Here is a 72,089-nt window from a genome sequence, read left to right on the forward strand (position 1 = left end):
GCAGCAGAGCAAGTAACAGCAGCAGAGCAAAACAAGTAACAGCAGCAGAGCAAAACAAGTAACAGCAACTGTAGGACAAACTCGTAGGCAATGGGTCGGTGATTTGTTTGGATGGCATTCATCATGCAACAGTTATAACATGGAGAGATATGTGGCTAGCTCCCGTTCGTCAATGTGATGTAGGCATGCATTCCGTGTGTCGTCATACATGCTTAGGGAAAAGAACTTGCATGACATCTATTGTCCATCCCTCCTGTGGCAGCGGGGTATAAAAGGATACTACAGGATATTAAGGTTCTCCTTTTAATAAACAACCGGAACAACGCATTAGCACTTGGTGAACACGTGAACTCCTCAAACTATGATCATCACCGGGAGTGGTTCCGGTTATTGTCACTCCGGGGTTGCCGGGTCATAACACATAGTAGGTAACTACAACTTGCAAGATCGGATCTAAAACACACATATATTGGTGACAACATAATAATTTCAGATCTGAAATCATGCCACTCGGGCCCTAGTGACAAGCATTAAGCATGGAAAGTAGTAGCAACATCAATCTCAGAATATAGCGGATACTAGGGATCAATCCCCGTAAAAACTAACTCGATTACAGGATAGATCTCATCCTACTCATCACCGCCCAGCGAGCCTACGAATAGATTAATCATGAACGATGAAGAGCTTCATGAAATTGGAGAGGGAAGAAGGTTAATGATGACGATGGCGACGATTTCCCCTCTCCGGAGCCCAAAACGGACTCCAGATCTGTCCTCTAGATGAAGAACAGGATGTGGCGGCGCCTCCGTATCGCAAACGCGACGAAATCTTCTCTTCTAATTTTTTTGGGCGAAAGTGAATTTATAGAGCTGAGATTGGGGGCGTCAGAGCCACGTGGGCCCCACAAGCTTGGTTGCCGCGACCAGGGGGTGGCCGCGGCAACAGGACTTGTGGCCCACTCGCCCACCCCCTCTGGTGGATCTTTGCGCAGGTATTTTTCATATTTTCCAGAAAAATTCTCCATAAATTTTCAGGATGGTCTAAGAACTTTCATTTCTACACAAAAACAACACCATGGCAATTCTGCTGAAAACAGCGTCAGTCCAGGTTAGTTCCATTAAAATCATGCAAATTAGAGTCCAAAACAAGGGCAAAAGAGTTTGGAAAAGTAGATACGATGGAAACGTATCACTAGCCACATATCTCTTCATGTTATGACTGTTGCATGATGAATATCATCCAAACAAATCACCGACCCATTGCCTACGAGTTTGTCCCACTGTTGTTACTTGTTTTGCTCTGCTGCTGTTACTAATGTTGATGTTGTTACTTGCTCTGCTGTTATTTGCTACTGTTGCTACTTGCTACTGCTCTCACTACTGATGTTCCTTGCCACTGCTGCTACTCGTTACATTGCTGCTACCTGCTACAATTCGGATTCGCTCGGCGTTGACGGGAAAAGACAATTTTCGTCAACGGGCAACTTGTGGCGCCATTGATACGACAGTTAGGAATAGTCTGCCGTCAATAGATCGTTTCTGACACTGTTGCTATCATACTACTTTGTTGTTGATACTTTGCTTGCAGATATTAATCTTTCAGGTGTGGTTGAATCTGACACATTCAGCTTCTAATACTTGAGAGTATCCTCTCACTTCCTATTGGCGAATCAACAAATTTGGGTTGAATACTCTACCCTCGAAAACTGCCTCGATCCCACACGCTGGTGGGTCATTGCAAGACAATTTCTAATTGTTGAGCAATCGAGAATAGCATTCGTCTAGCCATTGCCAGAGATTGCCATCAGCATTTTTATGGCGCTGTTGCCGGGGAAGCGATTGCTATATTCTGTGAGTTACTTGGGATTTATATCTGCTCATCACTATGAAGAATCTGAAGGATCCGAAAACCAATGTCTTGCCCTCAACTACGAGGGGAGGTAAGGAACTGCCATCTAGCTCTGCACTTGATTCACCTTCAGTTATGAGTAAGTTTGCGACACCACCTCCTGCTAGAAATCTTGATATGTCGCCTCTGCTTGATGATGCTTATGATGCTGCTATGCCTGATACTGCTAGAGATGCTATGCCTGATACTGCCAGAGATGCTATGCCTGATACTTCTAGAGATGCTATGCGTGATACTGCTATGCCTGGTACTGCTAGAGATGCTATGCCTGATGATGCTATGCTTGATACTGCTAGAGACACTACTTTGCCTGATGTTCCACTAGGGGTGTTCCTTGATGCTCATATTGCTAGAGTTACTGCCAATGCTCGTGATGCTTCTGAAACTGCCGATACTATTCAGATAGAACCTGCTTTTGCTCCTGCTAGATCTAGCTCTCCTAGATATGAATTTCCTGATATACGTGAGGGTTACGTTATGGAGGGAGAGATAGCTGAGAATTTTCTTGCGTGTAAGGATGCCAATGACGCTGAGAAATTACTTCTCAAGTGGAAGGAAAAATCTCTGAAAGCTAGGATGAAATACGACCCGAAGTTTGCCACTTCACCTATCTTTATCACCGATAAGGATTATGAATTCTCTGTCGATCCTGAGATAATCTCTCTAGTCGAATCTGATCCTTTCCACGGTTATGAGTCTGAGATGGTCGTAGCCCATCTTACCAAACTACACGATATAGCCACCATTTTTACTAGTGAGGAGAAGATCTGCCACTACTACATCCTTAAGCTGTTTCCTTTCTCTTTAAAGGATGACGCTAAAGCCTGGTTCACCTCTCTTGCTCCTGGATGTGTGAGTAGTCGCCAGGATATGGTCTATTACTTCTGTGAGAAATATTTCCCTGCCCATAAGAAGCTAGCTGCCTTGCACGAAATATACAATTTTGCTCAACTCCAAGTAGAGAGTCTCCCACAAGCTTGGGGGAAGCTCGTCCAGCTACAAAATGCTTTGCCCGATCACCCTCTTAAGAAGAACAAGATACTTGATATCTTCTATAACGGACTTACCGATGCCTCTAGAGACCACCTAGATAGTTGTGTCGGTTGTGTTTTTAGGGAACTAACTATCGAACAAGCTGAGATCCTTATGAATAACACCTTGATCAATGATAATGCTTGTACTATTCTCGAACCATCTCCTAAGCCAACTCCTAAGAAAAGAGGTATTCTATTCCTCAGTCCCGAAGATATGCAAGAAGCCAAGAAATCTATGCAAGAGAAAGGCATTAGATCTGAAGATGTCAAAAATCTACCACCTATCGAAGAGATCCATGGCCTCGATAACCCGATACAAGTAGTATAAGTGAATTCTCGGCGTAGGTTTGATGAGAGTGATATTCCTTTTTGACAAACCTGCTAGCCTATGCTTTGATGAATTTAACAACTTTTGCCAAACAAATAGAGTTTCAATGATTATGTTAGCACACATTTGGAACAAAGTACTCATATGCTTAGCCATTTAAGTGCTTGTGTAGACAGAAATGTCAATGATCTGAAGCTTCTAAGTAAACATGCCTCTATGATTACTACTCGGGTAGAACAAGTACTTAAAGCTCAGAATGACTTGCTCAATGAATTAAATGACAACTCTGTCAGAGTCATTACTAGTGGAGGCAAAATGACTCCGGAACCTTTGTATCATGAAGGCCATCCTAAGAGAATTGATCAAGATTCTCAAGGAATTAATGCTGATACACCCAGTCATCCTAAGGAGAAGAAGAAGGATGATAGAAACCTACATGCGAGTTCACCAAATACTGTCACACCTGAAGAACCTAATGATATTTCTACGTCTGATGCAGAAACACAATCTGGTGATGAACATGAACCTAACGACAATATGGACAGTGATGTTCATAATAATGCTCAACCTAGCAATGATGAGGATGTGGAGATTGAACTTACGGTTAATCCTGATAACCCACAACCTAAGAGATACGATAATAATGACTTCACTGCTAGGAAGCATGGTAAAGAAAGGGAGCCATGGGTTCAGAGATCTATGCCCTTTCCTCCTAAGACATCCAAGAAATAGGATGATGAGGATTTTGAGTGCTTCGTTGAGATGATAAGACCCATCTTTCTGCAGATGCGGTTAACTGATATGCTCAAAGTGTCTCCATATGCCAAGTACATGAAAGATATCGTGATTAATAAACGGAAGATACCAGATCTTGAGATCTCCACCATGCTTGCCAATTACACTTTCAAAGGAGGAACTCCTAAGAAACTTGGTGATCCCGGAGTGCCCACTATACCTTGTTCCATCAAAGAAAACTACGTCAGAACTGCCTTATGTGACCTTGGAGCCGGTGTTAGTGTTATGACGCTATCTCTTTATCATAGACTTGAACTGGATAAGTTGACACCCACTGAAATTTCTCTACAAATGGCCGACCAATCAACTGCTTTCCCTATCGGCATTTGCGAGGATGTGCCTGTTGTGGTTGCTAACACCACTATCTTAATAAACTTTGTTATCTTGGATATTCCCGAGGACGATGCCATGGTTGTCATCCTCGGAAGACCCTTTTTAAACACTGTAGGGGCTGTTATAGATTGCAACAAAGGTAATGTCACTTTCCATGTCAACGGTAATGAGCACATAGTGCACTTTCCGAAGAAACGATATCAAGTACATTGCATCAATGCTATCGAAAAGACTTCATCGATTCTTATTGGGAGCTTTGAATGCCCTATTCCTCGTGTCAAGATGAAGTATGATTTTCTTGTTGGGGAGGTATATATCCCCATTGAGGTGACTTAGCGGCTATTCGAAAATTCTCCGTTCTCTCTTGCGATTCGAGAAGGTTTTGCTATGAGGACTTGATCAACCCCATTGACGGATTTCTTTCGATGACCATGAAATGGATGAATCAAAGAGTCACATACCTCTGTTTTGAGATTTCATTTTCTGTTGCTTAGAAGAAAAATGATAGATTTAGTTTAGTTTTTCCTGTTTTCTGTTTCAGCGTTCCGGAGAAAAATACCCCGAAAATAAAAGTTCTCCGATGGTCCTGAAAATTTAGTATGATTTTTTCTGGAATATTTGAAAATACTGGGCCTGAGAGCTGGCCTGGAGGCCAGACCAGTGGGCCACAAGCCCTGCAGCCGCCCCCCCCCCCCCCCCGTGGTGGCGGCTAGCAAGCTAGTGGGGCCCAAAGGGACCCCCTCCACTCATTCCAGCTCCCATACTCTTCTTCCACCTCCAGAAAAAATTGTTTCGTAGCTCAAACCCGTGTTCTTGCTCATTTAGCTGTGATTTTCGATCTCCTTGCTCAAAGCACCATTCTCCGAACCGTTTTGGGGAAATTACTCCTTGGTAAGTGACTCCTCCATTGGTCCAATTAGTTTTTGCTCTAGTGCTTTATCCTTCGCGTATTCTTGCTACCTTGGTGACCCTGTTCTTGAGCTAGAAATGTTGATTTAGCTGGTTCCAAGTAGTTTTAGCGCGTGATACGGTCTCTAGGCACTACTAGGAGTAGTTGCTACGAGTTGGGTTAATCTTTATTCACTTTTCTTTCGAAGTCTCTAAAAATTTCAGAATTTTTCAGAGCTAGAAAAAGGAAAAGATGAGGAGGTTCTTGAGAGGCTCTTCAAGCCGTAACCCCAAGGAGGATGAGAAGAACAACCCCAAGTACGTAGTTCCTCGAGTCACAGAAGTTCGAGCGTGCGAGTGGCCAAGTGATGAAGACTTTTATACTTGGTGGAGAGTGCAGGTCTTACCGCCTTCATTGAAGATAAGTGTCCGCAATACCTCCTCCTCACTAATATCTTCGTACAAAGCTTCAACTTTTATCCGAGGAAGAATCCTCCCATGGTTGAGTTCATGATATACGACATCCTCAGTGCATGACACTACATGATTTTTGCAATATATGCAAATTACCTTATCTTGGGGATATCCGTGACCCTCGTCCACAGCACTTGGAGGATTTGATTGGTACTATTGCTGTTAGAGAGGAGAGAGGAGTGTCTCGCGCTATAATTGCTAGCATACATTTTCCTGTGCTTCGGTACATCTCATTATTTGTGGGAAAATGTTTGATTGGCCGTGGGGAGGCTGGATCACTTAGTTCTCCAGACCTTGCGGTTTTGCACGAAGGCCTTTATAATGATAATACTTATAGCCTAGGTGCTATAGTAGCCCAGCGGTTGAACACCAACCGTTCCAAGGGTGTCGTCTATGGAGGTATCTATGCTACCCTTCTTGCCACACACTTTGAGATACCCATTAGACTGGGAGAGGAAGGAGAGATGCTTCTCCCTGAGAAATATCTGGATTATGACAGCATGGTTCGCCATGATTTTCTGGATAGAGATGCTAGTAGACGGATGATTTATAACCTGGTATTTAGTCAGGGTACTCGAGAGACTATTACTTTGCCTGCTCCTTCTTTGTTCGATCTTCATGCAGGCAGGTACACTATTATGCCCTTGGACATCTACGCATATTGGGGCTTGGCCCAATGATGACCCACAAGTATAGGGGATCAATCGTAGTCCTTTCGATAAGTAAGAGTGACGAACCCAACGAGGAGGAGAAGGCTATGATAAACGGTTTTCAGCAAGGTAATAACTGCAAGCACTGAAAGTAGCGGTAACAAGTGATGGTGTAGTGAGGTGAATCATAGCAAGCGAAAAGTAGCAAGTAACAAGTAGTAGCAACGGTGCAGCAAGTGGCCCAATCCATTTTGTAGCGAGGGAGAAGCCTGAACAAAGTCTTATAAGAGGAAAAGCGCTCCCGAGGACACATGGGAATTTCTGTCTTGCTAGTTTCATCATGTTCATATGATTCGCGTTTGTTACTTTGATAGTTTGATATGTGGGTGGACCGGCGCTTGGGTAGTGCCCCTTACGAAGCAACGCATAGACTGGGGTTTAAGCTTCTGTCACTCCAGCAACCCATCATCTACTTACTACTCCCCAATGCTTTCCTCTAGGCCCAAATATGGTGAAGTGTTATGTAGTCGACGTTCACATAACACCACTGTAGGAAAAGACAACATACAGCATATCAAAATACCGAACGAATATCAAATTCACATGACTATTATTAGCATGACTTATCCCATGTCCTCAGGAACAAAAGTAACTACTCACAAAGCATAATCATAATCATGATCAGAGGTGTAATGAATAGCATCAAGGATCTGAACATAAACTCTTCCACCAAGTAATCCAACTAGCATCAACTACAAATAGTAATGAACACTACTAGCAACCTTACAAGTACCAATCGGAGTCGCGAGACGGAGATTGGTTACAAGAGATGAACTAGGGATTGGAGAGGAGATGGTGCTGATGAAGATGTTGATGAAGATGCCTCCCCTCCGACGATAGGAGTGTTGGTGATGACGAAGGCGACGATTTCCCCCTTCAGGAGGGTAGTTTCCCTGGCACGATCGTCGGCCCTGTTGCCACGGCCAGTGGGGTAGGCCGCGGCAACCAGGCTTGTGGGCCCCTGGTTGCTCCCCTCTGACACTTCTTTCGCCCAGTATTTTTTATAAAATCCAAAAAAAATCCACGTTGATTTTCAAGGCATTTGGAGTTGCGCAGAATTGAGCACTCAGACTTGCTCCTTTTCCAGTCCAGAATTCCAGCTGCCGGTATTCTCCCTCTTCAAATAAACCTTGAAAAATAAGAGAGAAAAGGCATAATTAAGGTTCCACAAAGTATAATAACAGCCCATAAAGCGATAAATATCAACATGAAAGCATGATGCAAAATGGACGTATCAACTCCCCCAAGCTTAGACCTCGATTGTCCTCAAGCGAACACCAAGACCCAAAACTTGTCCACATGTTTAGGGATGAAGGTTTCGATAAAACAAAATACGGACATGAGGGCATCATGATCACACATAGAACAACAATACATCATAGTGATTCTTATGGGAAAGTAACAATTCTTTCACAAAGCAAAGTATGAAAAAAAAACCTTACCAAGAAGTAGCCAACAACAGTTCATAGTCATTGAAGCAATTGCAATTTATCATATTATCAGAAAGAGTCAAATAAGAGCTTGCAAGGAAAATCGACATACTCAATCATCTCTTTTGTTTTCCACAATTGTTACAACTCACATGGTACTCATGGTATCAAAGTTTCAGTTGGACACAGAGAAAGATAGGGGCTTATAGTTTTGCCTCCCAACCATTTACCTTAAGGGTAAAGTCAACAATAATAAAGCATAAGTACTCAGGTCCAAGTTGATATATGATTATAGATCTCTCCCAAGTATATGACGTTCACCAAGAAAAAGGCTAAATAAGGAATTGGTGAAGATCACCATGACTCTTACAAGGGGAAAAAGTAAAGGTACAAGATAGGCCCTTCGCAGAGGGAAGCAGAGGTTGTCATGCGCTTTTGAGGTTTGGATGCGTGTCCTCTTAGTGCGGAGGAACGTCACTTTATATTGCCCCCTGTGATAAAGAACTTTATTATGCAGTTTGTCGCTTTTATGTCTTCCTCATCACAGGTTCGTACAAAGCTTATTTTCCACACAATAATAGATCATACATATTAGAGAGAAATTTTTATTCCTTGCACCGATGACAACTTACTTGAGGGATCTTATTCAATCCATAGGTAGGTACGGTGGACACTCATGGCAAAACTGGGTTGAAGGTTTATGGATGCACAAGTAGTATCTCTACTTGGTGCGGGAGTTTTGTCTAATATGAGGTGGAAGCAATCGTCACATGCTAAGGGATCTCTAATCATATAACATTGTTTGGAACCGAGCTAACACAATTCATTATGTTGTCTTCCTTGTCCAACATCTACTTTTAAGCATGTAATAGTTTGGTGAGTGCTCGCAATTATAGAAAGTGTCTAAGATGATATATTTATATGTGAACCTTTCTTTCCTTATTACTTCTTATTAATTGCAACAATGACTGAGGTCTATGTAGGTCTACTCTCAACAAGTTTCAATCATCATACTTGTTATAAATGAAGCTATCACTTTCTATAAGATCATCTCATGATCTTTCATGCTATCGTTCTTTTCATACTTTTGATCACGGCACAAAACAAAGCCCTTGACTAAGATACTCTTTATTATATAACTCGCAAGCTCGAATACATCGGGGGAGACACAAGGCAAAAGACTCAAACTAAAACACTAAAGACTTATTCCACTAAGAGAATAAATAAAAAGTGAAAAGGAAAGAACTAAAACAAAGCTAAAAGCAAAAGATATAACGGTGATACGATACCAGGGCAACTCCCCCAAGCTTGGCAAAAGCCAAGGGGATTGCCCATACCAATGCTTAGTTGTCTTCCTTTGGTGGTGATGGTGGTGCTGTTGTTGGAGTAGTCTGATCCACCGTCTTCCAAGGCATAGGTGCTCCATCATGGCAGGATGAACGAGTCGCCGGAATCCTCAAATCTGCAGCCAACCGTATTGATTTAAATCTATACTCATACTCACAGTTTTGGTTCTGCAGGTCATAGATCTGGCCCTGGAATTGATCAACCCTGTCATAGAGCCTGGAGAGGTGCTTCCCAATATCAATGGCATCCATCTTGTGGTTTCTGGTGAACTCTGTGATCATCATGTGGTTGGCGTTGAGTCCACGCTCCACTATCCCTTGGCACTTGAAGACTTGTTGCTCCATTGCTTCGAGCCTCGTCTCCACGCTTCCGGTCTTCATAGGCCCCTCAACATCACGGATGTGCAACATCCCCTCACTCATCTTAATAGATTGAGGGTGTTTCAGCACTTCCGTGAGGTAGGGATTGATGACCTTCTAGAAGATCTTGTCCTTAGGAGCTTTTGGGGAAGTCGTGATGATCTAGATCTGCGACAGAAACAAGCTCTAAACGGAGGAAAACTGTGTGATACGGAGATCAAAACCCTCGGGCGTATATATAATGATTTGTTTCTGTACCAGAAGGAGTGCTCTGCAAGAAAACGAAGTACGGGAGGCACACAAGCTGCCCACAAGACCTGTTGCCGCGGCCAGGGGGGAGGCCGCGGCAACCAAGCTTGTGGCCGCCTCGTGCGCTCTCCGGACTGCTTTTTATTTTTCTAATTTTCCATAAATTCCAAAACGGAGAAAATTTCCTATTGGAAAAGTTTCGGAGTCCAATTACTTACCGAAACAGATACCTCTTGGTTTTGAGGGACTGAAACAGGCTGATAAACATCCCTTATGTACTCCTCTGGAGTTATGATATTGATGATATTGGTCTCAACATTTATGGGAGTACCAGAGATATAATGCTTGATTCTTTGCCCGTTTACACTCTAGGAAAATTGCCTTCCGTGTTATTGATTTTGATGGCACCGGAACGATACACTTCCTCGACAATGTAGGGACCTTCCCATTTAGAGAGGAGCTTGCCTGCGAAGAATCTTAAACGAGAATTGTATAGTAGGACATAGTCACCTACATTGAAATCTCATTTTTGTATTCTTTTATCATGCCATCTCTTAACCTTTTCCTTGAACAACTTGGCATTCTCATATGCCTGGGCCCTCCATTCATCTAATGAGCTGATATCAAACAACCGCTTCTCACCGGCAAGTTTGAAGTCAAAGTTGAGCTCTTTGATTGCCCAATAAGCTTTGTGTTCTAGCTCAAGAGGTAAATGACAGGCCTTAACGTAAACCATTTTATACGGCGACATGCCCATGGGATTCTTATAAGCAGTCCTATAAGCCCATAGCGCATCGTCAAGTTTGCTAGACCAATTCTTCCGAGATTTATTGACGGTCTTTTGTAAGATCAATTTGATCTCCCTATTACTCAACTCCACTTGAACACTAGACTGAGGATGATAAGGAGATGCAACTCTATGGTTGACATCGTACTTAGCGAGCATCTTGCGGAAAACACCATGAATGAAGTGTGAACCGCCATCAGCCATCAGATATCTAGGGACTCCAAATGTTGGGAAAATGACTTATTTAAGCATCTTGATAGAGGTGTGGTGATCAACATTTTTAGTGGGGACAGCTTCTACCCACTTAGTGACGTAGTCCACAGCAACTAAGATGTGAGTGTACCCATTTGAGCTCGGGAAGGGTCCCATATAATCAAAGCCCCAGACATCAAATGGTTCAATGACAAGTGAATAGTTCATAGGCATTTCCTGACGCTTACTGATGTTCCCTATTCTTTGACATTCATCACAAGACAAAACAAACTTACGGGCATCCTTGAAGAGAGTGGGCCAATAGAAACCTGATTGCAATACCTTATGAGCAGTTCTATCTCCAGCATGGTATCCTCCGTAGGCCTCGGAATGACACTTCTACAGGATCTGTCCCTGTTCATGTTCAGGCACACAACGTCTGATAACACCATCCACTCCTTCCTTATAAAGGTGAGGATCATCCCAAAAGTAGTCTCTCAAATCAAAGAAGAATTTCTTCTTTTGCTGGTAGGTAAAACTAGGTGGTATGTATTTGGTTACGATATAGTTTGCATAATCAGCATACCACGGTGCACTATGTGAAGTGAGGATGACATTCAATTGCTCATCAGGAAAGCTGTCATCAATAGGTCGTGGGTCATCAAGGACATTCTCCAGCCTAGACAACTTATCTGCTACGGGGTTATCAGCACCCTTTCGGTCAACGACGTGCAAATCAAATTCATGTAGTAGGAGAACTCATCTGATTAGCCGAGGCTTAGCGTCCTACTTCTCCCTAAGGTACTTAATAGCAGCATGATCAGAGTGAATAGTGACTTTGGAGTCAAGTATATAAGATCTGAACTTTTCACATGCAAACACGACTGCTAAAAACTCCTTCTCCGTGGTGGCATAGTTTCTTTGGGCACTGTCTAGAGTTTTACTAGCGTAGTTAATGACATTCAACTTCTTGTCAACTCTTTGTCCTAGAACAGCACCAACAACATAATCACTAGCATCACACATGATTTCAAAGGGCAAGTTCCAGTCTGGTGGTTGAACAATAGGTGCGGTTATCAAGGCCTTCTTCAGTATTTCGAAAGCTTCCTCACAATCCTCATCAAAAACAAAAGGAACATCCTTCTGCAAGAGGTTGGTAAGAGGCCTAGAAATCTTAGAAAAGTCTTTAATGAACCTTCTATAGAAACCAACATGACCTAGGAAACTACGTATACCTCTGATATTTGTGGGGCAAGGCATTTTATCAATTGCATCAACCTTAGACTTGTCAACTTCAATGCCTCTCTCAGAGATTTTGTGTCCTAAGACAATGCCTTCATTAACCATGAAGTGGCACTTCTCCCAGTTCAAGACAAGGTTGGTATCTTTGCATCTCTGTAAGACTCGATCAAGGTTGTTGAGGCAATCGTCAAAGGAAGAACCATAGACGGAGAAATCATCCATGAAAACCTCAACAATCTTTTCACAAAAGTCAGAGAATATAGCCATCATACATCTTTGAAAGGTGGTTGGTGCATTGCACAAGCCAAAAGGCATGCGTCTATAAGCGAAGGTACCGAAAGGGCTTGTGAAGGTGATTTTCTCTTGATCAGATTGTGCAACAGGTATTTGCCAGAAACCTGAATAACCGTCTAGAAAGAAAAAGTGTGTGTGTTTAGATAGCCTTTCTAGCATCTGGTCAATAAAGGCAAGGGATAATGGTCTTTCCTAGTCGCCTTGTTCAGTTTCCAGAAGTCTATCACCATCCTATAGCATGTAATAATCCTCTGCGGGATTAGTTCATTCTTATCATTAGGAATGACGGTGATACCTCCCTTCTTAGGTACGCAATGTACTGGACTTACCAAATCACTATGAGCAACGGGATAAATGATTCCTGCTTCCAGAAGCTTTAATATTTCTTTTCTCACGACCTCTTTCATCCTAGGATTTAATCTCCTTTGATGATCAGCAACTGGCTTAGAATCAGGATCGGTTTTAATCTTGTGCTGACATAGAGTGGGACTAATACCCTTAAGATCATCAAGAGTATATCCAATAGCCTCACGGTGCTTCCTCAAAGTTTTTAATAACTTCTTCTCTTCATATTTAAGAGGTGAGCACTAATAATAACAGGATATACCTCCTTCTCATCAAGATAAGCATACTTAAGAGTATCTGGTAACTATTTCAGCTTGAACACAGGATCACCCTTTGGTGGGGGAGGATCCCCAAGCAGTTCAACAGGTAGATTATTCTTGAGAATAGGATATTGTTCTAAGATAATTTTATCCATCTCATCTCTTTCTGCCATATGCATATCATTTTCATGCTCAAGCAGATATTTCTCTAAATGATCCACAGGAGGTACTGCAATAGAGGCAAGAGCAATGATTTCATCCCTACCAGACGACTCTTTTTCATGAGGTTGTCTTCCAAACTTGGAGAAGTTAAATTCATGAGACACACCCTCGAAACTAACAGTAATAGTCTGTTTAATGCAATCAATGTGAGCATTGACAGTGTTGAGAAAGGGTCTACCAAATATTATGGGACAAAAGCTATCTTGTGCAGTACCAAGGACGAGGAAATCAGTAGGATACTTCGTCTTACCACACAGGACTTCTACGTCTCTCACAATTCCCAGAGGGAAAATAGTGTGTCTATTAGCTAGCGTAATAGTGACATCAATGGGTTCTAACTCACCAGGTGCAATCTCATCTTTGATTTCATCATATAGGGAACGGGGTATTACACTAACACTAGCACCTATCTCACATAAACCATGGTAACAGTGGTCTCCTATCTTGACAGGAACAACGGGCAGGCCAACTACAGGTCCGTATTTGTCTTTCACGTGAGGTTTAGCAATTCTAGCAGAATCCTCACAAAATTTGATAACATGCCCATCTATGTCTTCGACTAAGAGATCTTTGATAATAGCAACACTAGGTCCGACTCTAATTTCCTCAGGGGGTGCAAGTGGTCTAATGTAACCCCTATGTATCACAGTTGGAGCTTTAGAATAATCCTTTATCCTAGCAGGGTAAGGTGGTTTCTCAGCGTAGGCACAAGGAACAACAGGATCACTAAAAGCAATGACTTTCTCCTCAACTAGATTGGTTTTGCCTATGTTGCTTTCTACAGGAGGATGATATTTAAACCACTTCTCTTTGGGAAGATCAACATGAGCAGCAAAATATTCACATAGAGAAGCTACTATCTCAGAGTCAAGTCCATACTTAGCGCTAAAATCTCTAGAAGTGTTTGTTTCAACAAAAGATTTAACGCAATCAAACTAAAAATTCATACCTGACTCCTTACCTTCTTCAAGCTCCCAATCTTCAGAGTTACGTTTGATTCTTTCCAATAAATTCCACTTGTTGTCAATATCCTTCTTCATAAAAGAACCGGTACAAGAAGTGTCAAGCATGGTACGATCTTCATGGGAAAGCTGAGCATAAAAGTTTTGATTGATAATTTCTCTCGAGAGCTCATGATTGGGGCATGAATATAGCATTGATTTAAGCCTCCCCCAAGCTTGAGCTATGCTTTCCCTATCACGAGGCCAAAAGTTATAAATATAATTCCGATCACGATGTACTAAATGCATATGATAGAACTTTTGATGAAATTCCAATTTCAACCGATTGTAGTCCCATGATCCAGTATCATCACATAGCCTATACCATGTCAACACCTTATCCGTCAAAGGTAAAGGAAAGACTTTCTTCTTTAGCTCATCCTCGGGCAAACCTGCAAGCTTAAATAAACCACAAACTTCATCTACATAGATTAGATGCAAGTCTGGATGTGAAGATCCATCTCCTGTAAAAGGATTAGCCAGCAGTTTCTCAAGCATACCCGAAGGGATTTCAAAAAAGATATTTTCAGTAGGTACCTCAGGTTGAGGAACAACTCCTCGTGCTTCCGTTCGTGGTGAAGATACCCCGAACAAACTCCTCAAAGGAACAGTTTCCATAGTGACAAGTGACAATGAATTTCAGCACAATATATAAATGTTTCCTTACCAAATTCCACTTACCAAAGGCGTTTCCTCCCCGGAAACGGCACCAGAAAAGAGTCTTGATGACCCACAAGTATAGGGGATCAATCGTAGTCCTTTCGATAAGTAAGAGTGTCAAACCCAACGAGGAGGAGAAGGCTCTGATAAACGGTTTTCAGCAAGGTAATAACTGCAAGCACTGAAAGTAGCGGTAACAAGTGATGGTGTAGTGAGGTGAATCGTAGCAAGCGAAAGGTAGCAAGTAACAAGTAGTAGCAACAGTGCAGCAAGTGGCCCAATCCCTTTTGTAGCAAGGGACAAGCCTGAACAAAGTCTTATAAGAGGAAAAGCGCTCCCGAGGACACACGGGAATTTCTGTCATGCTACTTTCATCATGTTCATATGATTTGCGTTCGTTACTTTGATAGTTTGATATGTGGGTGGACCGGCGCTTGGGTACTGCCCTTACTTGGACAAGCATCCCACTTATGATTAACCCCTCTCACAAGCATCCGCAACTACGAAAGAAGAATTAAGACACCGTCTAACCAAAGCATTAAACTAGTGGATCCAAATCATCCCCTTACGAAGCAACGCATAGACTAGGCTTTAAGCTTCTGTCACTCCAGCAACCCATCATCTACTTACTACTCCCCAATGCCTTCCTCTAGGCCCAAATATGGTGAAGTGTTATGTAGTCGACGTTCACATAACACCACTAGAGGAAAAGACAACATACAGCATATCAAAATACCGAACGAATATCAAATTCACATGACTATTATTAGCATGACTTATCCCATGTCCTCAGGAACAAAAGTAACTACTCACAAAGCATAATCATAATCATGATCAGAGGTGTAATAAATAGCATCAAGGATCTGAACATAAACTCTTCCACCAAGTAATCCAACTAGCATCAACTACAAATAGTAATCAACACTACTAGCAACCTTACAAGTACCAGTCGGAGTCGCGAGACGGAGACTGGTTACAAGAGATGAACTAGGGATTGGAGAGGAGATGGTGCTGACGAATATGTTGATGAAGATGCGTCCCCTCCGACGAGAGGAGTGTTGGTGATGATGAAGGCGACGATTTCCCCCTTCGGGAGGGAAGTTTCCCCGGCAGGATCATCCTGCCGGAGCTCTAGATTGGATCTGCTCAAGTTCCGCCTCGTGGCGGCGGCGAAACCACGAAAAAGCTCCCGAATGATTTTTTTTCTGGAACGAAACCCTTCATATAGCAAAAGAGGGGGCCAGTGGGCCGCCAGGGTGCCCACAAGCCCTGTTGCCGCGGCCAGGGGGGTAGGCCACGACAACCAGGCTTGTGGGCCCCTGGTTGCTCCCCTCTAACACTTCTTTCGCCCAGTATTTTTTATAAAATCCAAAAAAAATCCACGTTGATTTTCAGGGCATTTGGAGTTGCGCAGAATAGAGCACTCAGACTTGCTCCTTTTCTAGTCCAGAATTCCAGCTGTCGGTATTCTCCCTCTTCAAATAAACCTTGCAAAATAAGAGATAAAAGGCATAAGTAAGGTTCCACAAAGTATAGTAACAGCCCATAAAGCGATAAATATCAACATGAAAGCATGATGCAAAATGGACGTATCACCCAACCACACGTGCCCGTGCCCGAGCCGCCAGTCGAGTACCAGACGCCAGTTTATCAGTGGGAGGCAGAGGAGCTCTCATACGTCTCAAATGTATCTATTATTTTTTATGGTTTCATGATGTCATATTGTCATCTTTGGATGTTTTATGTACCTTTTATATCTTTTTTGGGACGAACTTATTAATTCGGTGCCAAGTGCCAGTTCATGTTTTTTTTGTATTTTTGGCTTTTTTCAGATCTGATTATGGAACAGAGTCCAAACGGAATAAAATCGCCGAATTAAAATTTTCCCGAACGGAAGTAGATCAGGGGGCTTGAGGGCCAAGCCAGGAGGGCTACGGGGGGCCCACAAGCCCCCTATACGCCACTAGGGGGCGGAAGCCAGCAGGCTTGTGGCCTCCCTGGTGCCCCCCTGACCTAGCTCCTTCGCCTATATATTCCCTAAAATACAGAAAAAATCAGGGGATCCACGAAAATACTTTTTCGCCGCCGCAAGCTTCCGTTTCCGCGAGATCTCATCGAGACCCTTCCCGGTGCCCTGCCGGAGGGGACTTTGGAGTCTGAGGGCTTCTACATCAACATCATCGCCCCTTCAATGACTCGTGAGTAGTTCACTTCAGACCTACGGGTCCATAGTTAGTAGCTAGATGGCTTCTTCTCCCTCTTGTATCTTCAATACAAAGTTCTCCATGATCTTCATGGAGATCTATCAGATGTAATCCTCTTTGGCGGTGTGTTTGTCGAGATCTGATGAATTGTGGATTTGTGATCAGATTATCTATGATATATATTTGAGTCTTTGCTGATTTCTTATATGCATGATTTGATATCCTTGTAAGTCTCTCCGAGTCTTTGGTTTTGTTTGGCCAACTAGATCTATGATTCTTGCAATTGGAGAAGTGCTTGATTTTGGGTTCTTACCATGTGATGACCTTTCCCAGTGACAGTAGGGGCAGCAAGGCACACGTCGTGTAGTTGCCATCAAGGGTAACAAGGTGGGCTTTGTCATAGATATGAGATTGTCCATCTACATCATGTCATCTTGCTTAAGGCGTTACTCTGTTCTTTTGGACTTAATACACTAGATGCATGCTGGATAGCGGTCGACGTGTGGAGTAATAGTAGTAGATGCAGAAAGTATCGGTCTACTTGTTTTGGGCGTGATGCCTATAGATATAATCATTACCATAGATGACGTCACGACTTTGCGCGGTTCTATCAATTGCTCGAAAGTAATTTGTTCACCCACCATCTACTTGCTTTCATGAGAGAAGCCACTAGTAAACACTACGGCCCCCGGGTCTATTCACATCTATCGTTTCCACTTTTGCTTTTACTTTGCTTTGTTACTTTATTGCTTTCAGTTCTCACTTGCGAATAATCTATAAGGGATTGACAACCCCTTCATAGCGTTGGGAGCAAGCTTTTTGTGTTTGTGCAGGCACTTGAGATACTCCTTCATTGGATTTATACCTTGGTTCTCAAACTGAGGGAAATACTTACCACCGCCGCGCTACATCACCCTTTCCGCTTCGAGGGAACACCAAAGCAAGGCTCCAAGGCCACAGGGGAAATCCTTTGCATATTTGCCTAGGAAGTCCCTTAAGGCGTAGCCGTAGCAGAAGGATTCCGGGTGTCGTAGCACGTTTCTGGCGTCGTTCGAAGGTCTTTTGTTGCAGTAGTAGAAGTATTTCTGTCGCCGTTGCCGGGGAAGGAGAGATCTATCCAAGTAGGTCTCACAAACTCATCTCTTGCATTTACCTTTTTTGCCAATTGCCTCTCGTTTTCCTCTCCCCCACTTCACATTTGCCGTTTTCATTTGCCTTTCTCTTTGCCGTTTTCTTTTGCCTTTTGCCTTTTTCCGTTCGCCCTTCTTCCGCTCGCTTTCTATTTGCTTGTGTTACCATGTGCCTTCTTTTAGCTTGCATCTTTGCTTGCTAAAAATCCATTGATATGGATCCTCACCCACTTGCTAATCTCTTTAAGAGATCCACTTATGTGGAACCAATTGCTAGTGAGTTGAGTGCATTTGACTTTATTTATGGAGTTCTGCTTGAGATGCGTGAATCTGAAAATTGTGAGGAAGAAATTTATGAAGTGATTCATGAGGGCTCCTTGGATGAAAAGCATGATTGCAATGGTTTCACTATAAATTCTATTAGTGACAATCATGCTAAAAATATGCAAAACCCTAAGCTTGGGGATGCTAGTCTTGTTATGTCCGCTACTTGTTGCAATGATCATGAGTGGGGCGATGATTTTTCTTATGATCTTGAAAAAAAATTAAACCTCATGATGATTATGATATTTTCAATATTATTGAAAGTGGGTTTGGAGAAGTCGTGACTTTAGATGATAATCCCACTATTTTTGAAGAGCGTCAACTTTGCATGCATGTGGATCATGAAAAGAATATCCTATGTGATAGTTACATTGTTGAATTTGAATATGATCCCACATTTAATTGCTATGAGAGAGGAAAACATTTTGGTAGAAACTTTCATATTACCAAATTACCTCTCGTTATGTTAAGATTGCTATTGTCTCTTTCTTCTTCCTTGCTTATGGTAACTATTGGTTGTCTTGCCAATTTGTTCTCCTATAAAATGCCTATGCATAGGAAGTATGTTAGACTTAGATGTGATTTTCACATGCTTTATGATGCTATTGTTGTGCTTCAATTCTTGTCTTTTGTGTGAGCATCATTGAATTATCAATGCCTAGCTAAGGGCGTTAAACAATAGCGCTTGTTGGGAGGCAACCCAACGAATCTATCCTTTTTCTTTCTGTTTTGTGTTTTCCACACTTTCATAATTCTGTTATGATTGTGTTTTTTGTGTTTCTTTTTGCGTTTGTGCCAAGCAAAACCGTTATGATTAGTCTTGGGGATGATCGTTTGGTCATGCTGGAAAAGACAGAAACTTTCTGCTCAAGAAAAGAATTTTCATTTTTTTTTCTGTAAGAGCTTTTGAGTTTATTCTTTTTTCTTCTGATTGCTACGCAAATTCTTCAGACTGTCGTAATTTTTAAGAATTGTTGAAGTACCAGAAGTATACGAAGTATACAGATTTCTACAGACTGGTCTGGTGTTAACAGATTCTGTTTTTGTTGTGTTGGTTCCTTATTTTGATGAAACTATGGATAGTATCGGGGGGTATTAGCCATGGAATATTGAAAATAGAGTAACCCAACATCAGCATAAGTAGAATTTATGTTTTCTACAGTACCTAAGGAAGTGGTGGTTTGCTTTCTTATACTAATGTTATCACGAGTTTCTGTTTAAGTTTCGTGTTGTGAAGTTTTCAAGTTTTGGGTGAACTTCTTATGGACAAAGAGATAAAGAGTGGAAAGAGCTCAAGCTTGGGGATGCCCAAGGCACCCCAAGAGATTCAAGGATGCCGTAAAAGCCTAAGCTTGGGGATGCCCCGGGAAGGCATCCCCTCTCTCGTCTTCAATCCATCGGTAACGTTACTTGGGGCTATATTTTTATTCACCACATGTTATGTGTTTTTGCTTGGAGCGTCTTGTATCATAGGAGTCTTTTATTTTTGTTTTGTCACAATCATCCTTGCTTCACACCTAGAGAGAGAGACATGCACTCACCGTGATTTTGTCGAGCTTCACTTATATCCTTTGGTAGACAATTCAGCTCACATGTGCTTCACTTATATCTTTTGAGCTAGATGCTTTTGCTCTATGTGCTTCACTTATATCTTCTAGAGCACCGCGGTGCTTGGCTTGGTAGTTGATCTATGCTATGAAAGTAGTCTCAAAAGGGGTAGTTATCCAAAGGGATACGAAAAGTTCCACCTTCATGTGCATTGAATAGTTAGAGAAGTTTGATTCATCTCAATTAGTTTCGAGTTGTGGTTTTGGTAATATTGAAGTTATGCTAGTAAGGTGTTGTGGATCTAGAAATACTTGTGTTGAAGTTAGTGATTCCTGTAGCATGCACGTATGGTGAACCGCTATGTGATGAAGTCTGAGCATGATTAGTCTTTTGATTGTCATCCTTCGTGTGGCGGTCGGGATCACGCGATGGTTTATACCTACCAACCCTTCCCCTAGGAGTATGCGTTAAATGCTTTGTTTCGATTACTAATAAAACTTTTGCAACAAGTATATGAGTTCTTCATGACTAATGTTGAGTCCATGGTTTAGATGCACTTTCACCTTCCACCATCACTATCTTCTTAGTGCCGTGCAACTTTTGCCGGTGCACAAAACCCACCATTAGCCTCCCTCAAAACAGCCACCATACCTACCTACTATGGCTTTTTCAAAGTCATTCTGAGATATATTGCCATGCAACTACCACCATGACATGTGCCACCACTTCTACATTGCCATTGCATGATCGTAAGTTAGCTAGCATGATGTTTCCATTAATGTCTATGCCATGCTAGATCATTGTCACGGTACACTACCGAAGGCATTCCTTATAGAGTCATCGTTGCTCTAAGTTTTGAGTTGAAAATGTGATGATCATCATTGATGGAGCATTGTCCCATGTGAGGAAATAAAAGAGGCCAAAGATGCCGACCAGAATAAAAAAAAGAGGCCAAAGAGCCCACCCAAAAAAATGAGAGAAACAGAGAGAAGGGACAATGCTACCACCTTTCCACACTTGTGCATATTAAGCACCATGATCTTCATGATTGAGAGTCTCTCGTTTTGTCACCACCATATAGCTAGTGGGAAATTTTCATTATATAACTTGGCTTGTATATTCCAATGATAGGCTTCCTCAAAATTGCCCTAGGGCTTCGTGAGCAAGCAAGTTGGATGCACACCCACTAGTTTTCTTTAAGAGCTTTCACATACTCTTAGCTCTAGTGCATCATTTGTATGGAAATCCCTACTCATTCACATTGGTATCTATTGATGAGCATCTCCACAGCTCATTGATATGCCTAGTTAATGTGATCATCTTCTCCTTATTTTGTCTTGCAACCTCCACCACACTCCACACCACTTATAGTGCTAAAACCATGGCTCACGCTCATGTATTGCGTGAGAGTTGAAAAGGTTTGAGGAAGTAAAGGTGTGAAACAATTACTTGGACAATACCGGGGTTGTGCATGATTTAAATTCGTTGTGCAATGATGATAGAGCATAGCCAAACTATATGATTTTCCAGGGATAACTTTCTTTTGGCTTTGTTATTTTGAAAGTTCATGATTACCTTGCTAGTTTGCTTGAATCATTATTGTTTCCACGTCAATAGCAAACTATTGTTTTCAATCTAATGGATCTGAACATTCACGTCACGTAAGAGGAGTTACAAAGGACATCTATGCTAGGTAGCATGAAAGCATCAAAAATTCATTCTTTATCACTTCCCTACTCGAGGACGAGTAGGAGTTAAGCTTGGGGATGCTTGATACGTCTCAAACGTATCTATAATTTTTGATGGTTTCATGCTGTTATCTTGTCATCTTTGGATGTTTTATGTACCTTTTATATCATTTTTGGGACTAACTTATTAATTCAGTGCCAAGTGCCAGTTCCTGTTTTTTCTGTGTTTTTGGCTCTTTTCAGATCTGATTTTGGAACGGAGTCCAAACGGAATAAAATCCCCGAATTAAATTTTTCCCGAACGGAAGAAGATCAGGGGGCTTGAGGGCCAAGCCAGGAGGGCTACAGGGGGGCCACAAGCCCCCTATCCGCCACCACGGCGGCGGCGGCCAGCAGGCTTGTGGCCTCCCTGGCGCCCCCTGGCCTAGCTCCTTCGCCTATATATTCCCTAAAATACAGAAAAAAATCAGGGGATCCATGAACATACTTTTCTGTCGCCGCAAGCTTCCGTTTCCGCGAGATCTCATCTAGAGACCCTTCCCGGTGCCCTGCCGGAGGGGACTTTGGAGTTGGAGGGATTCTACATCAACATCATCGCCCCTCCAATGACTCGTGAGTAGTTCACTTCAGACCTAAGGGTCCGTATTTAGTAGCTAGATGGCTTCTTCTCTCTCTTGGATCTTCAATACAAAGTTCTACATGATCTTCATGGAGATCTATCCGATGTAATCCTCTTTGGCGGTGTGTTTGTCGAGGTCCGATGAATTGTGGATTTGTGATCAGATTATCTATGGTATATATTTGAGTCTTTCCCGATTTCTTATATGCATGATTTGATATGCTTGTAAGTCTCTCCGAGTCTTGGGTTTTGTTTGGCCAACTAGATCTATGATTCTTGCAATGGGAGAAGTGCTTGGTTTTGGGTTCTTACCGTGTGGTGACCTTTCCCAGTGACAGTAGGGGCAGCAAGGCACACATCGTGTAGTTGCCATCAAGGGTAACAAGGTGGGCTTTGTCGTAGATATGAGATTGTCCATCTACATCATGTCATCGTGCTTAAGGCATTACTCTGTTCTTTTGGACTTAATACACTAGATGCATGCCGGATAGCGGTCGACGTGTGGAGTAATAGTAGTAGATGCAGAAAGTATCGGTCTACTTGTTTTGGACGTGATGCCTATAGATATAATCATTGCCATAGATGACGTCACGACTTTGCGCGGTTCTATCAATTGCTCGACAGTAATTTGTTCACCCACCGTGTAATTGCTTTCATGAGAGAAGCCACTAGTAAACACTACGGCCCCCGGGTCTATTCACATCTATCGTTTCCACTTTCGCTTTTACTTTGCTTTGTTACTTTGTTGCTTTCAGTTCTCACTTGGCAAACAATCTATAAGGGATTGACAACCCCTTCATAGCATTGGGAGCAAGCTTTTTGTGTTTGTGCAGGCACTTGAGATACTCCTTCACTGGATCGATACCTTGGTTCTCAAACTGAGGGAAATACTTACCACCGCTGCGCTACATCACCCTTTCCGCTTCGAGGGAACACCAACGCAAGGCTCCAAGGCCACGGGGGAAATCCTTTGCATATTTGCCTAGGAAATCCCTTAAGGCGTAGCCGTAGGAGAAGGATTCCTGGTGTCGTAGCACGTTTCTGGCGCCGTTGGAAGGTCTTTTGTTGCAGTAGCAAGCTCACACAGCAGTGGCATCTACAGTCTGCTCCGGAGTATCCCGGAGCTGGTTATTTCCCACCTTGGGAGTAGACCAAGCTAGGCCAAAAGCCTAAGCTTGGGGGAGTATGTGTTCTCACCGACCTTACGTTCATGCTTATGCTTTCGCTTTCTTAGCCGGTGTTTACACTTTGCCACTGTATTATCCATGCTTGTCTATTTTCGTTTCCTTGTTTTGTGTCCCTTTGAGAAAACCCAAAAAGATTTTTCTTTCTTCTTTTGCTTGTTGGGAGCTTTCCCGTGTAAATAGTTTTCTTTTTCTTGTTGGGAGCTTGTTGGGTCAAGGTAGAATATATTGGCTACAATGTTTAGTGGTTCTTGCATGCATACATGTTTAGCTTTCAAAGAGACATATTACTTTGTCTTCTCCTTTGATTCAGCTTAGTCCAATTCACGAGAGCTCTTATTATTGTTCACATCTTTCGATCGTGCAAGTGAAAGGCAATAATGATGATATATGATGAAGTGACTGAGACCGGAAAAGCTGGTATGAACTCTATCTATTTTGTTTTTGTAAATATGACTAGCTTGTCATGCCTGATTCAGCTTTGTTGTTACAGAACCATTTTTGCAATGACAACTTAGAGATCATAGTTTCTGATGCCATGCTTAATTAGCTAGGAGCTTATAATGGTTTGTCTTGAATTCCAACATAGATTTTTAGATGACTATGATGTAGTATGATAGGATGGTATTCTCCTTTGAATGATTCAAGTGGCTTGACTTGGCGCATGTTCATGCATGTAGTTGAAACAAAATCAACATAGCCTCTATGATGTTCGTGTTCATGGTGATTTATATCTTGTTCATGCTTGCATTCAATGTTAGTCAAACTCATTGCATCTTGATGAATGTTGTCGCTCTCTAGTTGGTCGCTTCCCATTCTTTTGCTAGCCTTCACTTGTACTAAGCGGAATACTGCTTGTGCATCCACTTCCATAAAACCAAAAGTTTTTCCATGAGAGTCCACCATACCTACCTATGTGCGGTATCTACTTGCCGTTCCAAGTAAATTTGCATGTGCCACTCTCTAAATTTTCAAGAAATAATCTGTTTTGCATGCCCGAACCGCTCATGTGGTGATAGGGGGCCATGGGTATCTTCCATGCTAGGAGTGTTATCCTCGACATGTGTTTATTCACTGTCATTCACTAGAAAGGGGCCGGTAATTGGAATGCCCAGTTCCACGCTCAAATCGAAAACATAACTGTAAAAAAAGACTCCCCCCGGATTGATGTTAGTATGGACAGTACCCGAGGATTCGGCTAGCCGTGGAGTGTGATTGATTGGTGGTGGGGGAGTTAAAACTTTACTTTCCTGTTTGGGAACTGCCTATAGCATGAGTAGCATGGAAGATATTGAGAACTCTTGGTCATTGCGTTGACAATGAAAGCATGCCACCCAAAATTATTGTCTCTATTTTCAAAGCTTGAGCTCTAGCACCTCTGCAAATCAATGCTTTCCTCTGCGAAGGGTCTGTCTATTTATTTTTCTGTTGAGTCATCCTCTTCTTTTATAAGCACCAATTAGAGAGCACCTCTGTCATTTTTATGATTTGCTTTTGATTGATATTGAGTATGACTATGACTGGATCTTCGTTGCTATGAATTACAATGTTTAGTTAGCCCTTGATCTTTGAAAGTGCTCTGCATTTATGTTTTGCGGTCTCAGAAAGAGCTAGCGAGATACCACCTATTCATATTGATTCATGCTTGTTTTGATTGAAGTGTTGGTATTTGAAACTCATTATTATTTTCTCGTTAGTTGATTATGCCATTGATATTAGTTTACCATGAGACCTTTGAGTCACTTGCTTATGTGGTTAACTTGTGATCTTGCTGAAATTCTGGTTATGAGTTAGACATAGTTGCAACAACAAGATCAAACAAAGTTTGTCAAAGTTTTTCTTTCTCTCTCAGTTTGTCAACTGAGTTGCTTGAGAACAAGCAAGGTTTTAAGCTTGGGGGAGTTGATACGTTTCCATCGTATCTACTTTTCCAAACTCTTTTGCCCTTGTTTTGGACTCTAATTTGCATGATTTGAATGGAACTAACCAGGACTGACGCTGTTTTCAGCAGAATTACCTTGGTGCTGTTTTTGTGCAAAAATGAAAGTTCTCAGAACGTCCTGAAAATTTACAAAGAATATTTCTGGAAAATATGAAAAATACCTGCGCAAAGATCCACCGGAGGGGATGGGCCAGTGGGCCACAAGCCCTGTATCCGCCACTCCCCTAGTGGCGGCTAGCAAGCTTGTGGGGCCCACGTGGCTCTGCCGCCCCCAAACTCAGCTCTATAAATTCACTTTCGTTCCAGAAAAAATCAAGAGAGAAGATTTCGTCGCGTTTGCGATACGGAGGCGCCGCCACATCCTGTTCTTCATCTGGAGGGCAGATCTGGAGTCCGTTTTGGGTTCCGGAGAGGGGAAATGGTTGCCATCGTCATCATCAACCTTCTTCCCTCTCCAATTCCATGAAGCTCTTCATTGTTCGTGAGTAATCTATTCGTAGGCTCGCTGGGCGGTGATGAGTAGGATGAGATCTACCATGTAATCGAGTTAGTTTTGACGGGGATTGATCCCTAGTATCCACTATGTTCTGAGATTGGTGTTGCTACTACTTTGCCATGCTTAATGCTTCTCAGTAGGGCCCGAGTGCCATGATTTCAGATCTGAAATTATTATGTTGTCACCAATATATGTGTGTTTTAGATCCGATCTTGCAAGTTGTAGTTACCTACTATGTGTTATGACCCGGCAACCCCGGAGTGACAATAACCGGAACCACTCCCGGTGATGACCATAGTTTGAGGAGTTCATGTGTTCACCAAGTGCTAATGCGTTGGTCTGGTTCTTTATTAAAAGGAGAACCTTAATATCTCGTAGTTTCCTTTTGGACCCCGCTGCCACGGGAGGGATGGACAATAGATGTCATGCAAGTTCTTTTCCCTAAGCACGTATGGCGACACACGGAATGCATGCCTACATCACATTGACGAACGGGAGCTAGCCACATATCTCTTCGTGTTATGACTGTTGCATGATGAATATCATCCAAACAAATCACCGACCCATTGCCTACGAGTTTGTCCCACTGCTGTTACTTGTTTTGCTCTGCTGCTGTTACTACTGTTGCTGTTATTACTTGCTGTGTTGTTACTTGCTACTGTTGCTACTTGCTACTGATGTCACTACTGATGTTCCTTGCCACTGCTGCTACTCGTTACATTGCTTCTACCTGCTACAATTATGATTCGCTCGGCGTTGACGGGAAAAGACAATTTCCGTCAACGGGCAACTTCTGGCGCCATTGATACGACAATTAGGAATAGTCTGCCATCAACAGATCGTTTCTGACACCGTTGTTATCATACTACTTTGTTGTTGATACTTTGCTTGCAGATATTAATCTTTCAGGTGTGGTTGAATCTGACACGTTCAGCTGCTAATACCTGAGAGTATCCTCTCACTTCCTATTGGCGATTCAACAAATTTGGGTTGAATACTATACCCTCAAAAACTGCCTTGATCCCACGCGCCGGTGGGTCATTGCAAGACAATTTATAATTGTTGAGCAATCGAGAATAGCATTCGTCTAGCCATTGCCAGAGATTGCCATCAGTGACCATGTTCTTGAGCTTTGCATGCTAATTTTAGCTGGTCCCAAGTTGTTTTGATGCATAATATGGCCTTTAGGCACTTGTTGGAGTAGTTTCTATGAGTTTTGTTGAGCCTTGTTCACTTTTCCTTAGAATCACTAAAAATTTCAGAAATTTTCAGAGATAGAAAAGGGAAAAGATGAGGAGGTTCTTAAGAGGCTCGTCAAGCCGTGACCCCAAGGATGATGGGAGTGAGAAGAAGCCCAAGTATCTGGTCCCTCGAGTCGCAGAAGTTCGAGCGTGCGAGTGACCAAGCGACGTGTTCTTACATGCCGCTGGAATTTATGAGGACTTTTATCACTTGGTGGAGAACGCAGGCCTTACCGCCTTTGTTGAAGATAAGTGTACGCAATACCTCCTCCTCACTAATATCTTCGTACAAAGCTTTAACTTCTATCCGAGGAAGAATCCTCCTATGGTTGAGTTTAAACTTTATGATATCCCCCAGTGCATGTCACTCCAGGATTTTTGCAATGTTTGCAAATTGCCTTACGTTGGGGATATTCATGAACCTCGTCCACGGGACTTGGAAGCTTTCATCGATACAATTGTTGTAGGAGAGGAGAGAGGAGTGTCTTGCGCTAGAGCTGCTAGCATACATTTTCTCGTGCTTCGGTACTTCTCATTATTTGTGGGAAAATGTTTGATTGGCCGTGGGAAAGCTGGGTCACTTAGTTCCCCAGATCTTGCGGTCTTGCGCGAATCCCTTTATAACGATAAAACTTATAGCTTGGGCGCTATAGTAGCTCAACGGTTGAACACGGACCATTCTAAGGGCATTGTCTATGGAGGTATCTATGCTACTCGTCTAGCTAGACACTTTGAGATACCTATTAGACTGGACGAGGAAGAAGAGATTCTTCTTCCTGAGAGATATCTAGATTACGATAGCATGGTTCGCCATGACTATCTTGATAGAGATATAAATAGAAGGATGATTTATAACCTGGTATTTAGTCAGGGTACTTGTGAGACTATTACTTTGCCGGCTCCTTCTTTGTTCAACCTTCATGCAGGAAGGTACATTATTATGCCCTGAGACATCTACGCATATTGGGGCTTAGCCCAACCACAGGTGCCCGTGCCAGAGCCACCAGTCGAGTACCAGACGTCGGTTTATCAGTGGGAGCCAGAGGAGCTCGCACAGCAGTGGCATCCTCAGTCCACTCCGGAGTACCCCGGAGCTGGTTATTTCCCTCCTTGGGAGTAGACCAAGTTAGGCCAAAAGCCTAAGCTTGGGGGAGTACGTGTTCTCACCGACTTTACATTTTTGCTTATGCTTTCACTTTGTTAGTCGGTGTTCACACTTTGCGAGTGTATCATCCATGCTAGTTTATTTTCTTTTTCTCGTTTTCTTTTCGTGTGTTTGTCTAGTTTGAGAAAACCCAAAAATATTTTCTTTTTCTTCTTTTGCTTGTTGGGAGCTTTCCCATGTAAATAGTTTTCTTTTTATTGGGTCAAGGTAGAAGATATTGGTTACAATGTTTAGTGGCTCTTGCATGCATACCCGTTTAGCTTTCAAAGAGCCATATTACTTTGTCTTCTCCTTTGTGTTTGCCTGCAGATTCCAGCTTTAGTCCAATGCACGAGCACTCTTATTATTGTTCACATCGTTCGGTCGTGCAAGTGAAAGGCAACAATGACGATATATGATGAAGTGACTCAGCCTGGAAAAGCTGGTATGAACTCGATCTATTTTGTTTTTTTAAATATGACTAGCTCGCTGTTCCTAGTTCAGCTTTGTTGTGAAAGAAACATGTTTGCAATGACAACTTAGAGATCATAGTTGCTGATGCCATAATTACTTAGCTAGGAGCTTATGATGGTTTGTCTTGGATGCCCACATGAATGTTGAGATGACTATGATGTAGTATGATAGGATGGTATCCTCCTTTGAATGTTTCAAGTGGCTAGACTTGGCACATGTTCACGCATGTAGTTGAAACAAAATCAACATAGCCTCTATGATGTTCATGTTCATGGTGATTTCTGTCCTACTCATGCTTGCACTCAATGTTAGTTAATCTCAATGCATTTTGATGACTGTTGTCACTCTGTAGTTGACCGCTTCCCAGTCTTTTGCTAGCATTGACTTGTACTAAGCGGGAATACTGCTTGTGCATCCACTTCCATAAACCCAAAGTTGTGCCATATAAGTCCACCATACCTACCTATGTGCGGTATCTACCTGCCGTTCCAAGTAAATTTGCATGTGCCACTCTCCAAACCTTCAAGAAATAATCTGTTTAGCATACCCGAACCGCTCATGTGGTGACAGGGGGCGATTGGTATCTTCCATGCTAGGCGTGTTATCCTCGATATGTGTTTATTCACTATCATTCACGAGAAAGGGGCCGGTAATTGGAATTCCCAGTTCCATACTCAAATCTAAAAGATAATTGCAAACAAAACTCCCCCAGGATTGATGTTGGTATGGACGGTACATGAGGATTCGGCTAGCCGTGGAGTGTGATTGATTGGTGGTGGGGGAGTCAAAACTTTACTTTTCTGTTTGGGAACCGCCTATAGCATGTGTAGCATGGAAGATGTTGAGAACTCTTAGTCATTGCGTTGACAATGAAAGCATGCCACCCAAAATTATTATCCCTGTTTTCAAAGCTTGAGCTCTGGCACCTCTGCAACTCAATGCTTCCCTGTGCGAAGGGCCTGTCTATTTATGTTCCTGCTGAGTCATCTTCCTCTTATAAAAGCACCAATTAGAGCGCACCTGTGTCATTTTTATGCTTTGCTTTTAATTGTGTTGAGTATGACTCGATCTTCATTGCCATGAATTACAATGTTTAGTCAGTGTTGGAATTATGCCCTAGAGGCAATAATAAATGTATAGTTATTATTATAATTCCTGTATCAAGATAATAGTTTATTATCCATGCTATAATTGTATTGAATGAAGACTCATTTACATGTGTGGATACATAGACAAAACACCATCCCTAGCATGCCTCTAGTTGGCTAGCCAGTTGATCGATGATAGTCAGTGTCTTCTGATTATGAACAAGGTGTTGTTGCTTGGTAACTGGATCACGTCATTAGGAGAATCACGTGATGGACTAGACCCAAACTAATAGACGTAGCATGTTGATCGTGTCATTTTGTTGCTACTGTTTTCTGCGTGTCAAGTATTTATTCCTATGACCATGAGATCATATAACTCACTGACACCGGAGGAATGCTTTGTGTGTATCAAACGTCGCAACGTAACTGGGTGACTATAAAGATGCTCTACAGGTATCTCCGAAGGTGTTAGTTGAGTTAGTATGGATCAAGACTGGGATTTGTCACTCCGTGTGACGGAGAGGTATCTCGGGGCCCACTCGGTAATACAACATCACACACAAGCCTTGCAAGCAATGTAACTTAGTGTAAGTTGCGGGATCTTGTGTTACGGAACGAGTAAAGAGACTTGCCGGTAAACGAGATTGAAATAGGTATGCGGATACTGACGATCCAATCTCGGGCAAGTAACATACCGAAGGACAAAGGGAATGACATACGGGATTATACGAATCCTTGGCACTGAGGTTCAAACGATAAGATCTTCGTAGAATATGTAGGATCCAATATGGGCATCCAGGTCCCGCTATTGGATATTGACCGAGGAGTCTCTCGGGTCATGTCTACATAGTTCTCGAACCCGCAGGGTCTGCACACTTAAGGTTCGACGTTGTTTTATGCGTATTTGAGTTATATGGTTGGTTACCGAATGTTGTTCGGAGTCCCGGATGAGATCACGGACATCACGACGGTTTCCGGAATGGTCCGGAAACGAAGATTGATATATAGGATGACCTCATTTGATTACCGGAAGGTTTTCGGAGTTACCGGGAATGTACCGGGAATGACGAATGGGTTCCGGAAGTTCACCGGGGGGGCAACCCACCCCGGGGAAGCCCATAGGCTTTGGGGAGACACACCAGCCCTTAGTGGGCTGGTGGGACAGCCCCAAGGGGGCCTATGCGCCAAGAGAAAGAAATCAAAGGAAAAGAAAAAAAAAAGAGGGAAGAAGTGGGAAGGGAGGGGGACTCCTCCCACCAAACCAAGTCCAACTCGGTTTGGGGGGGAGTCCTCCCCCCCTTGGCTCGGCCGACCCCTTGGGAGTCCCTTGGACCCCAAGGCAAGGTCCCCCTCCCTCCTCCTATATATATGGGGCTTTTAGGGCAGATTTGAGACGACTTTCTCATGGCTGCCCGACCACATACCTCCATAGTTTTTCCTCTAGATCGCGTTTCTGCGGAGCTCGGGCGGAGCCCTGCTGAGACGAGATCATCACCAACCTCCGGAGCGCCGTCACGCTGCCGGAGAACTCTTCTACCTCTCCGTCTCTCTTGCTGGATCAAGAAGGCCGAGATCATCGTCGAGCTGTACGTGTGCCGAACGCGGAGGTGCCGTCTGTTCGGTACTAGATCGTGGGACTGATCGCGGGATTGTTCGCGGGGCGGATCGAGGGACGTGAGGACGTTCCACTACATCAACCGCGTTCTCTAACGCTTCTGCTGTACGATCTACAAGGGTACGTAGATCACTCATCCCCTCTCGTAGATGGACATCACCATGATAGGTCTTCGTGCGCGTAGGAAAATTTTTGTTTCCCATGCGACGTTCCCCAACAGTGGCATCATGAGCTAGGTTCATGCGTAGATGTCTTCTCGAGTAGAACACAAAAGGTTTTGGGGGCGGTGATGTGCGTTTTGCTGCCCTCCTTAGTCTTTTCTTGATTCCGCGGTATTGTTGGATTGAAGCGGCTTGGACCGACATTACTCGTACGCTTACGAGAGACTGGTTTCATCGTTACGAGTAACCCCCTTTGCTCAAAGATGACTGGCAAGTGTTGGTTTCTCCAACTTTAGTTGAATCGGATTTGACCGAGGAGGTCCTTGGATGAGGTTAAATAGCAACTCATATATCTCCGTTGTGGTGTTTGCGTAAGTATGATGCGATCCTACTAGATACCCTTGGTCACCACGTAAAACTTGCAACAACAAAATTAGAGGACGTCTAACTTGTTTTTGCAGGGTATGATTGTGATGTGATATGGCCAACGATGTGATGTGATATATTGGATGTATGAGATGATCATGCTGTAATAGAAATATCGACTTGCACGTCGATGGTACGGCAACCGGCAGGAGCCATAGGGTTGTCTTTATACTAACATATGTGCTTGCAGATGCGTTTACTATTTTGCTAGGATGTAGCTATAGTAGTAATAGCATAAGTAGCACGACAACCACGATGGCAACACGTTGATGGCTGATCATGGTGTGGCGCCGGTGACAAGAAGATCGTGCCGGTGCTTTGGTGATGGAGATCAAGAAGCACGTGATGATGGCCATATCATGTCACTTATGAATTGCATGTGATGTTAATCCTTTTATGCACCTTATTTTGCTTAGAACGACGGTAGCATTATGAGGTGATCTCTCACTAAAATTTCAAGACGAAATTGTGTTCTCCCCGACTGTGCACCGTTGCTACAGTTCGTCGTTTCGAGACACCACGTGATGATCGGGTGTGATAGACTCAACGTTCACATACAACGGGTGCAAAACAGTTGCGCACGTGGAACACTCGGGTTAAGCTTGACAAGCCTAGCATGTGCATACATGGCCTCGGAACACATGAGACCGAAAGGTCGATCATGAATCATATAGTTGATATGATTAGCATAGGGATGCTTACCACTGAAACTATACTCAACTCATGTGATGATCGGACTTGGGATAGTGTAAGTGGATCATGAACCACTCAAATGACTAGAGAGATGTACTTTTTGAGTGGGAGTTTAGCATATAGTTTGATTAAGTTTAACTCTAATTATCTTGAACATAGTCTAAGTCCACTTTGAATATGTTTGTGTTGTAGATCATGGCTCACGCAAGTGTCATCCTGAATTTTAATACGTTCCAAGAGAAAGCTAAGTTGAAAGATGATGGAAGCAACTTTGTAGACTGGGCTCGTAATCTTAAGCTAATTTTACAAGCTGGAAAGAAGGATTATGTCCTTAATGCTGCGCTAGGAGATGAACCACCCGCTACGGCTGATCAGGATGTTAAGAACGCTTGGTTAGCACGTAAGGAGGACTACTTAATAGTTCAATGTGCAGTCTTGTATAGCTTAGAACCGGGACTTCAACGTCGCTTTGAGCATCATGGAGCATTTGAGATGTTCCAGGAGTTGAAGTTTATCTTTCAGAAGAACGCCCGGATCGAGAGGTATGAGACCTCCGATAAATTCTATGCTTTCAAGATGGAGGAAAACTCGTCTGTCAGTGAACATGTGCTCAAAATGTCTGGGTACTCAAACCGTCTAGCTGAACTGGGGATTGAACTCCCGCAAGAAGCTATCACTGACAGAATCCTTCAATCACTGCCGCCAAGCTATAAAGGCTTTGTGTTGAACTACAACATGCAAGGGATGAACAAGTCTCCCGGCGAGTTGTTTGCGATGCTGAAAGCCGCAGAGTCTGAACTCCGTAAAGAGCATCAATTGTTGATGGTGAGCAAGACCACTAGTTTCAAGAGAAACGGCAAAGGCAAGAAGGGCAATTCGAAGAAGAGCGGCAAGCCTGTTGCCAATCCGCCGAAGAAACCCAAGGCTGGACCTAAGCCTGAAACAGAGTGCTTCTATTGCAAGGGTATGGGTCACTGGAAGCGCAATTGCCCCAAGTATCTGGTTGATAAGAAGGCGGGCAAAGAAAAATCAGGTATATTTGATATACATGTTATTGATGTGTACTTAACCGGCTCTCGTAGTAGTGCCTGGGTATTCGATACCGGTTCTGTTGCTCACATTTGCAACTCGAAGCAGGAACTGCGGAATAGACGAAGGCTGGCGAAAGACGAAGTGACGATGCGCGTAGGAAACGGTTCCAAGGTTGATGCAATCGTCGTCGGCACAGTGTCACTTCAACTACCATCGGGATTAGTGATGAACTTAAATCATTGTTATTTAGTGCCTGCGTTGAGCATGAACATTATGTCTGGATCTTGTTTATTGCGAGATGGTTACTCTTTTAAGTCTGAGAATAGTGGTTGTTCTATTTCTATGAGTAACATCTTTTATGGTCATGCACCGAATGTGAGAGGATTGTTCATATTGAATCTTGATAGCGATACGCATATACATAACATTGAGACCAAAAGAGTTAGAGTAAACAATGATAGCGCCATATTTTTGTGGCACTGCCGCTTGGGTCATATTGGTGTAAAGCGCATGAAGAAACTCCATGCTGATGGACTTTTGGAGTCACTTGACTTTGATTCACTTGACACGTGCGAACCATGCCTCATGGGCAAGATGACTAAGACTCCGTTCTCCGGAACAATGGAGCGTGCAAGTGACTTGTTGGAAATCATACATACCGATGTGTGTGGTCCAATGAGCGTGGAGGCACGCGGCGGATATCGTTATTTTCTCACCTTCACTGACGATTTAAGTAGATATGGTTATGTCTTCTTGATGAAGCACAAGTCTGAAACATTTGAAAAGTTCAAGCAATTTCAGAGTGAAGTGGAAAATCATCGTAACAAAAAAATCAAGTTCCTACGGTCTGATCGTGGGGGTGAATATCTGAGTTTCGAGTTTGGTACTCACTTAAGACAATGTGGAATTGTTTCGCAGTTAACACCGCCTGGAACACCACAACGTAATGGTGTGTCCGAACGTCGTAATCGTACTTTGTTAGAGATGGTGCGATCTATGATGTCTCTTACTGATTTGCCGTTATCATTTTGGGGTTATGCATTAGAAACAGCTGCATTCACTTTAAATAGGGCACCATCGAAATCCATTGAGACGACACCATACGAACTGTGGTATGGCAAAAGGCCAAAGTTGTCGTTTCTTAAAGTTTGGGGATGTGATGCTTATGTCAAAAAGCTTCAGCCTGAAAAGCTGGAACCCAAAGCGGAAAGGTGCGTCTTCATAGGTTACCCAAAAGAGACAGTTGGGTACACCTTCTATCTCAAATCCGAGGGCAAAGTGTTTGTTGCTAAGAACGGAACTTTTCTCGAGAAGGAGTTTCTCTCGAGAGAATTGAGTGGGAGGAAGATAGAACTTGACGAGGTTGTCGAACCTCTCATCCCTCTGAATGGTGGCGCAGGGCAAGGGGAAACCTCTGTCGTTGCGACGCCGGTTGAGGAGGAACTTAATGATGATGATCATGAAACTCCAGTTCCAGTTTCTGGTTAACCACGCAGGTCGACGAGATCACGCGCTGCTCCAGAGTGGTACGGTAATCCCGTCTTGTCAATCATGTTGTTAGACAGCAATGAACCTGCAAATTATGAAGAAGCAATGGTGGACCCAGATTCCAACAAATGGCTAGAAGCCATGAAATCCGAGATAGGATCCATGTATGAGAACAAAGTGTGGACTTTGGAGATACTACCTGAGGGCCGCAAGGCTATTCAGAACAAATGGATCTTTAAGAAGAAGACGGACGCTGACGGTAATGTGACCGTTTATAAAGCTCGACTTGTGGCAAAGGGTTTTTCACAAGTTCCAGGAGTTGACTACGATGAGACCTTCTCACCCGTAGCGATTATTAAGTCCGTCAGAATCATGTTAGCATTAGCTGCATTTTTCGATTATGAAATCTGGCAGATGGATGTCAAAACGGCGTTCCTTAACGGTTTCCTTAAGGAAGAGTTGTATATGATGAAACCTGAAGGTTTTGTCGATCCTAAAAATGCTGATAAGGTGTGCAAGCTCCAGCGATCCATTTATGGACTGATGCAAGCATCTCGGAGTTGGAACAAACGCTTTGATGAGGTGATCAAAGCATTTGGGTTTATACAAGTGGTTGGAGAATCTTGTATTTACAAGAAAGTGAGTGGGAGCTCTGTGGCGTTTCTAATATTATATGTGGATGACATATTACTGATTGGAAACAACGTAGAGCTTTTGGAGAGCATAAAAGGTTACTTGAATAAAAGTTTCTCTATGAAGGACCTAGGAGAAGCTGCTTACATTCTAGGCATTAAGATCTATAGGGATAGATCAAAACGCCTGATAGGACTTTCACAAAGCACATACCTTGATAAAGTTTTGAAGAGGTTCAAAATGGAACAGTCCAAGAAAGGGTTCTTGCCAGTGTTACAAGGTACGAGATTGAGTAAGACTCAGTGCCCAACAACTGATGAAGATAGAGAGCATATGTGCTCCGTCCCCTATGCTTCAGCCATAGGCTCTATCATGTATGCAATGTTGTGCACTAGACCGGATGTTAGCCTGGCCATAAGTATGGCAGGTAGGTTCCAGAGTAATCCAGGAGTGGATCACTGGAAGGCGGTCAAGAATATCCTGAAGTACCTGAAAAGGACTAAGGACATGTTTCTCGTGTATGGAGGTGACGAAGAGCTCGCCGTAAAAGGTTACGTCGATGCAAGCTTTGACACAGATCCGGACGACTCTAAGTCGCAAACCGGATACGTACTTATTCTTAATGGGGGTGCAGTAAGCTGGTGCAGTTCCAAGCAAAGCGTCGTAGCAGATTCTACATGTGAAGCGGAGTACATGGCTGCCTCGGAGGCGGCTAAGGAGGGTGTCTGGATGAAGCAGTTCATGACGGATCTTGGAGTGGTGCCAAGTGCACTGGATCCAATAACCTTGTTCTGTGACAACACTGGTGCCATTGCCTTAGCAAAGCAACCAAGGTTTCACAAGAAGACCAGACACGTCAAACGACGCTTCAACCTCATCCTCGACTACGTCGAGGAGGAGGACGTAAATATATGCAAACTGCACACGGATCTGAATGTAGCAGACCCGCTGACTAAACCTCTTCCACGGCCAAAACATGATTGACACCAGAACTGTATGGGTGTTAGATTTATTACAATGTAATTCACATGGTGATGTGAGGGCTAGATTATTGACTCTAGTGCAAGTGGGAGACTGTTGGAATTATGCCCTAGAGGCAATAATAAATGTATAGTTATTATTATAATTCTTGTATCAAGATAATAGTTTATTATCCATGCTATAATTGTATTGAATGAAGACTCATTTACATGTGTGGATACATAGGCAAAACACCATCCCTAGCATGCCTCTAGTTGGCTAGCCAGTTGATCGATGATAGTAAGTGTCTTCTGATTATGAACAAGGTGTAGTTGCTTGGTAACTGGATCACGTCATTAGGAGAATCACGTGATGGACTAGACCCAAACTAATAGACGTAGCATGTTGATCGTGTCATTTTGTTGCTACTGTTTTCTGCGTGTCAAGTATTTATTCCTATGACCATGAGATCATATAACTCACTGACACCGGAGGAATGCTTTGTGTGTATCAAACGTCGCAACGTAACTGGGTGACTATAAAGATGCTCTACGGGTATCTCCGAAGGTGTTAGTTGAGTTAGTATGGATCAAGACTGGGATTTGTCACTCCGTGTGACGGAGAGGTATCTCGGGGCCCACTCGGTAATACAACATCACACACAAGCCTTGCAAGCAATGTAACTTAGTGTAAGTTGCGGGATCTTGTGTTACGGAACGAGTAAAGAGACTTGCCGGTAAACGAGATTGAAATAGGTATGCGGATACTGACGATCCAATCTCGGGCAAGTAACATACCGAAGGACAAAGGGAATGACATACGGGATTATACGAATCCTTGGCACTGAGGTTCAAACGATAAGATCTTCGTAGAATATGTAGGATCCAATATGGGCATCCAGGTCCCGCTATTGGACATTGACCGAGGAGTCTCTCGGGTCATGTCTACATAGTTCTCGAACCCGCAGGGTCTGCACACTTAAGGTTCGACGTTGTTTTATGCGTATTTGAGTTATATGGTTGGTTACAGAATGTTGTTCGGAGTCCCGGATGAGATCACGGACGTCACGAGGGTTTCCGGAATGGTCCGGAAACGAAGATTGATATATAGGATGACCTCATTGGATTACCGGAAGGTTTTCGGAGTTACCGGGAATGTATCGGGAATGACGAATGGGTTCCGGAAGTTCGCCGGGGGGGGGGGGCAACCCACCCCGGGGAAGCCCATAGGCTTTGGGGAGACACACCAGCCCTTAGTGGGTTGGTGGGACAGCCCCAAGGGGGCCTATGCGCCAAGAGAAAGAAATCAAAGGAAAAGAAAAAAAAGAGGGAAGAAGTGGGAAGGGAGGGGGACTCCTCCCACCAAACCAAGTCCAACTCGGTTTGGGGGGGGGGAGTCCTCCCCCCCTTGGCTCGGCCGACCCCTTGGGAGTCCCTTGGACCCCAAGGCAAGGTCCCCCTCCCTCCTCCTATATATATGGGGCTTTTAGGGCAGATTTGAGACGACTTTCTCACGGCTGCCCGACCACATACCTCCATAGTTTTTCCTCTAGATCGCGTGTCTGCGGAGCTCGGGCGGAGCCCTGCTGAGACGAGATCATCACCAATCTCCGGAGCGCCGTCATGCTGCCGGAGAACTCTTCTACCTCTCCGTCTCTCTTGCTGGATCAAGAAGGCCGAGATCATCGTCGAGCTGTACGTGTGCCGAACGCGGAGGTGCCGTCTGTTCGGTACTAGATCGTGGGACTGATCGCGGGATTGTTCGCGGGGCGGATCGAGGGACGTGAGGACGTTCCACTACATCAACCGCGTTCTCTAACGCTTCTGCTGTACGATCTACAAGGGTACGTAGATCACTCATCCCCTCTCGTAGATGGACATCACCATGATAGGTCTTCGTGCGCGTAGGAAAATTTTTGTTTCCCATGCGACATTCCCCAACAGTGGCATCATGAGCTAGGTTCATGCGTAGATGTCTTCTCGAGTAGAACACAAAAGGTTTTGTGGGCGGTGATGTGCGTTTTGCTGCCCTCCTTAGTCTTTTCTTGATTCCGCGGTATTGTTGGATTGAAGCGGCTTGGACCGACATTACTCGTACGCTTACGAGAGACTGGTTTCATTGTTACGAGTAACCCCCTTTGCTCAAAGATGACTGGCAAGTGTCGGTTTCTCCAACTTTAGTTGAATCGGATTTGACCGAGGAGGTCCTTGGATGAGGTTAAATAGCAACTCATATATCTCCATTGTGGTGTTTGCGTAAGTAAGATGCGATCCTACTAGATACCCTTGGTCACCACGTAAAACTTGCAACAACAAAATTAGAGGACGTCTAACTTGTTTTTGCAGGGTATGATTGTGATGTGATATGGCCAACGATGTGATGTGATATATTGGATGTATGAGATGATCATGTTGTAATAGAAATATCGACTTGCACGTCGATGGTACGGCAACCGGCAGGAGCCATAGGGTTGTCTTTATACTAACATATGTGCTTGCAGATGCGTTTACTATTTTGCTAGGATGTAGCTATAGTAGTAATAGCATAAGTAGCACGACAACCACGATGGCAACACGTTGATGGATGATCATGGTGTGGCGCCGGTGACAAGAAGATCGTGCCGGTGCTTTGGTGATGGAGATCAAGAAGCACGTGATGATGGCCATATCATGTCACTTATGAATTGCATGTGATGTTAATCCTTTTATGCACCTTATTTTGCTTAGAACGACGGTAGCATTATGAGGTGATCTCTCACTAAAATTTCAAGACGAAATTGTGTTCTCCCCGACTGTGCACCGTTGCTACAGTTCGTCGTTTCGAGACACCACGTGATGATCGGGTGTGATAGACTCAACGTTCAGATACAACGGGTGCAAAACAGTTGCGCACGCGGAACACTCGGGTTAAGCTTGACGAGCCTAGCATGTGCAGACATGGCCTCGGAACACATGAGACTGAAAGGTCGATCATGAATCATATAGTTGATATGATTAGCATAGGGATGCTTACCACTGAAACTATACTCAACTCACGTGATGATCGGACTTGGGATAGTGTAAGTGGATCATGAACCACTCAAATGACTAGAGAGATGTACTTTTTGAGTGGGAGTTTAGCATATAATTTGATTAAGTTGAACTCTAATTATCTCGAACATAGTCTAAGTCCACTTTGAATATGTTTGTGTTGTAGATCATGGCTCACGCAAGTGTCATCCTGAATTTTAATACGTTCCTAGAGAAAGCTAAGTTGAAAGATGATGGAAGCAACTTTGTAGACTGGGCTCGTAATCTTAAGCTAATCTTACAAGCTGGAAAGAAGGATTATGTCCTTAATGCTGCGCTAGGAGATGAACCACCCGCTACGGCTGATCAGGATGTTAAGAACGCTTGGTTAGCACGTAAGGAGGACTACTCAATAGTTCAATGTGCAGTCTTGTATGGCTTAGAACCGAGACTTCAACGTCGCTTTGAGCGTCATGGAGCATTTGAGATGTTCCAGGAGTTGAAGTTTATCTTTCAGAAGAACGCCCGGATCGAGAGGTATGAGACCTCCGATAAATTCTATGCTTGCAAGATGGAGGAAAACTCGTTTGTCAGTGAACATGTGCTCAAAATGTCTGGGTACTCAAACCGTCTAGCTGAACTGGGGATTGAACTCCCGCAAGAAGCTATCACTGACAGAATCCTTCAATCACTGCCGCCAAGCTATAAAGGCTTTGTGTTGAACTACAACATGCAAGGGATGAACAAGTCTCCCGGCGAGTTGTTTGCGATGCTGAAAGTCGCAGAGTCTGAACTCCGTAAAGAGCATCAAGTGTTGATGGTGATCAAGACCACTAGTTTCAAGAGAAACGGCAAAGGCAAGAAGGGCAATTCGAAGAAGAGCGGCAAGCCTGTTGCCAATCCGCCGAAGAAACCCAAGGCTGGACCTAAGCCTGAAACAGAGTGCTTCTATTGCAAGGGTATGGGTCACTGGAAGCGCAATTGCCCCAAGTATCTGGCAGATAAGAAGGCGGGCAAAGAAAAATCAGGTATATTTGATATACATGTTATTGATGTGTACTTAACCGGCTCTCGTAGTAGTGCCTGGGTATTCGATACCGGTTCTGTTGCTCACATTTGCAACTCGAAGCAGGAACTGCGGAATAGACGAAGGCTGGCGAAAGACGAAGTGACGATGCGCGTAGGAAACGGTTCCAAGGTTGATGCAATCGCCGTCGGCACAGTGTCACTTCAACTACCATCGGGATTAGTGATGAACTTAAATCATTGTTATTTAGTGCCTGCGTTGAGCATGAACATTATATCTGGATCTTGTTTATTGCGAGACGGTTACTCTTTTAAGTCTGAGAATAATGGTTGTTCTATTTCTATGAGTAACATCTTTTATGGTCATGCACCGAATGTGAGAGGATTGTTCATATTGAATCTTGATAGCGATACGCATATACATAACATTGAGACCAAAAGAGTTAGAGTAAACAATGATAGCGCCATATTTTTGTGGCACTGCCGCTTGGGTCATATTGGTGTAAAGCGCATGAAGAAACTCCATGCTGATGGACTTTTGTAGTCACTTGACTTTGATTCACTTGACACGTGCGAACCATGCCTCATGGGCAAGATGACTAAGACTCCGTTCTCCGGAACAATGGAGCGTGCAAGTGACTTGTTGGAAATCATACATACCGATGTGTGTGGTCCAATGAGCGTGGAGGCACGCGGCGGATATCGTTATTTTCTCACCTTCACTGACGATTTAAGTAGATATGGTTATGTCTTCTTGATGAAGCACAAGTCTGAAACATTTGAAAAGTTCAAGCAATTTCAGAGTGAAGTGGAAAATCATCGTAACAAAAAGATCAAGTTCCTACGGTCTGATCGTGGGGGTGAATATCTGAGTTTCGAGTTTGGTACTCACTTAAGACAATGTGGAATAATTTCGCAGTTAACACCGCCAGGAACACCACAGCGTAATGGTGTGTCCGAACGTCGTAATCGTACTTTGTTAGAGATGGTGCGATCTATGATGTCTCTTACTGATTTGCCGTTATCATTTTGGGGTTATGCATTAGAAACAGCTGCATTCACTTTAAATAGGGCACCATCGAAATCCGTTGAGACGACACCATACGAACTGTGGTATGGCAAAAGGCCAAATTTGTCGTTTCTTAAAGTTTGGGGATGTGATGCTTATGTCAAAAAGCTTCAGCCTGAAAAGCTGGAACCCAAAGCGGAAAGGTGCGTCTTCATAGGTTACCCAAAAGAGACAGTTGGATACACCTTCTATCTCAAATCCGAGGGCAAAGTGTTTGTTGCTAAGAACGGAACTTTTCTCGAGAAGGAGTTTCTCTCGAGAGAATTGAGTGGGAGGAAGATAGAACTTGACGAGGTTGTCGAACCTCTCATCCCTCTGAATGGTGGCGCAGGGCAAGGGGAAACCTCTGTCGTTGCGACGCCGGTTGAGGAGGAACTTAATGATGATGATCATGAAACTCCAGTTCCAGTTTCTGGTTAACCACGCAGGTCGACGAGATCACGCGCTGCTCCAGAGTGGTACGGTAATCCCGTCTTGTCAATCATGTTGTTAGACAGCAATGAACCTGCAAATTATGAAGAAGCAATGGTGGACCCAGATTCCAACAAATGGCTAGAAGCCATGAAATCCGAGATAGGATCCATGTATGAGAACAAAGTGTGGACTTTGGAGATACTACCTGAGGGCCGCAAGGCTATTCAGAACAAATGGATCTTTAAGAAGAAGACGGACGCTGACGGTAATGTGACCGTTTATAAAGCTCGACTTGTGGCAAAGGGTTTTTCACAAGTTCCAGGAGTTGACTACGATGAGACCTTCTCACCCGTAGCGATTATTAAGTCCGTCAGAATCATGTTAGCATTAGCTGCATTTTTCGATTATGAAATCTGGCAGATGGATGTCAAAACGGCGTTCCTTAATGGTTTCCTTAAGGAAGAGTTGTATATGATGCAACCCGAAGGTTTTGTCGATCCTAAAAATGCTGATAAGGTGTGCAAGCTCCAGCGATCCATTTATGGACTGATGCAAGCATCTCGGAGTTGGAACAAACGCTTTGATGAGGTGATCAAAGCATTTGGGTTTATACAAGTGGTTGGAGAATCTTGTATTTACAAGAAAGTGAGTGGGAGCTCTGTGGCGTTTCTAATATTATATGTGGATGACATATTACTGATTGGAAACAACGTAGACCTTTTGGAGAGCATAAAAGGTTACTTGAATAAAAGTTTCTCTATGAAGGACCTAGGAGAAGCTGCTTACATTCTAGGCATTAAGATCTATAGGGATAGATCCAAACGCCTGATAGGACTTTCACAAAGCACATACCTTGATAAAGTTTTGAAGAGGTTCAAAATGGAACAGTCCAAGAAAGGGTTCTTGCCAGTGTTACAAGGTACGAGATTGAGTAAGACTCAGTGCCCACCAACTGATGAAGATAGAGAGCATATGCGCTCCGTCCCCTATGCTTCAGCCATAGGCTCTATCATGTATGCAATGTTGTGCACTAGACCGGATGTTAGCCTGGCCATAAGTATGGCAGGTAGGTTCCAGAGTAATCCAGGAGTGGATCACTGGAAGGCGGTCAAGAATATCCTGAAGTACCTGAAAAGGACTAAGGACATGTTTCTCGTGTATGGAGGTGACGAAGAGCTCGCCGTAAAAGGTTACGTCGATGCAAGCTTTGACACAGATCCGGACGACTCTAAGTCGCAAACCGGATATGTACTTATTCTTAATGGGGGTGCAGTAAGCTGGTGCAGTTCCAAGCAAAGCGTCGTAGCAGATTCTACATGTGAAGCGGAGTACATGGCTGCCTCGGAGGCGGCTAAGGAGGGTGTCTGGATGAAGCAGTTCATGACGGATCTTGGAGTGGTGCCAAGTGCACTGGATCCAATAACCTTGTTCTGTGACAACACTGGTGCCATTGCCTTAGCAAAGGAACCAAGGTTTCACAAGAAGACCAGACACATCAAACGACGCTTCAACCTCATCCTCGACTACGTCGAGGAGGAGGACATAAATATATGCAAACTGCACACGGATCTGAATGTAGCAGACCCGCTGACTAAACCTCTTCCACGGCCAAAACATGATCGACACCAGAACTGTATGGGTGTTAGATTTATTACAATGTAATTCACATGGTGATGTGAGGGCTAGATTATTGACTCTAGTGCAAGTGGGAGACTGTTGGAATTATGCCCTAGAGGCAATAATAAATGTATAGTTATTATTATAATTCCTGTATCAAGATAATAGTTTATTATCCATGCTATAATTGTATTGAATGAAGACTCATTTACATGTGTGGATACATAGACAAAACACCATCCCTAGCATGACTCTAGTTGGCTAGTCAGTTGATCGATGATAGTCAGTGTCTTCTGATTATGAACAAGGTGTTGTTGCTTGATAACTGGATCACGTCATTGGGAGAATCACGTGATGGACTAGACCCAAACGAATAGACGTAGCATGTTGATCGTGTCATTTTGTTGCTACTGTTTTCTGCGTGTCAAGTATTTATTCATATGACCATGAGATCATATAACTCACTGACACCGGAGGAATGCTTTGTGTGTATCAAACGTCGCAACGTAACTGGGTGACTATAAAGATGCTCTACAGGTATCTCCGAAGGTGTTAGTTGAGTTAGTATGGATCAAGACTGGGATTTGTCACTCCGTGTGACGGAGAGGTATCTCGGGGCCCACTCGGTAATACAACATCACACACAAGCCTTGCAAGCAATGTAACTTAGTGTAAGTTGCGGGATCTTGTGTTACGGAACGAGTAAAGAGACTTGCCGGTAAACGAGATTGAAATAGGTATGCGGATACTGACGATCGAATCTCGGGCAAGTAACATACCGAAGGACAAAAGGAATGACATACGGGATTATACGAATCCTTGGCACTGAGGTTCAAACGATAAGATCTTCGTAGAATATGTAGGATCCAATATGGGCATCCAGGTCCTGCTATTGGATATTGACCGAGGAGTCTCTCGGGTCATGTCTACATAGTTCTCGAACCCGTAGGGTCTGCACACTTAAGGTTCGACGTTGTTTTATGCGTATTTGAGTTATATGGTTGGTTAACGAATGTTGTTCGGAGTCCCGGATGAGATCACGGACGTCACGAGGGTTTCCGGAATGGTCCAGAAACGAAGATTGATATATAGGATGACCTCATTTGATTACCGGAAGGTTTTCGGAGTTACCGGGAATGTACCGGGAATGACGAATGGGTTCCGGAAGTTCACCGGGGGGGCAACCCACCCCGGGGAAGCCCATAGGCTTTGGGGAGACACACCAGCCCTTAGTGGGCTGGTGGGACAGCCCCAAGGGGGCCTATGCGCCAAGAGAAAGAAATCAAAGGAAAAGAAAAAAAAAAGAGGGAAGAAGTGGGAAGGGAGGGGGACTCCTCCCACCAAACCAAGTCCAACTCGGTTTGGGGGGGAGTCCTCCCCCCCTTGGCTCGGCCGACCCCTTGGGAGTCCCTTGGACCGCAAGGCAAGGTCCCCCTCCCTCCTCCTATATATATGGGGCTTTTAGGGCAGATTTGAGATGACTTTCTCACGGCTGCCCGACCACATACCTCCATAGTTTTTCCTCTAGATCGCGTTTCTGCGGAGCTCGGGCGGAGCCCTGTTGAGACGAGATCATCACCAACCTACGGAGCGCCGTCACGCTGCCGGAGAACTCTTCTACCTCTCCGTCTCTCTTGCTGGATCAAGAAGGCCGAGATCATCGTCGAGCTGTACGTGTGCCGAACGCGGAGGTGCCGTCTGTTCGGTACTAGATCGTGGGACTGGTCGCGGGATTGTTCGCGGGGCGGATCGAGGGACGTGAGGACGTTCCACTACATCAACCGCGTTCTCTAACGCTTCTGCTGTACGATCTACAAGGGTACGTAGATCACTCATCCCCTCTCGTAGATGGACATCACCATGATAGGTCTTCGTGCGCGTAGGAAAATTTTTGTTTCCCATGCGACGTTCCCCATCAGTGGCATCATGAGCTAGCTTCATGCGTAGATGTCTTCTGAGTAGAACACAAAAGGTTTTGTGGGCGGTGATGTGCGTTTTGCTGCCCTCCTTAGTCTTTTCTTGATTCCGCGGTATTGTTGGATTGAAGCGGCTTGGACCGACATTACTCGTACGCTTACGAGAGACTGGTTTCATCGTTACGAGTAACCCCCTTTGCTCAAAGATGACTGGCAAGTGTCGGTTTCTCCAACTTTAGTTGAATCGGATTTGACCGAGGAGGTCCTTGGATGAGGTTAAATAGCAACTCATATATCTCTGTTGTGCTGTTTGCGTAAGTAAGATGCGATCCTACTAGATACCCTTGGTCACCACGTAAAACTTGCAACAACAAAATTAGAGGACGTCTAACTTGTTTTTGCAGGGTATGATTGTGATGTGATATGGCCAACGATGTGATGTGATATATTGGATGTATGAGATGATCATGTTGTAATGGAAATATCGACTTGCACGTCGATGGTACGGCAACCGGCAGGAGCCATAGGGTTGTCTTTATACTAACATATGTGCTTGCAGATGCGTTTACTATTTTGCTAGGATGTAGCTATAGTAGTAATAGCATAAGTAGCACGACAACCACGATGGCAACACGTTGATGGATGATCATGGTGTGGCACCGGTGACAAGAAGATCGTGCCGGTGCTTTGGTGATGGAGATCAAGAAGCACGTGATGATGGCCATATCATGTCACTTATGAATTGCATGTGATGTTAATCCTTTTATGCACCTTATTTTTCTTAGAACGACGGTAGCATTATGAGGTGATCTCTCACTAAAATTTCAAGACGAAATTGTGTTCTCCCCGACTGTGCACCGTTGCTACAGTTCATCGTTTCGAGACACCACGTGATGATTGGGTGTGATAGACTCAACGTTCACATACAACGGGTGCAAAACAGTTGCGCACGCGGAACACTCGGGTTAAGCTTGACGAGCCTTGGATGTGCAGACATGGCCTCGGAACACATGAGACTGAAAGGTCGATCATGAATCAGATAGTTGATATGATTAGCATAGGGATGCTTACCACTGAAACTATACTCAACTCACGTGATGATCGGACTTGGGATAGTGTAAGTGGATCATGAACCACTCAAATGACTAGAGAGATGTACTTTTTGAGTGGGAGTTTAGCATATAATTTGATTAAGTTGAACTCTAATTATCTTGAACATAGTCTAAGTCCACTTTGAATATGTTTGTGTTGTAGATCATGGCTCACGCAAGTGTCATCCTGAATTTTAATACGTTCCTAGAGAAAGCTAAGTTGAAAGATGATGGAAGCAACTTTGTAGACTGGGCTCGTAATCTTAAGCTAATCTTACAAGCTGGAAAGAAGGATTATGTCCTTAATGCTGCGCTAGGAGATGAACCACCCGCTACGGCTGATCAGGATGTTAAGAACGCTTGGTTAGCACGTAAGGAGGACTACTCAATAGTTCAATGTGCAGTCTTGTATGGCTTAGAACCGGGACTTCAACGTCGCTTTGAGCGTCATGGAGCATTTGATATGTTCCAGGAGTTGAAGTTTATCTTTCAGAAGAACGCCCGGATCGAGAGGTATGAGACCTCCGATAAATTCTATGCTTGCAAGATGGAGGAAAACTCGTCTGTCAGTGAACATGTGCTCAAAATGTCTGGGTACTCAAACCGTCTAGCTGAACTCGGGATTGAACTCCCGCAAGAAGCTATCACTGACAGAATCCTTCAATCACTGCCGCCAAGCTATAAAGGCTTTGTGTTGAACTACAACATGCAAGGGATGAACAAGTCTCCCGGCGAGTTGTTTGCAATGCTGAAAGTCGCAGAGTCTGAACTCCGTAAAGAGCATCAAGTGTTGATGGTGAGCAAGACCACTAGTTTCAAGAGAAACGGCAAAGGCAAGAAGGGCAATTCGAAGAAGAGCGGCAAGCCTGTTGCCAATCCGCCGAAGAAACCCAAGGCTGGACCTAAGCCTGAAACAGAGTGCTTCTATTGCAAGGGTATGGGTCACTGGAAGCGCAATTGCCCCAAGTATCTGGCCGATAAGAAGGCGGGCAAAGAAAAATCAGGTATATTTGATATACATGTTATTGATGTGTACTTAACCGGCTCTCGTATTAGTGCCTGGGTATTCGATACCGGTTGTGTTGCTCACATTTGCAACTCGAAGCAGGAACTGCGGAATAGACGAAGGCTGGCGAAAGACGAAGTGACGATGCGCGTAGGAAACGGTTCCAAGGTTGATGCAATCGCCGTCGGCACAGTGTCACTTCAACTACCATCGGGATTAGTGATGAACTTAAATCATTGTTATTTAGTGCCTGCGTTGAGCATGAACATTATATCTGGATCTTGTTTATTGCGAGACGGTTACTCTTTTAAGTCTGAGAATAATGGTTGTCCTATTTCTATGAGTAACATCTTTTATGGTCATGCACCGAATGTGAGAGGATTGTTCATATTGAATCTTGATAGCGATACGCATATACATAACATTGAGACCAAAAGAGTTAGAGTAAACAATGATAGCGCCATATTTTTGTGGCATTGCCGCTTGGGTCATATTGGTGTAAAGCGCATGAAGAAACTCCATGCTGATGGACTTTTGGAGTCACTTGACTTTGATTCACTTGACACGTGCGAACCATGCCTCATGGGCAAGATGACTAAGACTCCGTTCTCCGGAACAATGGAGCGTGCAAGTGACTTGTTGGAAATCATACATACCGATGTGTGTGGTCCAATGAGCGTGGAGGCACGCGGCGGATATCGTTATTTTCTCACCTTCACTGACGATTTAAGTAGATATGGTTATGTCTTCTTGATGAAGCACAAGTCTGAAACATTTGAAAAGTTCAAGCAATTTCAGAGTGAAGTGGAAAATCATCGTAACAAAAAGATCAAGTTCCTACGGTCTGATCGTGGGGGTGAATATCTGAGTTTCGAGTTTGGTACTCACTTAAGACAATGTGGAATTGTTTCGCAGTTAACACCGCCTGGAACACCACAGCGTAATGGTGTGTCCGAACGTCGTAATCGTACTTTGTTAGAGATGGTGCGATCTATGATGTCTCTTACTGATTTGACGTTGTCATTTTGGGGTTATGCATTAGAAACAGCTGCATTCACTTTAAATAGGGCACCATCGAAATCCGTTGAGACGACACCATACGAACTGTGGTATGGCAAAAGGCCAAAGTTGTCGTTTCTTAAAGTTTGGGGATGTGATGCTTATGTCAAAAAGCTTCAGCCTGAAAAGCTGGAACCCAAAGCGGAAAGGTGCGTCTTCATAGGTTACCCAAAAGAGACAGTTGGGTACACCTTCTATCTCAAATCCGAGGGCAAAGTGTTTGTTGCTAAGAACGGAACTTTTCTCGAGAAGGAGTTTCTCTCGAGAGAATTGAGTGGGAGGAAGATAGAACTTGACGAGGTTGTCGAACCTCTCATCCCTCTGAATGGTGGCGCAGGGCAAGGGGAAACCTCTGTCGTTGCGACGCCGGTTGAGGAGGAAGTTAATGATGATGATCATGAAACTCCAGTTCAAGTTTCTGTTGAACCACGCAGGTCGACGAGATCACGCGCTGCTCCAGAGTGGTACGGTAATCCCGTCTTGTCAATCATGTTGTTAGACAACAATGAACCTGCAAATTATGAAGAAGCAATGGTGGACCCAGATTCCAACAAATGGCAAGAAGCCATGAAATCCGAGATAGGATCCATGTATGAGAACAAAGTGTGGACTTTGGAGATACTACCTGAGGGCCGCAAGGCTATTCAGAACAAATGGATCTTTAAGAAGAAGACGGACGCTGACGGTAATGTGACCATTTATAAAGCTCGACTTGTGGCAAAGGGTTTTTCACAAGTTCCAGGAGTTGACTACGATGAGACCTTCTCACCCGTAGCGATGCTTAAGTCCGTCAGAATCATGTTAGCAATAGCTGCATTTTTCGATTATGAAATCTGGCAGATGGATGTCAAAACGGCGTTCCTTAACGGTTTCCTTAAGGAAGAGTTGTATATGATGCAACCCGAAGGTTTTGTCGATCCTAAAAATGCTGACAAGGTGTGCAAGCTCCAGCGATCCATTTATGGACTGGTGCAAGCATCTCGGAGTTGGAACAAACGCTTTGATGAGGTGATCAAAGCATTTGGGTTTATACAAGTGGTTGGAGAATCTTGTATTTACAAGAAAGTGAGTGGGAGCTCTGTGGCGTTTCTAATATTATATGTGGATGACATATTACTGATTGGAAACAACGTAGAGCTTTTGGAGAGCATAAAAGGTTACTTGAATAAAAGTTTCTCTATGAAGGACCTAGGAGAAGCTGCTTACATTCTAGGCATTAAGATCTATAGGGATAGATCAAAACGCCTGATAGGACTTTCACAAAGCACATACCTTGATAAAGTTTTGAAGAGGTTCAAAATGGAACAGTCCAAGAAAGGGTTCTTGCCAGTGTTACAAGGTACGAGATTGAGTAAGACTCAGTGCCCACCAACTGATGAAGATAGAGAGCATATGCGCTCCGTACCCTATGCTTCAACCATAGGCTCTATCATGTATGCAATAATGTGCACTAGACCGGATGTTAGCCTGGCCATAAGTATGGTAGGTAGGTTCCAGAGTAATCCAGGAGTGGATCACTGGACGGCGGTCAAGAATATCCTGAAGTACCTGAAAAGGACTAAGGAGATGTTTCTCGTGTATGGAGGTGACGAAGAGCTCGCCATAAAAGGTTACGTCGATGCAAGCTTTGACACAGATCCGGACGACTCTAAGTCGCAAACCGGATACGTATTTATTCTTAATGGGGGTGCAGTAAGCCGGTGCACTTCCAAGCAAAGCGTCGTAGCAGATTCTACATGTGAAGCGGAGTACATGGCTGCCTCGGAGGCGGCTAAGGAGGGTGTCTGGATGAAGCAGTTCATGACGGATCTTGGAGTGGTGCCAAGTGCACTGGATCCAATAACCTTGTTCTGCGACAACACTGGTGCCATTGCCTTAGCAAAGGAACCAAGGTTTCTGAAGAAGACCAAACACATCAAACGACGCTTCAACCTCATCCGCGACTACGTCGAGGAGGAGGACGTAAATATATGCAAAGTGCACACGGATCTTAATGTAGCAGACCCGCTGACTAAACCTCTTCCACGGCCAAAACATGATCGACACCAGAACTGTATGGGTGTTAGATTTATTACAATGTAATTCACATGGTGATGTGAGGGCTAGATTATTGACTCTAGTGCAAATGGGAGACTGTTGGAATTATGCCCTAGAGGCAATAATAAATGTATAGTTATTATTATAATTCCTGTATCAAGATAATAGTTTATTATCCATGCTATAATTGTATTGAATGAAGACTCATTTACATGTGTGGATGCATAGACAAAACACCATCCCTAGCATGCCTCTAGTTGGCTAGCCAGTTGATCGATGATAGTCAGTGTCTTCTGATTATGAACAAGGTGTTGTTTCTTGGTAACTGGATCACGTCATTAGGAGAATCACGTGATGGACTAGACCCAAACTAATAGACGTAGCATGTTGATCGTGTCATTTTGTTGCTACTGTTTTCTGCGTGTCAAGTATTTATTCCTATTACCATGAGATCATATAACTCACTGACACCGGAGGAATGCTTTGTGTGTATCAAACGTCGCAACGTAACTGGGTGACTATAAATATGCTCTACAGGTATCTCCGAAGGTGTTAGTTGAGTTAGTATGGATCAAGACTGGGATTTGTCACTCCGTGTGACGGAGAGGTATCACGGGGCCCACTCGGTAATACAACATCACACACAAGCCTTGCAAGCAATGTAACTTAGTGTAAGTTGCGGGATCTTGTGTTACGGAACGAGTAAAGAGACTTGCCGGTAAACGAGATTGAAATAGGTGTGCGGATACTGACGATCGAATCTCGGGCAAGTAACATACCGAAGGACAAAGGGAATGACATACGGGATTATACGAGTCCTTGGCACTGAGGTTCAAACGATAAGATCTTCGTAGAATATGTAGGATCCAATATGGGCATCCAGGTCCCGCTATTGGATATTGACCGAGGAGTCTCTTGGGTCATGTCTACATAGTTCTCGAACCCGCAGGGTCTACACACTTAAGGTTCGACGTTGTTTTATGCGTATTTGAGTTATATGGTTGGTTACCGAATGTTGTTCGGAGTCCCGGATGAGATCACGGACGTCACGAGGGTTTCCGAAATGGTCCGGTAACGAAGATTGATATATAGGATGACCTCATTTGATTACCGGAAGGTTTTCGGAGTTACCGGGAATGTACCGGGAATGACGAATGGGTTCTGGAAGTTCACCGGGGGGGCAACCCACCCCGGGGAAGCCCATAGGCTTTGGGGAGACACACCAGCCCTTAGTGGGCTGGTGGGACAACCCCAAGGGGGCCTATGCGCCAAGAGACAGAAATCAAAGGAAAATAAAAAAAAAGAGGGAAGAAGTGGGAAGGGAGGGGGACTCCTCCCACCAAACCAAGTCCAACTCGGTTTGGGGGGGAGTCCTCCCCCCCTTGGCTCGGCCGACCCCTTGGGAGTCCCTTGGACCCCAAGGCAAGGTCCCCCTCCCTCCTCCTATATATATGGGGCTTTTAGGGCAGATTTGAGACGACTTTCTCACGGCTGCCCGACCACATACCTCCATAGTTTTTCCTCTAGATCGCGTTTCTGCGGAGCTCGGGCGGAGCCCTGCTGAGTCGAGATCATCACCAACCTCCGGAGCGCCGTCACGCTGCCGGAGAACTCTTCTACCTCTCCGTCTCTCTTGCTGGATCAAGAAGGCCGAGATCATCGTCGAGCTGTACGTGTGCCGAACGCGGAGGTGCCGTCTGTTCGGTACTAGATCGCGGGATGGTTCGTGGGATGGTTCGCGGGGCGGATCGAGGGACATGGGGACGTTCCACTACATCAACCGCGTTCACTAACGCTTCTGTTGTGCGATCTACAAGGGTACGTAGATCGGAAATCCCCTCTCGTAGATGGACATCATCATGATAGGTCTTCGTGCGCGTAGGAAATTTTTTGTTTCCCATGCGACGTTCCCCAACAGTGGCATCATGAGCTAGGTTCATGCATAGATGTAATCTCGAGTAGAACACAAAAGGTTTTGTGGGCGGTGATGTGCGTCTTGTTGCCCTCCTTAGTCTTTTCTTGATTCCGCGGTATTGTTGGATTGAAGCGGCTTGGACCGACATTACTCGTACGCTTACGAGAGACTGGTTTCATCGCTACGAGTAACTCCGTTGCTCAAAGATGACTGGCAAGTGTCGGTTTCTCCAACTTTAGTTGAATCAGATTTGACCGAGGAGGTCCTTGGATAAGGTTAAATAGCAATTCATATATCTCTGTTGTGGTGTTTGCGTAAGTAAGATGCGATCCTACTAGATACCCATGGTCACCACGTAAAACATGCAACAACAAATTTTAGGACGTCTAACTTGTTTTTGCAGGGTATGCTTGTGACGTGATATGGCCCATGATGTGATGTGATATATTGGATGTATGAGATGATCATGTTGTAATAGATAATATCGACTTGCACGTCGATGGTACGGCAACCAGCAGGAGCCATAGGGTTGTCTTTAAACTAACGTTTGTGCTTGCAGATGCGTTTACTATTTTGCTAGGATGTAGCTTTAGTAGTAATAGCATGAGTAGCACGACAACCCCGATGGCGACACGTTGATGGAGATCATGGTGTGGCGCCGGTGACAAGAAGATCGTGTCGGTGCTTTGGTGATGGAGATCAAGGAGCACGTCATGATGGCCATATCATGTCACTTATGAATTGCATGTGATGTTAATCCTTTTATGCACCTTATTTTGCGTAGAACGACGGTAGCATTATGAGGTGATCTCTCACTAAAATTTCAAGACGAAATTGTGTTCTCCCCGACTGTGCATTGTTGCTACAGTTCGTCGTTTCGAGACACCACGTGATGATTGGGTGTGATAGACTCAACGTTCACATACAACGGGTGCAAAACAGTTGCACACGCGGAACACTCGGGTTAAGCTTGACGAGCCTAGCATGTGCAGACATGGCCTCGGAACACATGAGACCGAAAGGTCGATCATGAATCATATAGTTGATATGATTAGCATAGGGATGCTTACCACTGAAACTATACTCAACTCACGTGATGATCGGACTTGAGCTAGTGTAAGTGGGTCATGAACCACTCAAATGACTAGAGAGAAGTACTTTTTGAGTGGGAGTTTAGCAAGTAATTTGATTAAGTTAAACTCTAATTATCTTGAACATAGTCTAAAGTCCACTTTGAATATATTTGTGTTGTAGATGATGGCTCACGCCACAGTCACCCTGAATTTTAATACGTTCCTAGAGAAAGCTAAGTTGAAAGATGATGGAAGCAACTTTGTAGACTGGGCTCGTAATCTTAAGTTGATCCTACAAGCTGGGAAGAAGGATTATGTCCTTAATGCCGCGCTAGGAGATGAACCACCCGCTACGGCTGATCAGGATGTTAAGAATGCTTGGTTAACACGTAAGGAGGACTACTCAGTAGTTCAATGTGCAGTCTTGTATGGCTTAGAGCCGGGACTTCAACGTCGCTTTGAGCGTCATGGAGCATATGAGATGTTCCAGGAGTTGAAGTTTATCTTTCAGAAGAACGCCCGGATCGAGAGGTATGAGACCTCCGATAAATTCTATGCTTGCAAGATGGAGGAGAATTCGTCTATCAGTGAACATGTGCTCAAAATGTCTGGGTACTCAAACCGTCTAGCTGAGATGGGGATTGAACTCCCGCAAGAGGCTATCACTGACAGAATTCTTCAATCACTGCCGCCAAGCTATAAGGGCTTTGTGTTGAACTACAACATGCAAGGGATGAACAAGTCACCCGGCGAGTTGTTTGCGATGCTGAAAGTCGCAGAGTCTGAACTCCGTAAAGAGCATCATGTTTTGATGGTGAATAAGACCACTAGTTTCAAGAGAAATGGCAAAGGGAAGAAGGGTAATTCAAACAAGAGCGGCAAGCCTGTTGCCAATCCGACGAAGAAACCCAAAGCTGGACCTAAGCCTGAAACAGAGTGCTACTATTGCAAGGGTATGGGTCACTGGAAGCGCAACTGCCCCAAGTATCTGGCTGATAAGAAGGCGGCCAAAGAAAAATCAGGTATATTTGATATACATGTTATTGATGTGTACTTAACCGGCTCTCGTAGTAGTGCCTAGGTATTCGATACCGGTTCTGTTGCTCATATTTGCAACTCGAAACAGGAACTGCGGAATAGGCGAAGGCTGGCGAAAGATGAAGTGACGATGCGCGTAGGAAATGGTTCCAAGGTTGATGCAATCGCCGTCGGCATAGTTTCACTTCAGTTACCATCGGGGTTAGTTATGAACTTGAATAATTGTTATTTAGTGCTTGCGTTGAGCATGAACATTATATCTGGATCTTGTTTATTGCGAGACAGTTACTCTTTTAAGTCAGAGAATAATGGTTGTTCTATTTCTATGAGTAACATCTTTTATGGTCATGCACCCAATGTCAGAGGATTGTTCATATTGAATCTTGATAGTGATAATACACATATACATAACATTGAGACCAAAAGAGTTAGAGTTAACAATGATAGCGCCATGTTTTTGTGGCACTGCCGCTTAGGTCATATTGGTGTAAAGCGCATGAAGAAACTCCATACCGATGGACTTTTGGAGTCACTTGACTTTGATTCACTTGACACGTGCGAACCATGCCTCATGGGCAAGATGACTAAAACTCCGTTCTCCGGAACAAAGGAGCGTGCCAGTGACTTGTTGGAAATCATACATACCGATGTGTGCGGTCCGATGAGCGTGGAGGCACGCGGCGGATATCGTTATTTTCTCACCTTCACTCACGATTTGAGTAGATATGGTTATGTCTACTTAATGAAGCACAAGTCTGAAACATTTGAAAAGTTCAAGCAATTACAGAGTGAAGTTGAAAATCATCGTAACAAGAAGATCAAGTTCCTATGGTCTGATCGTGGGGGTGAATATCTGAGTTTCGAGTTTGGTGCTCACTTAAGACAATGTGGAATTGTTTCACAGTTGACACCGCGTGGAACACCACAGCGTAATGGTGTGTCCGAACGTCGTAATCGTACTTTATTAGAGATGGTGCGATCTATGATGTCTCTTACCGATTTGCCATTATCGTTTTGGGGTTATGCATTAGACACAGCTGCATTCACTTTAAATAGGGCACCATCAAAATCCGTTGAGACGACACCATACGAACTGTGGTATGGCAAAAGGCCAAAGTTGTCGTTTCTTAAAGTTTGGGGATGTGGTGCTTATGTCAAAAAGCTTCAGCCTGAAAAGATGGAACCCAAAGCGGAAAAGTGCATCTTCATAGGTTACCCAAAAGAGACAGTTGGGTACACCTTGTGTCTCAAATCCGAGGGCAAAGTGTTTGTTGCTAAAAACGGAGCTTTTCTCGAGAAGGAGTTTCTCTCGAGAGAATTGAGTGAGAGGAAGATAGAACTTGATGAGGTTGTCGAACCTCTCATCCCTCTGGATGGTGGCGCAGGGCAAGGGGAAACCCGTGTCGTTGCGACGCCGGTTGAGGAGGGAGTTAATGATGATGATCATGAAACTCCGGTTCAAGTTCCTATCGAACCACGCACGTCAACGAGACCACGTGCTGCTCCAGAGTAGTACGGTAATCCCATTTTGTCAATCATGTTGTTAGACAACAATGAACCTGCAAATTATGAAGAAGCAATGGTGGGCCCAGATTCCAACAAATGGTTGGAGGGCATGAAGTCCGAGATAGGATCCATGTATGAAAACAAAGTGTGGACTTTGGAAGTACTACCTGAGGGCCGCAAGGCTATTCAGAACAAATGGATCTTTAAGAAGAAGACGGACGCTAACGGCAATGTGACCGTTTATAAAGCTCGACTTGTGGCAAAGGTTTTTTCACAAGTTCAAGGAGTTGACTACGATGAGACATTCTCACCCATAGCGATGCTTAAGTCCGTCAGAATCATGTTAGCAATAGCTGCATTTTTAGATTATGAAATCTGGCAGATGGATGTCAAAACGGCGTTCCTTAACGGTTTCCTTAAGGAAGAGTTGTATATGATGAAACCTGAAGGTTTTGTCGATCCTAAAAATGCTAACAAGGTATGCAAGCTCCAGCAATACATTTATGGACTGGTGCAAGCATCTCGGAGTTGGAATAAACGCTTTGATGAGGTGATCAAAGCATTTGGGTTTATACAAGTGGTTGGAGAATCTTGTGTTTACAAGAAAGTGAGTGGGAGCTATGTGGCGTTTCTAATATTATATGTGGATGACATATTGCTGATTGGCAACAACGTAGAGTTTTTGGAGAGCATAAAGGATTACTTGAATAAAAGTTTCTCTATGAAGGACCTAGGAGAAGCTGCTTACATTCTAGGCATTACGATCTACAGGGATAGATCGAAATGCCTGATAGGACTTTCACAAAGCACATACGTTGATAAAGTTTTGAAGAGGTTCAAAATGGAACAGTCCAAGAAAGGGTTCTTGCGAGTTTTACAAGGTACGAGATTGAGTAAGACTCGGTGCCTAGCAACTGATAAAGATAGAGAGCATATGAGCACCGTCCCCTATGCTTCAGCCATAGGATCTATCATGTATGCAATGTTGTGCACTAGACCGGACGTTAGCATGGGCATAAGTATGGCAGGCAAGTTCCAGAGTAATCCAGGAGTGGATCACTGGACGGCGGTCAAGAATATCCTGAAGTACCTGAAAAGGACTAAGGAGATGTTTCTCGTGTATGAAGGTGACGAAGAGCTCGCCGTAAAGGGTTACGTCGATGCAAGGACTCTAAGTCACAGACCGGATAGTATTTATTCTTAATGGGGGTGCGGTAAGCTGGTGCAGTTCCAAGCAAAGCGTCGTAGCTGATTCTACATGTGAAGTGGAGTACATGGCTGCCTCGGAGGCGGCTAAGGAGGGTGTTGGATCTTGGAGTGGTGCCAAGCGCACTGAATCCAATAACCTTGTTCTGTGACAACACGGGTGCCATTGCCTTAGCAAAGGAACCACGGTTTCACAAGACGACCAGATACATCAAACGACGCTTCAACCTCATCCATGACTACGTCGAAGGGGAGGACGTAAATATATGCAAAGTGCTCACGGATCTGAATGTAGCAGACCCGCTGACTAAACCTCTTCCACGGGCAAAGCATGATCAACACCAGAACTGTATGGGTGTTAGATTTATTACAATGTAATTCGCATGGTGATGTGAGGGCTAGATTATTGACTCTAGTGCAAGTGGGAGACTGTTGGAATTATGCCCTAGAGGCAATAATAAATATAGTTATTATTATAATTCTTGTATCAAGATAATCGTTTATTATCCATGCTATAATTGTATTGAATGAAGACTTATATACATGTGTGGATACATAGACAAAACATTGTCCCTAGCAAGCCTCTAGTTGGCTAGCCAGTTGATCAAAGATAGTCAGGGTCTTCTGACTATGTACAAGGTGTTGTTGCTTGATAACTGGATCACGTCATTAGGAGAATCACGTGATGGACTAGACCCAAACTAATAGACATAGCATGTTGATCGTGTCGTTTTGTTGCTACTGTTTTCTGCGTGTCAAGTATTTGTTCCTATGACCATGAGATCATATAACTCACTAACACCGGAGGAATGCTTTGTGTGTATCAAACGTTGCAATGTAACTGGGTGACTATAAAGATGCTCTACAGGTATCTCCGAAGGTTTTCATTGAGTTAGTATGGATCGAGACTGGGATTTGTCACTCCGTGTGACGGAGAGGTATCTTGGGGCCCACTCGGTAATACAACATCACACACAAGCCTTGCAAGCAATGTAACTTAGTGTAAGTTGCGGGATCTTGTATTGCGGAACGAGTAAACAGACTTGCCGGTAAAAGAGATTGAAATAGGTATGCGGATACTGACGATCGAATCTCGGGCAACTAACATACCGAAGGACAAAGGGAATGACATACGGGATTATATGAATCCTTGGCACTGAGGTTCAAACGATAAGATCTTCGTAGAATATGTGGGATCCAATATGGGCATCGAGGTCCCGCTATTGGATATTGACCGAGGAGTCACTCAGGTCATGTCTACATAGTTCTCGAACCCGTAGAGTCTGCACACTTAAGGTTCGACGTTGTTTTATGCGTATTTGAGTTATATGGTTGGTTGCCGAATGTTGTTCGGAGTCCCGGATGAGATCACGGACGTCACGAGGGTTTCCGGAATGGTCCGGAAATGAAGATTCATATATAGGATGACCTCATTTGATTATCGGAAGGTTTTTGGAGGTACCGGGAATGTACCGGGAATGACGAATGGGTTCCGGATGTTCACCGGGGGGCAGCCCACCCCAGGGAAGCCCATAGGCCTTGGGGGTGGCGCACCAGCCCTTGGTGGGCTGGTGGGACAGCCCAAGAAGGCCCTATGCGCCATATATAGAAAATCAAAGAGAAAAGAAAAAAAAAGGTGGGAAGGAAGAGAAGGACTCCACCTTCCAATCCTAGTTGGACTAGGATTGGAGGAGGACTCCTCCTCCCCTTGGTGCGCAGCCCTTGGGGCTCCTTGAGCCTCAAGGCAAGCCTCCCCTCCCTCCTCCTATATATATGGAGCTATTAAGGCTAATTTGAGACAACTTTTTCAAGGCAGCCCGACCACATACCTCCACGGTTTTACCTCTAGATCGAGTTTCTGCGGAGCTCGGGCGGAGCCCTGCTGAGATTAGATCACCACCAACCTCTGGAGTGCCGTCACGCTGCCAGAGAACTCATCTACCTCTCTGTCTCTCTTGCTGGATCAAGAAGGCCGAGATCATCGTCGAGCTGTACGTCTGCTGAACGCGAAGGTGTCGTCCGTTCGGCACTAGATCGTGGGACGGATCGCGAGACGGTTCGTGGGACGGTTCGCGGGGCGGATCGAGGGACGTGAGGACGTTCCACTACATCAACCGCGTTCACTAACGCTTCTGCTATGCGATCTACAAGGGTACGTAGATTGGAAATCCCCTCTCGTAGATGGACATCACCATGATAGGTCTTCATGCGCGTAGGAAAATTTTTGTTTCCCATGCGACATTCCCCAACAATGTCGTCCGACTAAAACACATGGACTTGCTCCCTCAGCGGGCAGGCTGGAGCGACACCACGTGGTGCAGAGCGGAAGAGGCGCCTATCGGGCCAACAGTCGCTCTGTGTCCCTGCATGGGCCCTTGCGACTAGTCTTGCGTGTCGCTCGCGTCTCGCATCCACGCGTCGCCTTACCACCCCAGTTATGGACCGGGTATGGGATGCCAGTTAGTCCAGGCATTTGGATCGGATATGAAGCGTCAGGTAAGGTGTTTTTTCTTCGTCCGGCCAATGACCGGGTAGCCTGTCCGGACATTTGGGGCTTCTTCCACTAAAAACGTGTATCGTCAAAAATCCTGAAAAGTAAATCCAGAAAGAATGCGAGCATGAGGACTTAAATCTTAATAGGGTGAGGATACCACTATGCATCTAACCAACCAATCACATATTGGTTCGCGGTTGTAGATGCTCTTATGAGACATATTCCAATTGAGCAGCCTATCACAATCGGTAACACGTAGATACTCCCTTCGAATAAATTGATGCGGATACCCTTTTTGCACTTTCGGTCGGTCGAGCACAAATCACGCTCGCGACTACACGGCGGGCGTCCACACGGGATCAAGGGGAGGCGCAGGTCCTGCTCCGCTGGGCCCGATCGACCGAGGAGGCATTGCGTGGGGCGTGGCGTCACGACACCAGCGCGTAACGGCTCCCGTCTTCCCTTCCTTCGCCACGAAGAATCCGCCCCCGTCGCCCAAGAAAACTCCAAATGGAGAGAGCTACCGCGCGTCATGATAGTTGCTCTTTGATTGAATGTATTTCCTTGATGCAATCCATGCTAAACTCTCCACATGCTTATATCCAAAATAAAGACTTTACCGATCATATCGTTGGTGCTATGATGAAATCTCTTGAAGAGAAACTTGAGTTGGAAGTATCTATTCCTAGAAAACTTCATGATGAGTGGGAACCTACTATCAAAATCAAGATTAAAAACTATGAATGCAATGCTTTGTGTGATTTGGGTGCTAGTGTTTCCGCTATTCCAAAGTCTTTATGTGATATTCTAGGCTTCAACGAGATTGATGAGTGCTCTCTTAATTTGCATCTTGCGGATTCTACTGTTAAGAAACCTATGGGAAGGATCAATGATGTTCTTTTTATTGCAAATAGGAACTATGTACCCGTAGATTTCATTGTTCTTGATATTGATTGCAATCCGACATGTCCCATCATTCTTGGTAGACCTTTCCTTAGGACTATTGGTCCTATCATCGATATGAAGAAAGGGAATATTAGATTTCAATTTCCATTAAATAAGGGCATGGAAAACTTTCCTAGAAAGAAAATAAGATTGCCTTATGAATCCATGATGAGGGCTACTTATGGTTTGAGCACCAAAGATGACAACACTTGATTCTATCGCCTTATGCCTAGCTAAGGGCGTTAAACAATAGCGCTTGTTGGGAGGCAACCCAATGAATTTATCTTTGCTTTTTTGCTTTCTGTTTTTTTGTGTCCACACCATCATAATTCTGTGATGATTGTGTTTTTGTGTTTATTTTTGTGTTTGAGCCAAGTAAAACCTTTATGACTAGTTTTGGTGATGGTTGTTTGATCTTGCTGAAAAAGACATAAACTTTGTGCTCACGAAATTATTTTTAATCCTATCCAGAAAGACCTTTTGAGTTGATTATTTTTTCTGCTAGTTGATATGCCAATTTTCCTAATTGCCATAATTTGTTAGAAATTTTGAGATACCAGAAATATACGAAGTATACAGATTGTTACAGACTGGTCTGTTTTTGACAAATTATGTTTTTATTGTGTTGATTGCTTATTTTGACGAAACTATGGATAGTATCGGGGGGTACTGACCATGTAAAAGTGAGAATACAGTAATATAACACCAATATAAATAGAAATCAAGATTACTACAGTACCTAAAGAGGTGGTGGTTTGTTTTCTTATGCTAATGATATCACGAGTTTCTGTTTAAGTTTTGTGTTGTGAAGTTTTCAAGTTTTGGGTGATGTTCTCATGGACAATGGTATAAAGAGTGGAAAGAGCTCAAGCTTGGGGATGCTGGTGTCCTCTGTCGGTATCGCTTCGGCGCTAGTAATTGGGTACATGTGTCAATTATAGTTTCCTCGGCTCCCCGGCATCCTAACGGCTTTGACCCCGATGGTGGCTCGGATGTATGTCCCCTCCATCACCTAGCTTACCAGCGTCGCCGGTCATCATCACATCCCCTACATTGTATCTCTTTGCCTCGTTGCCTCCCTAACCTTGTTCACCTCCACATCCAGCCCTTGCACCACATCCCAAAGCTCGTGTGTCCAACGACATGTCAGCCCACCCCTACCAGATGTAGTGGTTCCAACTAGTGGCCTGACTTCATTATCTGTGATTCTTGATATGAAAACTATGGGATTGCTGGGACTTAGGCCAGGAGAAAAATCCCTTTGTCTTATCAATGCTCGTGGTGGCGATACTTGTGTATGTCGGTTCCCTTCTTGAGGTGTTGCCATAGCCTTTATCTATGCACCTCATCACAGGGGGAAACCTAGGTCGCGTTCTTGAGATCGGATGTCGATGGCTTCACAACCCCGTTCTCTCCTTCATAAAGGCGTTATCTTTCTCACTCACGACGTCCCCTGGTGTTCTCTTTGGTGACATTGGACGTCATCTTGGTTCAACCCGCCTCTCTAGTTTCGGGCTTGGTGGGTTTAGATATGTTGTATCCTATTTTTTGGCTGATCATCCCTTGTCACTCTGCTTCGGGATCCATGTCCACACCTTCTCACTCTAATTGTAACAAGATAAGACAAAACATTTACAACAAAGTCGATTCTTTCATGACAAATCCTTAAAAAACACAACACACTTGCACCAGCTTTGTCTAGTCTAGCTTATGAAGGCCATGGCAAAGAATCTCACCTTGGATGTCACATACTTCAGCACCTAAATAGATCACCCCGTATTCCTTCGCATGTGCTCACACGAGTGAAGGGCGACTAGGGTTCCTCGCCTCCAGCAGGCGGCGTCGTAGGTCTACCTCGCATCTTTTGCTATTAAGCCATGAAGACATTGTGGATCTCGACCCTTGCTAATTGGTGAGCTCTCCCTTTGTTTTTATATGTCTGTTTAGGGTTTCTGTCCCGTTCAGAAAGACACGGCGTTGGCGGCACCCTAAAGATGAAATACAGTTCTTCCGCAAAGCCAATGTCCACGTGATGCATCTAGTGTCACTTGAGCGTGTGTAGAGGTGTGCCTTTGATGAATCTCACAGGTTTTGGTCAAAAATTGTGTTCGACGAATCTACTTGGATATGGCCTTCATTCGACTACGTTCATGTATCTATAGGTTGGGTACTTATGATCTATGCTTCTCTTCATCGGCGATGGTTGTTGTTCTGATACGTTAGTCCCGTGGGTCATTAGCACGATGACTTTCGGACTGTTTAGTACTACAATATTGCCTCGGCTTTGGTAAGAAAGGGGTGATGACGACGACACACCTTCAACTTGCTCCAATGCTTTTGGTCGATGTTATATGGTCTACAGACCTAGATTTAATTTTTCTTACTTATGGTGTTCTTTGTAACGCCCATGAATATTGGTGAATATCACCTCTGTCATACCTTATTACCCCTCCCCCCCCCCCCCCCCCACACACACACCACCACCACCACCATATTAGGGTCATATTTTGACCAGAATTTTCACTTGTAAAATATAACTTACACGTAGTAAAATTAATATAAAAACTATATTTAAATACAAATCCAATGATATTTTTTTATAACAAGCGTTAATATTTTATTAGTTAATTTTGTGATCAAAAGTTAACACAAATAAAAGACTAATAAACAAGGACAGAGATAGTAGGTTGGAGGTTTTCGCCATAAAAAAGATTCTCATCTTCTATGTCGGGGATGTGTATATGCCTAAAATGGACACGGTTCATGTACTTTCAATGCACATTGCATGTGTTTTCATTTTTGCTATATACAGAAGATTTTTGTATACAACACTTTAGAGCATCTACAACTATAAGTAAGAAAATTCGCCACGAGCACCCGCGGACGCGACCTGACTTGTTTGTGGACATTTACCACACAACACATAAAAATTGTCTTTGCATCCATGTACCTCAAACTTCATACCATAAATCTCTACAGGTCATGTAGACCAAAAACCTACATACTACATAGGTATCCTATATACTCATCGTTGGAGTGCTCACGATATTCGTGTCCGACTCCGGGTGGATTGGCAACTGCGATAGTTCTGCCGCATGTGGTATCTCCGGCTTGTCGTCGGTCGAACTAGAGGCAAAGAGCTCATCGGTTGGCCTCCACATTGGCATCATCCTAGATTGACTCGCAGACCACCATCTCGTCCATTTGGGCGGCCTTGAACTCCGTCATGGCGTCCTATGACACAGCCTCTAGTCGGCTCCTTCGCGTCCTCCTTCTCCGATCCGCCTCCTTAACGGGCTAGGGGTCTTGCTCCGCTTCCGTCTACTCCTCCGTCTCCTCATCTTCTTCCTGTGGGTTCGATGAATCCGAAGGCATGCCGGCAGTGGCACAAGCGGCTTGCCTTGCCTGGATCTCCTCCTCGAGCTGCAAGTGTCATTCGAACGTCAATGTGGCATAAGTGATGATCCTTTGTGTGGCCATGGCTAGAGGCTACGACGAGCATATGGAAGCTGTCGGAGCGGGTGGAAGGAAAGTGAAAGAATGTGGACGGGCTAGGGTTGGGACATTGTTCGACTTAAACAACTTGACTTGCTCCCTCAGCCGGCAGGCCGGAGTGGCACCGCGTGATGCAGAGTGGAAGAGCCGCCTATCGGGCCAATAGTCGCTCTGCGTCCTTGCATGGCCCCTTGCGACTAGTCTTGCGTGTCGCTCGCGTCCACGCGTCCCCTTACCGCCCTAGGTTTGGACCGGGTATGGGATACCAGTTAGTCCGGGCGTTTGGGTCGGATATGAAGTGTCCGGCTAGGTGTCTTTTTTCGTTCGACAAGTGACCGGGTAGCCTGTTGGGACATTTGAGGCTCTCCCCGGTAAAAACATATCGTTAAAAATCGTAAAATAAATCCAAAAATACTGGAAGCGTGAAGACTTAAACCTTGATGAACTGAGATGCCACTATAACCATCTAAATACATGTTGGTTTCGATTGTAACCATCCAACCAGATGTTGGTTTGCAGTTGTAGATACTTTTATGCCGCCATAACATATTCTAATGGAGCTAGCCTATCACAAATTCACAATCAACCACAGATGAATACTCCCTTGGAATAAATTGAGTTGTGGATACGCGTTTTTGCACTTTCGGTCGGTCGAGCACAAATCACGCTCGCGGCTACACGGCGGGGCGTCCACACGGGATCAAGGGGGCCGCAGGTCCTGCTCCGCTGGGCCCGATCGGCCGAGGAGGCATTGCGTGGGGCGTGGCGTCACGACGACGACACCAGCGCGTAAGGGCTCCCGTCTCCTCTTCCTTCGCCACGAAGAATCCGCCCCGTCGCCCAAGAAAACTCCAAATGGAGAGAGCTACCTCGCGCCATGATCGCCGCTCCGCCCGCTTGCTGGCCGACTGAGATTGAGTATGGTAATAGGTACAGTACGTGGTACGCGTGCGCCAGCAGCCGAACACGCACGTACGCGCGAGCATGTGTAGGCTCGCCATTTGCTTCCAATTTGCTTCCTCGATCGCTCTACTTTTGCCTGCTTCTGGACGCGAGAGACTTGCCCGCATTTGGCGGCGACAGAATGGATCGATGCGTTCTCGAAGGCCCGTTCACGGATCGACGAGGAAACACGAAATACAGTAGTAGCTAGAGCGGCATTAATCTTCTTCTAGAAGCTATGGTGGGCCATCACACGGTCACCGACCGAGCACCTATGGCGGTGCGAAATAACCACCGTCCAGTGTAGCAGCACACCCATTATTACTACCATGGTAGTAGTAGTAATTCGTCTGATCATCGATGGATCGGCCGACGTGGTCCTCCCTCTGGATCGCACGTCGTCGTAGGTCGGTGCCCCCGGCTGTCGGCCCACGGCCAGGATCGGTAGGTAGATAGGACACACGCTACCGCGCGCGAGATTGCACGTCACACGTACGTACGTGCCCAGCGCCCACCCGTTCGTCAAACTGTAGCAAACGTCTCCTCTGCTGTGCGCTCCAACTTTTCTGCTTAAAATAAGATGCTTTCACTGGCGCTATGCGCAGCGATGTCAACGGATGTCAGAGACTTCCTCACATCACAAGGGAAAAAAAAGAACAGCTGTCGGAGATAAAAAGAGGAGTAGGTGACAAGCCGAACAAAATACTCTAGTTTTTTTTTTCTTTTGTTGAGAACCCGGACAAATTAAGGTTGACGAGATGAAATGCCCGTGTCATCTCATCACCTGCCTGACTGTTCTGGATCAAACGCTGAAGTTACACTGAAACATCGTCAATTAATTTCAGTCAAATGAAGTAGGGACGGGGCCGAAGAACCATTTCGACTTTTCTCCCTCGCGTTTTTTTGCTACGGTTTGGGATAACTGTTGGGTTACCCTTATAAATGTCACTTTTCTTCTTCTCGCGCGCTCACAAATGACACATTGTTTGTGTGTTTGTCGCAGCTTTTGAGCCTTTTTTTTATAGATTCGTTTATTCAAAATAATTTATTTTTTAAATTGCTTATCAAATTTTCAACCATTTTTACAATTCATTTTTTTACATCGATATCTTTGAAACTAGATTCTGTATTAATATATTTGATTGAATGAACATTTTTCCTCATTAAAATACTAATGCTGAAAAAATTCCAAAACAAAAAACAAATAGTAGAATACAACAAATAATAAAAACAAAACGAAATTAAAGAATATGACACAACGAAAGAAAACAAAGCAGCGAAGCCTGGTTGCGGTTTTTCACCTTCTTTCCTTGGAGCTTCTCGCGGAAGCAAATATGTGCTTTCGCGATAAGCAAATTACTTCTTTTTATGTGGTCAAAGATTTTTTTTTTTTGAAAAGCACACCGTGGAAGTAAATATGTGCTTACTCAAAAAGCAAATATGTACTTCTCGGGAGTAAAAAGAAAAAGCAAAGCACATATGTGCTTCTCATGAAAGCACATTTTATTTCTTTTGAAAACAAATGTGCATCTCACATAAGCAAATCAATCCTTCCACGAGAAATAAATATGTGCTTCTCATGGCATGGGTTTTGTTTTTCGTGAAGCTGAACTGTGGTTCTTGCGGAAATAAATATGTGCTTCCACGAGAACTGAATATGTGCTCCTCATGAAGGCACATGCTTTTTTCCTTTTCGAGAAGCACAATTATTCTTCTCGTGAAAGAAAAATATGTGCTTGCACTAGAAGCAAATCAATGCTTCTTGTAAAAGCACGTAATTTTTTTTCTTTTTCAAAAGGTGAATTTGTGGTTCACAACAGAAAAGAAAATTATTCAAAACCTGGGAGGAACCGAAAAGATAAAAGAAAAAAAATCATCAAAATCCCTAAAACATGTATAGAAAAATTAAAAGAAAAACCAAAATCCAGAAGGAACGACCAGCACGTGACTTGTGGTGGTGTCTAGAGGCACCACTTGGCGCTCTCAGGACACAATAGTGATCCTTGCGGGAGCAGCGGAAGGGATAACCGTTGCGTGAGCTTCGCAAGGACTAACCCTTAATTAGTTCCTCTTGGTATACTCCGATGAGAGCTCTTAATTGGTGCCTTAACTGTCGCTCACGCATGGAAGTATAGAGGGCATCCTAGCTTAATTTTGTTTCAATTTGGTTAACTAATGGACCATTGACTGATTTACCAGTGACTGTTTCTCAAGTATAAATCTATTTTGTATGCACGATTTATTTTCAAATACATGTTGTATATTTCTACGAAACATCATGAACCTTTTTAATATATAAAGAATAGTTTCTAATACATTATAAATATTATTTAAATACACAATGGATATTCTTCAAAACCCGACAAATTAATTTTTGATGCATGTAATTTTGTTAACACACATTAATTACTTTTCAAACACACAGTGAACACTTTTCCATATAATATTCGTTAGTTTTTTGTTCATATTATTGTTAAGAATATTTCAGAAAAATTTTACTTTCTTGTAATTATTACATTTCTTAAGAAAAAATTTACAGCCGCGCACTCATGAACAAATTGTTTTAAAGAAAAGAGGATATAATGTTATTCGGTCATAATAGGCAGGGAGCAACTATTTTAAGAGTACTCTTTGGGAAGCCTCTCCAAGGTTCACTTGGGGTGGGCTGAGAGCATGCCTTGGCGCGCTTTCAACCGCCACTGCTCTCGACGCTCCACCAGATTTTTTTTTTATTTTTTTTTCCGTGTGTTTCTAGCATTTTAGAAGGGGTTATTTCTTGTTTTTTGTGCTTCCAATGGTCATTCTTAGCTTTTGAGCAACAAAACTGAATTTTCTGTTGTGCGAAAAATGTAATTTTTTTTCTTTCGAGAGAGGCATGGATTTGCTTCCGCGAGTCGTGCCTTTTTTAAATGAAATAAAGAAAAACACATTTTTTTTCTTTCGCGAGATGCATGATTTTTCTTTCAAGAGAGGCACGGATTTGTTTCCGTGAGAGGCACGGTCGTGCCTCTCTACAACGAAAAAAATATTTTGTTTCCTTTGCAAAAGGCACGGTTTTCCTTGCACAAAAGACGCGGATTTTATTCTGCAAGTGGCGCGGCTATGCCTTTCTAAAATAGACAAAAATACGCATTTTTATTTCTTTCATGAGCCTTGCCTCTCTGAAATATGAAAAAAACGTTTTTTTTTCTTTTGAGTCAGATATGATTTTGATTTCGCAAGAGGCACGGTTTTGCTTCCGCGAAAGGCATGAACAAGTCTCTTAAAAACGAAAAAATGCATATTTTTTTCTTTCGTGAGACGCACAATTATACTTCCGCATAAGGTTCAATCGTGTTTCTCCAAAACGGGAAAACAAGCGTGCTCCCGGTTCGTTTTTTTGTCCAATTTTTCTTCATGAAAAAAAGTTTCATTAAAACCTATTAACATGAAATATAATGTTGAAGATCTCAATGCGAGGAATCTTCAAAATGATTCAAGATTTAGACGCATAATTTCAAATTAAAATATTTTGAATAAACGAATGTATTAAAAAGGAATAAACTCACATGTTACGACAAAGTGGCACACATCTAGTATATCGCTTGTCACAACTTGAAAAGGTGTGAGTGATCTTTGCGAAGAGTATTTCTTAACTAGTAATTATGGTCATAATATAATGGCCTATATAAAGGAAGACTCGTAATTCACCCAATTATTTGAGGATATACCTCGTAATTCACTCATAATTTTGGTCATAATATAATGAACTTCTTCGAGCTCGTGATTCCTATTTCGGCACCTCCGATTCCACGTTCGGTCGGAGGATATACCTCCCAACGCGCACCCACTTTGCAATTCGGCCAGGCCCATTACGAGGAACGAGCACTCATTTTGTAATATTTTTTATTTTTCTGTATTTACTACTTAATATTTCAAAAAATATAAAGTTTTCCCACATTAAACAATCTGCCAAACCAATTATTTAAAATTTCTATAAATGATCACGAATTAAATAAAATTTTTGTGATTTCAAATATGTTTAGTAATGTGAAAATTTTCATGAATTTGAATAATTATTTTTGGATACTTTTTTTCAAGAAGTTTAAAATATATTTCAGGATTCAGGAACATTTGGGATTTTAATTTGAGAAGTATTCACAGATTTTATAAATATATGACAAATGAAGAAATATTTTCACATGTAGGAAAATTTCATGATTCTGAAAATTTCCTTAGCTTTCTATAGAAATTTCAAAAATAGAAAAATGTACCCAAGATTCAAAAATAATATTAATTTAATACATGTTTCCGAATTTCAAAAAATATTCATGAAATTCATAAAATGTCCATGCAATTTATAAATTGAATAAATCTTGAATATGGAAATAAAAAAATGAAAATACAAAATATAGGAAAATGATATAGAAATGGAAAAATAAGAAATATGCGGAAATAAAACACATCATCTCGGAAGGTTCGGTAAACTTCTGAATCGAAAATATGAGAACCGCTAGAAAGTTGGGCCGGTCTAGTCATACCTAGCTAGGTGCTCCATGGTACGACCAACTAATTAGCGAGCGCTTTTTCGAAAGCCTCTCAGCGATCACTCCCACGCGTCGTCACTTGGTGTGTTCTTAACCGTCGGCATGTATCGTCCGCTGAGCGTTTCCTTCGTATCTTGTTTTTTTTATTTTTCCGCATGTGTTTCGAGCTTTTTAGAATGAATTTTTTGAGGTTTTTTCCACATGGTTGTGCCTCTTGAAAAGGAAAAAACGCGTTTTTTGTTTTATTTTTTCCTGCGAGAGGCGCGATTTTGCTTTCGTGAGAGACACGATTTTGCTATTGCGAGAGACACGGCCGTGCCTCTCGGAAAAGGAAAAAATGTGTTTTCTGCTCTCTTTTTTTTCGCGAGAGGCACGGCTTTGCTTCTGCGAGAGGCACGGCCGTGCCTCTCGAAAAGGGGAAAAACTATGTGTTTTCTGCTCTTTATTTTTTTTTCTGCGAGAGGCACGATTTTGCTTTCATTCGAGGCACGGTTTTGCTATCGCAAGAGGCACGGCCATGTCTCTTGGAAAGGGAATAAACGCGTTTTTTTTCGTGAGAGACACGGTTTTGCTTCCGCGAGAGTCACAATTTTGCTATCGCGAGAGGCACGGCCGTGCCTCCCCGAAAGGAAAAAAAATGTGTTTTCTGCTCTCTTTTTTTCCGCGAGAGGCACAGTTTTACTTCCGCGAGACGCACGATTTTGCTATCGCGAGAGGCATGGCCGTGGTTCTCGGAAAGGAAAAAAAACGCCTGTTTTTCCTCCAGTTTTTTATAAAAAAAAGTTTGTCAAAACCAATCAACATGAGATCTAGTTTTGAAGATCTTGACGCGAGAAACGCAACGATGAAAACAGTTCAATATTTGAACACAGGGTTTATGAGATAAAACGTTTTGAAAATACGGATCTATGAAAAAAGAAAAAAACTTTTAGGTTACGACAAGTGATACATATGTAGTGGGTCATTTGTTGTAATTTAAAAAGGTAAGAGTAATCGTTAAAAGGTGTATTTCTCAATTAGTGATTTTGCTCAGCGACCTACGCCATAAACTGAAAGTGCCTGTGTGCGTAGCGCACGCAATACACAATAGACACCACGTGCGGCCCTGGTAAGAATACTTTCCTTTTCAGTTTTTCCATTTTTTGTCCTTTATTATTTCTTGTTTTCTACCTTTCCATTTCATACCGGTCTTCACTCGGCTGTTTTTATTGCTTTTTTTTCATTTCTAGCCATTTAATAGAAAGCTTCCACGATCATTTACGCAACTATGAACATCTTAAGTATAAGTGAATATTTTTAGGAAATTTTGAACATTTCTAAAAATACACAAATGTTCTAAAAATTCATTGTTTTTTTGTTAAATACTTGATAGTATATGATCATTTAGAAAATAATTTAATATTTTTTGTGATCATGAATATTTCTAGTTTTTTGAAATTTTTAAAAATACAATGAAGTCTTACAAACATGAATGTTTCTAAATCCCTTGAATATAGTACATGATGTGAACACTTCGCAAAATTAGAAAGTACACAAATTGGAAACAAGTTCACAAAAAACAAAGGAGAATGTTTAAAATCAACCGACTGATTTCGTCGGACCGTAAACATCTTACTCCGTCGTGGGATCGCATCTCATCGTGTGGTTGTTGTTGGCTCGTCACACACGCGCAACTCCCGACCACGTGCATTGGTCCACCCACGACTGGTTGCAGCATTACAGCTTCAGCTCGCGCCCGTCCCCTCGCACGCATTTCGT

Source organism: Hordeum vulgare, chromosome 1H (assembly GCF_904849725.1).
Source record: "Hordeum vulgare subsp. vulgare chromosome 1H, MorexV3_pseudomolecules_assembly, whole genome shotgun sequence".
NCBI classification, from domain to species: Eukaryota; Viridiplantae; Streptophyta; class Magnoliopsida; order Poales; family Poaceae; genus Hordeum; species Hordeum vulgare.